We start from the raw sequence: 60,948 nt of genomic DNA, 5'->3' as shown, positions 1-60,948 counted from the left end.
TGGTATACTACTGTAAGGACAGGTTTTATACCTGCAACAAACACAAACTGAACAGACAGCATAACACAATGTAAAGCATATTCTGGATCTGGATTTTGCATCCCTTAATCTCCAGAGATTGCTGGGGAAATTGACAGACACTGTAACTCACAAATTATTGGAAGGAAAAACTGGCAACATTCTTAATTACTGGTGAAATATTCAGAATGTCAGTAATGTGAAAGCTTTACCTTTTATCTATCAAAGCAATCAAAACAAGGTGATGCTGGCAATTCTCCTTTGCTACTCATAAATTTAAATTCCATACAGGGAGGAAGCACAAGCTAACAAGAGAATGTGTTATATGGCAGTTCATCAAGAATACATGATGTGATCAGAACGAAAGCACTTCTGTTTTCCCTTTGTCATCTGCAATGCAGTGCACTGACCCAAGTTAGGGCACACTTGTTCTGGCTGAAGTGGGTACTGGTTCTGATTCTTAGTTCAAGAATTTCTGTTCATATGTAAAAAGGGCTGCCATGGGACTTAGTTCTTCTGAGCTTCAGAACACAGAGTTTCTGTAAGCTGGAGGAACTCTGGAGTGCATGCGTGACTCCATTTAGACACTTTAGCCAAAACTGCCACCAAAGGCAAAACTACAAATAGAATATATCTGGAACATTGGGTCACCCCACAGAGACAGTTGAACAAGTCCATTATCCTGTGGCAGCTATTACTTTACAAAGTAAAGCAAATCCTTTTTATTAAAAATGCTCTCATTTTCTGTAAGCCATTGCTATTTATTGAACAGCACTCTACATCTCTTAAATAAAACAAATAAGCCAATATTGCTTCTGCAACTACTTCAGATCTTAGTTTTATGGAACACTTGGGAAACTACATGAGCAGCTGTAATGCACAATTTCTTCTTACTGTCAAGAAAAGTCCAGATTAGTAGGTATTCTGTTGGCATATTCTGTACATTCAGACTGGCCAATATCCTTCAATAGTCACATGTGGATGCTAGCAGCTGTGAATTAGAATCAATTAAAAATACAAGGGAAAAGCAGCACCTACTGTCTACACTTAGATCTGTAAACTTGTGATAAATACTGACACAAATCTTAAGAAAATATGATGCTCTTTATTATTCTTTACAAGTCAATTGTTCCAAATATTGGAAGGTTTCACATTCAGAAGCTCAAATTTTCTAAGGTGAAGTTACTTAGATAAAAGAATTTTTTTTTCCATTCACAGAATTTACACTTCATAGTGCAGAAGGTCAGCCTGTGATCCAGTAGTATTCTCCAGTGTCAGTTGCTGAGTCCATATGTACAAGGAAAGATTTTTTTGTGTAGATAATCTGCCATTTTTCTGGTATTTTGTAGATTTTCTATCTCAAAAAATGGAATCTGGAAACAAAACAAAAATCATTTAATAAACAACTGATGTTCATTAAGCAAAATTACACATCAAATACTTATGTTTTAAAATTAAAGATTTAATCCTAAATGTATGACTGAGCTGTAAATGGCTTGAATAGAGATTACTGAAAAAAAAGGAATTATATCTATTGGAGGTTAAACTAAGATAAATACTATGGAGTTAAGCTTATGTCATAAGTGGTAAGTGGAAAATAAAATCTCAAGAAACTAAAAATAACAGTTTTCATTCAAAGTATGTTTAAAGAAAAGTATACCTCTATAAATTCAACAGGAAAAATAGAGGTTATACTCTGTTGAAAATATTTACAATACAGATCAGCTTCTTTTTTAAACTTTTCTTTTTAAACTCCAAACCTTTTAAAGAAAGTATTTAATTAAAAGTTCCAGTTCTAAAGAACTCATACATATCAATTTCCTTTAACTGAAGATTTGAATCTTTATCACTGAAGAGAAGTACTCTTCCAAACAGCAACTCTGGGGTGAAAACCACAGACAGAATACACTAATTGATCCAGTGAAGAAAAAGGTATTTCTGTACACCCTCATAAAGGCAAAATCTAGGCAGAGAGAACCTAATATAGAAAGAACAAGACTACATCTGCTTTAGGAATTAATTGAAATTACAGTTTTAAGTATTGTAAAATAATTTTTTGCTTGTTTTCTTAGCCAGAGCAAAAGTAAATCACTGTCTTTGGACTTTACCTGCACAACTTCATAACCAAGTAACCGAAGATGTCTCTGTTTAATAGCTTCTTCTCCCAACAGATTGTGGCTATGAGCACAAAATCTATTTTGACCATCAACACACAGGGCAATTCTAAAATTAAGCATTAAGTGTAATATCAAAAAAACCAACCAGAAACAAACAACAAACGCACCACAATTGGTTATTTTAATCACCACAACTATTGCAGTTCCTAGGAAATATGAGACAATACCTCCCTCTTGTGCTGAATCAGATGTAGTTAGGTAGATGGGAGTTACTAGTTCAGGATAATTTTAATCACTCAGTTTAGGGTATGAGGTAAAACTCTGAAACTTAGTGAAATTGATCTGAAAAGCTTTTTTATTAGCTCTGAGCAAAATTTTCCGTGCAAGTTAATGAGAGTTTGATAGTTTTAATGCTATGATTAGTAAGCTGTTTGTGTTCTTCTAGAAAGGAGAATGTGAAAAACTTTCCTCAGCTGGAAAACATTTCAGCAACTAAATTTATTTAACTTACTAATTTACCTGCTAAATCCATTAGAGTTCAAGCTATATCTGCTTTAAGTTAAACTTGTACATATGGTTGGCAGCATGGATTATAACTGTATTTTTTCTTCTGAGTGATAAAAATCCCATCAATTTAAACCAAGGTACTGTTAAAAAGTTGCTTACATTTTCAGTATGTTAAGTATATTGTGACTTGATTTACTTTATGAAAACTATTACTTAAAAACAACCATTAAAGCTCATTCTTAAGCATTTAAGCATGAGCCCTTGGAAAGAACTTTTATTAGTCTCTGAATCTTGTGAAGGTGTCCTGGTTTTAGCTTAAACCACAACTGAAGGTTAAGCTGGGGAAAGCCTAACCTTTTCAAAGGCTTTTGTTTTATTCACGGCAGTGCAGTTGCAAATATCACACAGACCGTTTGCTTAACTTTGTATCCGAGGCTTCCCAAAGTAACCCTTACGTAATATACATTTAAACACCTATGCATTTGTCAATGAAAGAAAACCAGCATCTGTAGCAAACATCCTTATTATGCAGGAGTCCTTGCAGAGGTAAATTTGTGAACTCAAACTGGCTTAAACTCTGTTAAATCTCTGCAAATACACTCAGTTAGAATTTAGTTTTAATTTGAAAATGAATTACAGAATGTCAAAGTAAGATTGCTATAATCCAGATAAAGATTACTTGGTTCTGACTGTCACTGGGTAAACAGTGTGACACTGCCTAGTCAGGTGGCAAAACAATGAGCAAAAAGCAGATCGGTAATTTTGTTCTTTTGCCAGTGGTTTCAGTGTGAGATTTGAACTCTGATGAAGTCAATAGCAAAACTACAAATGGCAATACTACTTAATTTTTGCCAGGTTTTCACCCTGCATGCTCTTTCTTAGTGTAAATCAACATTTTACCAGTGGTTTCTTTTATTGTCTTACCGTCTGTGTACCTCTTCAAGTTGGGCCGCAGGCAATACAAAACCTTCTTCATCTAATTTAATCTCAATATCTTGTGTAGATGAAAAAAGAAGTGACATTAAAAGTCATTTCTTATAACAAACTTTCTACTATAATTCTTATCCTCTTAGAGGATGAGAATACTATCACAATTTCTTTTTTTTTTTTTTTAATCCCAGAGGCTGGTAAAAGTTGTATAGAGTGATATAGAGAATATAGAGTGATAATTAGTAACAGTTCAGCCTTTAATGTTTACAAGCAAAGTAGTATTCCAAGTCCACTAAAAACTGTAATGCAGTTAAATGACACTTTACTGTTCTAGCTAGGTTCTCTGGAATTTTGAGGGCTTTGGGGACAGACACACTCTCTCCCTCTGCTAACTTCAACATTCTCATGAAAGCTGACATGCAGAATAACTCTGGAATCATCCCCCTTTTTAATGTCTTTTTTAAAATTCCTTTGACATCCATGGTGTCCAAGACTCCCTTTCCTCAACATCTTATTATCATCCACCCCTCCTGGGCACACGCCTTTCCTCATCATTGCCTTCTGTGTTTCCTGCTGCACACAACACTCACTCCTGTCTCACAGCCCACAAACCCCACTGACTGTTGTCAGCAGCTCTTGCTGAGAGGAGGAGCCCAGCTGAGCAGTGCACAAGGCTAACCACTTTCTCTACTCACCACCAAATCAGGGAGATCAGGCAAGTGGCATTGCCTCTTTTTGCTTCACGATACAAATTGTTCAACAGATAAGGAGCACAGAATAAAATAATAGAAACACAATACAAGAAGCTGTTAGCAGCTGTTTTCAATGCAGACTGGCTGCATAAATACCAATTAACACTGCAGTGCTTTTCTCTCCATTTTCCTTACTCTGACTCTGAAAATTATTTACTTAAAGTTCCCAAATTTCAGATTTAAATTTTTTCTGTATTTGCAGAATTTAGAATGAAAGCAAATGAATGCTTTGGCACCATACACACACATATTTAATAACTAACCTAAAAAAATGGAACTTACCAACTACATAGAAATACGGCGTTGATACCTCTGATGCAAAATATATTCTTTTTTTCAGTAAATAAAGTAATCCTGTCTTCACCCTTTTAAAGAGGTAAACATCAGGAGAATTGTGAGGTGTGGGACAGGCCTTTACCTGGTACTTTGAAAGGAGTTTTGGACCCTAGATAAGAACAGAAAACCAAATTGAAAAAGGGAGATAACATTTTTGCAATTACCTCATATTAACATAATTACATTAAAATGTATTAAAATATATTAAAATGTACTTTGTACATTAAAATGTACATTTTGTTCACACACATTAAAATACGTGAAGATATATTCTGTCCATTTCAAAGCCAAGTCTATTGAGAGACCTACAGTCTGAGGTATGATTGGCTGGAAACTTAAAATAACCCAAAGAACCACTAGAGCATCCTCAGGGAGCTTCAGTGTTATCATGTTCATGAGAAATGCACAGTTGCTTCCATTTATACAAATATATCAAGTAATTCAATCAGGTAGGAATGCTCCATATTTTCATCAAGCAAAGTTGGTTTGTCCAAGGCTTTTTATGGGAAATACACACAACTAAGTATAAACAGGGCCCTAAGGATCTTATCCCCTGTTGTTAACATCACTTCTGGTTTCAGGTGTACTGTACCTCATAAAACGGGCACTCCAGGGTGACAGTCAGAAAAAGCTGGGTGAGCTGGGACATAGCAACTCTGTTCAAACCAGGTGGCTGAGCTGAAACAATAACATTCAGGTTTTCAGGTGTACCTTCAACAAAGTATCTTTACACAAACCATATGCAGAAGTTAGGAAAAGCTATTCAGTAAAATGTGAAGAACATGAATCATACTTAATCATTAAAATTCTCAGTAATTATTTAAATTAACAGAAAGATCAGTATGAAATTACATAGGTAAAAAAAGAAAAATATGTACAGAAATATCAACACAAAAATACAAAACTAGCAAGATCTTCGTTAAAACTGTCATATTCTTTCACCAAAAAAAAGAACACACAAAAGATGCAGGACATTCTACATAGAATAATAAATTTGAGTTGGGGTCTTAAATAAATATCTCCTTCTTATAACCCCTTTTCCCCATGTTATAATACCAGGACCTCATTGTTTCACTTTTTTTGTTTGTTTTTTTTTTAAATCTGCAAGTTTTGGATCACACCAAATAATTTCTCGAGATTTGTCTGCTTCGTAACAGTCAACTCCTTCAGGTATTTCATGTTGCTGAAAACTTAAGTGACCAAAATTTCTAATCACAAACTTGGTTTTATTAGTAGAGCAATCTTAGCTGAAATCTTATAAAGTCAGTCATCTTTCTGGCATAGCTTACATCTCTCTACAATGACCATAAAAACACTTTAGTATCAAACAGAGAATAATTCTAAATGATGTGTTGTTCATTATAGATTTGTGTCCAAAAGCATTGAAATGGGCAATAATTAGAGCTAAGAACAGGCTATCACATGGGGGATGTTCTAACACCCTATATAAGAAAAAGGAGAAACACAACACCAGGTCACTGTTTTTTAGAAAACCAGAAGGACTAACTGAAATAATTCTTTTAGAGGAATTTAAGTCTGCATTTTAAAACTGTACAGTGCAATTTTCAAACTCAACTAAATGACATATCATGAAAGACAATGGTAACTGTGACAAGGAAGCAATGGCCTCCTGATCACTCTTTTCCAGTCACTTTGATCATGTCACTGTTTATTTGACAAATTAAATTGATAAAAAAATAGGTGCTTGACAAGAGACAAACTACATAATGGAAAGAAATGTGAAACATCCCAGAAGAAGTTCTGCTCCTTACCTTGAAGCTTTTGCAGAAAATAGGGACTAAATATTTTTGGCAGAAAATTTATTGGGTAACGTTGAATAAGGGCACATGAGTGTAACAAGTTCAGCAAGGTGTGAGGCTGAAAGTGCCTCAGGTGGGTATGCAGCACAGCTTCAAGCTTCCCAAACAAGGAAGCAGCACTTGGAGGCAGGTAGTTAAGAGTCCCAAATGGGATAATATATGCAGCAATCTGGTCAGTGGTAAGTCTGTCAGCACTGGAAATGAAACTTTCTGCAACCACATCAAAGATGGGCTTTGAAAGGATCATCTTTTTGCAGCAATACTGCATGACCTTGCTGACTGTTTGAGGGTGCATAGTGCAGATGGACTTTGGGACAAGTCCTTCCAGTGCCTTTGTAAAAATCTGCACGTTTTGCCCAAAGTATAGGAAAGCTTCCAGTACATTTACCAGTTCATGATCTGTGAAATAAGGAACATGCTTCACTGAATGTTTACACAGTGCAGTGACTAAGGGGATTGCCCGAGTCTGATGAAGAACCACCAGTGAATTCAGTATTGCACTTGCAAAGTTTGGGCTTAGCTGGGAAACTATGTGTAAAGTGACACTGTTCAGTCTGTTTAGCAAGTTTTGCCATTGTTTCCCTTCCCTCGCAGTCACTTGCAGTATCTTATAAACCATCACTATTTCCTTGGGACTCCACCTCTCAATGCCTCTTTCTTGCATGTGGCTCACAATTTGTTCCAGCGTCGCACAACTTGGGCTTTCCAACTCGAGCAAACTCTCTCCAAGAGCACACAGATTTTCAGCAGTCAGCTGTCCCCTGCCAAGCCGCTCCTGGCTCTCCGAAAGCAGGCTTGTCATCAGCGTGCTCTGTGGATCTACACGCAGCTTTATCAAAGCCTGCAATGCAGTCAGCAGCCCCGTGTTTGACAGGTTTGAGGATTCAAATTCAAACTGGAAGCACAATGCCCTGAAAACTTCATTCTCTAACAGTTCGGGGTTTTTAAGACCATTGTCATCCACCTCAACTTCAGAAATCTTCTGCAGGGCTCCTGAGGCCATAGTATCAGACATGACCTCTAGAGAGCTAAGAAAACAAAAAATCTCTTTTGATGTACAAAGGCTGTCCAACTTCTTATAAAATAATTGTTCATCCATCCACGCATTATTTGATTTAGTACAGTTCCTGATATCGCCATAAAGATGCACAGTTTCATTAACAGAAAGTGGCTGCATCTGCAGCTGTACATGTTTTCTCCTACAAAACGTATACTGAGGTTTCTCTTTGACACACAGCATCCTCATGGCCACGGAGCTACAGTCTGGGGGTTTTTGCTGCCCACTGATGAAGTTCAACCTTTTGCTTAGGGCCATCAAAGCAGATCTGCTTGCTTGTGTGCTGGACGAGTACAGCTGGAAACTTTTCCGACTAATCAAAGCCATATCGAATCAAGTCAGTTCTCAAATGATACCTAGGGGAAGAAAAATAGATATGTAGTCTCGAAAACAGCACCAGGATCGCAACAACGCAGAAAAAAATCAAAACAACCCAAATCCTTCAGGTGGCTGGAAAGATGGGCACGATCCCTCTCCCAGGAGCAGAAGGCAATGCAGAGAGCAGAAATGCCGGGAGCGGCGAGCCCCGTGTGGCAGACTGCCCCGTGTTCCCGCAAGGACACTGCCAGACGAACAGCAGAGGGACAGGAGCCGCGGGCTCCGCTCTGCCCACCACCCCCGCGCCCGGGACGGCACCGGCGGGGGCCCTCCATCCCCCTCCGCCCCGGCACCTACTGCTGCTGCTGCTGCTGCTGCCGCTGCCGCTGCCGCGGGCCGGGGCCGCGCTGCTCCGCGCCGGGGGCACCCGGCCGTGCCCGGGCAGCCGCGCCGGCCGCACCTCGGCAGCCATCACGGCAGCGCGGCGCCTGCCGGGACCTTCCGGCGCCTGGGCTGGCCCGCCCGGCTCCGCTCCGCCCCGGCCAGCCCAGCCCAGCCTCCTCCCCGCTCTGCCGCTGCCTCCGCCCGGCCCGGCCCGGGCAGTCGCGGAGCAGGGCTGGCGCTGCTGCTTTGCTTCGGAACTGGGATTCGTGCCCGTGTGCGCCGCGACCTCCCGCGCAAGTACTCCCGTTCCCTGCTCTGGGGGGACGCCGGGGCCGGGCGGAGCAGGTGCGCGGGGCGGTGGGTTTGTGTTCCGCTTTTATATTTGTCTTGGCGCTGGCATGCTTCTGAGCAAGCCGCAAGCTGTTGAAAAAGTGTCTTGGGAATGGCTTCCTGGCTCAAGGCACGGTCCCACAGCCTGGGTTAAAGCCACAGAGGAGCGTGTGGAGCTCTTCTGGTTGGTGGCAGAAAGAAGACGTTCGTCTAAGTCTCAGAAGGGTGAAACTCCTCTGTCTGTGCAGTTCAGGTTGAATGAGGATGACAGGAGTTTATCCATCCCTGGTGACACAGTTACCACTGAAGTTTCGTGGTTCTTTCACCGGCCCGTGGCCGCGCAGTTGATGTTTGCCAGGGCAGGGCCGTGGCGGGCGCGGTCCGGCCTTGCCTGCGGCTGCGGCGCTGCCGGGGCAGCGCGTGCGGATCAGCGGGTTCCTGCGCGGCTCCTACGCTGCTCCTTAGGGAGCCGCTGCGCTCCCTGCCCATCTTCTGTGGACTGTTCCACCTATTGGATCAGATCAGCTGGAATCGGGAATTTCGTCCTTAGTTTCATGTTTGCTCCAGCATATCGCAGATTGCTTTCCCAGTTTAAACATTGTTTTTTGATGAGTGTCTACCAGCACCACAACACGTTAAAGGCTGCTGGTGTGGTAGTACTATGAAAGTTACAGTAACTCTTCAGAAAGCTCAAGATACACTTAAAAGAATTACATTTTTCCCATTTCTGTTTATTCCAGTTGAACTTGTATCACATAAGTGGCAGCGGCGTAGCATCTTTGAAGAGCATATAGAGCAGCAAAGCAAGAGCAGTGTGGGCAGCATGCTCGTCTGAGAGCAAGTGTGTTCCTGGTTTATGGTTTCTCATCTGCAGGTAGGCATGGCTGATTTTTCCCTCTTTGAGCAGGCATCACTTAGCAGTCTGTGTACAAAAATCTTATGGCTGATGACAGAGAAGCTGTGGGAGTGCAAGGGTGAAACTCTTCAACTTGAGCAATTTAGATCAAATAATGATCTAAGGAATTTATTGGTCTATTATTGACATAATTAACTTTCAATTAAATCAACTAGTCGGTTTATTGAATGATATATTTAACATCAATAGCAACAGTGCAACAGATACAATACCAGGCACCTGGAAAATGTTAATAAATGCCACAAATATTTACACAGCTTTCTGTATCTAATTCCAAGAAATTGTCTAATTGTGTTCTGTCCCATTGCCACAAGGATTGATTCACACTGTTGCATACCCACGCAGTGCCCTGTCTCAGGAGAACTGCATGTGCATCTCCAGCATCATTGGTTCTTCTGTCTGTGTTTTCCACATGCTGTCTGTGGGAGGTGTGGTTGCTCCAGATGTTTGTGTCTCTATGCAATCTACTGGTCCATTCACCAGTGTAAAAAATCTCTCTCCAAGTTCACATGTATGTACCAAAAAAATGTGTGTGGCTGCTTTTTGCACCCTATATAGTTGCTATATTAGCTGGAATAGAAAGCTCACAATGTCCTACAGGAATCCTGGCTGCTCTGCCTGACCTATACAGATGTCATAACACTGTTAGGGCAACATCTGACCATGTCAGACCATGTCCTGTCTGCTGTTCCTTCTGTTGCCCTTTCAATTCCCCCTACTGTTGCAAACTTTTGTGCTTCTCAAACATTAACAGCTTCCCAAGCTGACTCTTGTTCTAACAGACTTTTATTGGTAATGCCTGGGCTGTAATATTGGCAGCTTACTCCTTAGCTTTTCTTGTATAGCTTTTCTGTGCTATGGTGTGATTTTAGTGGAAAACTGATTTTCTCCCTTTCTGAGGTATGAGAAACAGTGCAGTAATGAAGCACCACTGTGTGATTTTTGTTTTTATCCATTTGTGGTTGGGTGATGCCACCTGCTGACAAGAGAGTTAGATGAAAACACATCACATGACCAGGGTGAATTTGTATTACTACAGGGTTCTGAGGGTATTTAAACTGTATTTACATTATTTTATAGGAATCATCATAATTAGCTCATTTCTCTCTTTTAGAAAAGGAAGGTGAAAAATCATTTTGAGGATTGTTTTGTTGTTTGCACCTTCTGTACATACATGCACATGAAAACAGTTATGTAAATGAATTTATTTAAAGGTAATTGTCAAGGTAATTACTAGTAATTTTAGATAATACATGTAATTGATTTAAAATGAAAACTGAAATGGAAAACACAGTAGAAGGAAACACAATGAAAACCTCATGTTCTAGTAATTACATTTTTCATTTAATTCATGAATGATACAGGCATTCTTACGAACCGGTCTCTTAGTTCTGCTACTTTTCATTATGCTTTTAAAAAAATTTCTCTAGGAAAAGCCTTCTGCAGTATTATATCAATGGACTACAATATTCTTATACAATTGAACTATGTTTATTTTTCCTTGGGAGAAAATGAGACATCTCAGATTATGTAGCCACAGGTTTCCATAACTCGGTGTGTCTGGCTAGGACACTGAATGCTTTCTGTAGTTGAAACTTTGTGGAAGCAGTAAGTGAAGTACAGCAAACTGGGCCCAGGCATGGGAGAGGTACCTCAGATTGGGAAGTGAAAATTTCTCAGTACTAATTCTACGTATTTGAGTTCTACTGCACCTCCTTAGCAATGACAAAATATTGATAGAAAATTAATTTGCCCACTCTAAAGTCATTCTGGTTCTCTCTCTTATTTACTGCTGCCTGAAGTTGCATCTGTGGTGTTATCTTTGTCACAATAACAGAATTAAACTTCTTGCATTCAAATTTTCATAGGACAGGTGAATGGGTAAGAATATGCATCTCATTCATCCTGCTGCTTGCAGGGGACTTGGAGACACTACAGCAGATTTCTCTAAGATTATTTCTTACTTTTAGGAGAAAAAAGCCCCAAAGAGTCAATTCTTCAGTTCACAGAATCACAGAATAGTCTACATTGGAAGGGACCCAGAAGTACCATCAAGTCCAACTCCTCCAAAGTGAATGGCCAATATGGGAATCAAAACCAGCACCTTGTTCGGACAAACTGAGCTAACCTCAGGGTCAGGTTGCACTTGTGTAAGGAGCTCCTTTTTGAAATATGAAGTTAAAGTCAGTGTTTGTGCTCCAGAATACATAGTGGACAACAAAGTGTGAAGTCATTGCAGCAAAAAAATATAATTTCAAAAAAGAAGAAACTGAGTATGCAAACTTTTTTCCTCAGACATTGTGGTTTAACTTCACCAGTTTTCAAAGACATCTCAGAAAAGAGAGCAAAGCAGTCGCTAACTTGAAATGGAATATATAATAATAAAATAGTATATATTTTAATGTTAAAATGTTTCATGTTGCATTGTTTACAATCTAGATTCTTGATATCTGAGATACTGTAACATTACTGCAGCAAAAGGTCAGTACAGCAAATAGGACCAGCAACACACATCCTTTGCAACCTGGTTTACAAAGCTTGCTTTTGAGAAATGGCTTCACTTCAGAGTAGATGCCTCATTTCCAAGCTAAACACCAATGCTGCTATCTCTTTTTTATCTCATAAGCAAAGTAAAATCTTGCTGTTCTGCTTACAAGAAATTTACTTCTTTAATTCTTTTTTTCCTCTGCAGTGTCTCTAAAAAAATGTGCTGTGAGTCAAAAAGGAGGTTTTTGCTCCTCTATGCAACACAAAAGGGGCAGGCAAAAGCCATAGCTGAGGAAATATGTCAGCAAGCAGGTGCCCATGGATTTGAAGCTGATATACACTGTATAAGTGAAATGGATAAGGTGAGATACTCCATGCTATTTTGGAAAATGTGTATTGAAGAATTGAATTCTTCTTCACATCCTAGAGTGGTGGCTCTTGATAATCACGAGGACTAGCAGATACACCCACCTAAAGACCACCATGTAGTATCAAATTTCTGTTCTTTGTGAATCAGTGATTTCAACCAAGACTCACAGTTGCTTAAGAGCCTTCTGAAGATAAATCTTGTGATTTTACTTATTAGAGCTGTAAATTAATTCTCTCTTCTAACAATGATTCAGTGACTTTTTGAAAACTTTTTATGCATGCAGTAGTGAATAATTTTTTTATTTACAGGTCAGGTCTGCTGTTACTAGAAATGATGCTTTTTTCTTTATTTGTTTGTTTGGTTTTGGTTTGGTTGTTTTGTTTGTTCATTTATTCTTTGTTTGTTTGGTTTGGTTTTTTTTTTTTGTTCTAATTCTTTCGTTGCATTGGTGTTTTGTGTTCACCTGACTGTGGGCTCCAGCAAGACCTGGAGCTTTTGTGGGTCTTCTTGTGTTGCTTAGCATATGTGCTCATTTCAATTCCCACTGCAAGTTATGTTCTAGAACAAAATAAAAAGCTTAGCTGGAACAAGTAAGTGGCTTTTTATTACATGCTGTTAGCCAAGAGTAAGAATGTGAAAACTTATTTCTATAATTAAAAGCATCATGGACTGTAATTTCCTTCACAAAGTACTCTCAACTGTATGCCCTCAAACAGAAACATATAAAAAACAAACAACCAAAACTTGATAGCCTGGCATTTCATATGAGATGAGAAGAAAATAACATCTGAAAGTTCATTTTCATGCACTTGAAAATGTGAGACATTTTGAATAATGTGCAGTAAGTATGTAGCTGAGTGTTAGAAAGAGACTTTTGTACAGCCAGCAGAGAATGTGAAGATTCTTCTTTATATTCTTGCATTTAATTTCTTCTGCATTTGAGAGGTTTGGAGATTAGTTTCAGAAAGGTGATAGTCAGAACGTTTCTAGCCCTGTTATTGACCTGCCACTTAAATAAATGTATTTTGCCAAATGTGGCAAGACAATTCAGAGCTGCAAATTAATTATGAATTGAGAATCTAAGAATTGGTCATTGAGGAAAAAAGTAATTTCTGCAGCTTTGTAAATTTTATCACATGTATATAAGCTTCTGGTTTTTCCCTATTTGTCAGTTAGAAAGTCTGTCTTTATGTAGCTTTTGGGTATTTCCAGACCTTGTGAAAGTCTGTGGATGGAGTAGGTGGTTACAGGGCCAGTAATAGTAGTGTGATCTCCTTGCCATTCAAAACTGAATGGTCAAATACTGCTCAGGTCTCAGGAACACTGGCATTTCCAAGTAGTGTCTCTCACCTACAGCCTCAAGGGTGAGATAAGGTCATAAATTTTTGGTTGGTCACAGTGATTATGTTTTATGAAGACTGAAATGAAGTGGAAGTGAGGTAGGAGTGGTAAAAAATGGCAGGCTAAATAGAGATCATCTTGGGTCACTGTGTGTGTAGTCAGCCTTGGATAAGTTGTCTGAATAAGTACATTTGTTGTGATATGCATTATTCTGGATCCTCTTTGAGCAACCATGCACAGTTTGAGCAGGCTGCTCACTGCTCTTGTGTAGCATTGCTGTCCTCAGCTGAGGAGAACATTTGAGAAAGAATGAGACAAGCCTGAAACACAAAGGATATAGGAAGAAGTGGAAGGTAGAGTAAAAAACTGTGTAGTGTTAGGTTCTTGCTGGTCTGGTTATGTAGCAGACCTCACAGTAATTGATGCAAATTATTGCAGAACTTGTGTCATCAAATGTTTGGTTTTCAAAAGGTGTCTAAGTTTGCAGTAGAGTAAGCAAGAATTTAGTGCACTAATCATACCTCTGTTCTAAAACACCACTCATACTTCCTAAGCTTGTATCTTTCTTGTGTTTTTAATGGAGCTCATTTTAGTGTGTATTCTCATGTGATGCCAGTAGACCCTTACTTTCTTCACTTCAAGAATTTACTTTTCTTTGTAAATGCAGTAGTCACCTGTGGCAATGCACTGCAGAAGCTGTGGGTCTGAACTTATCAAGTCAGCTGTAGAAGTTTTGAAAATCTGAGTCCTTATTGCAACAGGACCCTTAAAGCCCTTTTTTTTTGGTACAACTTAGAGTTCAGTTTTGAAAGTCTCAGGATTTTTGTAAGTACTTGGAGTTTGCCTGAACTTGTAAAAGACAAAAACTATGTTTGGAAAGTTCTGGACCACAAGTCATTGCGGTCTGGAAAAGTGCCCAGGGAATATCGTTGCATATTTACTCTGTTCACTTGTGCTTCTCCAGGACTCTGCTGTAGGCTTCTCTTGCCAGTGTCAGAGGCAAGACATGTAGTAATTTAAGTGTACCAAGCAACTGCTTTTAGCTTCTTCAGGAAAGATTTGGAAACACTGCCAACAGCAAAGCCCCTTTAGTCTGTTTCTATGTATTCCCAGCCTTATTGGGTTGTAGGTGTCAGGTAATTTTTTACATGGCTTGACAAGGAGATAAAGTTTAAGTGATTTATTGAGGGAGGTGTTTAGAACATAGCTCCTCAAAATCTGGAGTTTTGAATTGCAGCCTTGAAACTGCTGTGAGTGAAATGCAGCACCTCTTGCAATCTTTCTTTTCATTTTCTCATAATCCTATTATTTTTATTAAATTTGCAATGCTGGGAGATGATTTAAATTGCAACCTACAGGAGAAGGAGTTTAGGTTGCATATTGTGGCAAAAAAGGAGGCTAAGGAGTGATCTAATAGCAGCCTGTGTGAGCCAAACTGGACAACGGGAGGCCAAATTCATTGGGCGCTGCCTGATAAACTCATATTTGACACTAGTGGACAAGTTCTGCATGGAAGAAGCTGCCCAGAAAAGGAAGATCTCTGCCCATAGAAGTTTTCAGAATTCAGCCAGTTGTAGCTGACTGAGTGCAGCGCTGCCTGTTAGTCGCACTTGGGGCATGGGGTGGGATTAGGTGGTCTCCAGGGGTCACTCCCAAACACTGCAGCTGTGTTTCACTGAGGTCACTACCCATAGGCCAGAGGGGTGCTGCAAGAGCGATTTGTGCAGGTGACCTGACTGACAGCACACTGGCACAGTGCTGCTGCCTGCCACAGATGGGGTAGTCAAAGATTCTGAGTGCTTTTTACTTGGTTGCATGAGATCTGAATTTATGGAACTGACACACAGTCCCTACTTCAGGCAGCTCTTGTCAACCTGTGTAATGGGAGTAGCCCCCATGAAACTCTGGGAAATGTGGGAGACCAGTATTAGCAAAGGAGAGACGAGTGAATTGGGGCAGGGTGAATGGGCCAAAATTAATCAGATTGTAGAGCACGGTGTCTGATTATCACTCTTTAGAGCTACTTCAGTTCCTCCAAAAGCACTGGGGTTTTTTTGGGTGTGATGATCTCAAGGTCTTTTCTAACCAAATTAATTCTGTGATACTGTGATTCTGTAACATAGAAGTCACCAGACAGGATCAAATGATACTTAATGGAACTTAGAAATGATCCCTACAGTTTTTATGGCCACATTCCACTTGCCTGTGTGAAATCACAAGGATTATGGTTGTGAGATTGTGATCATATATACAAAAATACTTTTTCACTTGACAAAATACTGTAAGAACTGTGTATTTAAGCTGAGTGCAGTTGTGAAATACTCTTAATGTATGTATTAGCCTGCTCAAAAGGCTGCCCTTGGACATCTGTATATGGGGTCATAGGATATTTCAGGTTGCAAGAGGCTTCGAGGCATCTTGCAGAAAAGGTCAGTTGAGGTCAGAACAGATTCTTCAGGGCTTTATCAAATCTAGTCTTGAAAACTCCCAACTATGATCATAAATTGAATCCCCAAAATCACTTGTAATTACTTGAAAGACCTTCTGTGGCTTAATATAGGAAAAATTGAGATTAAATGGTTTTCGGTATACCCTTGAGAAGAAGAAAGGTGGGAGATAGAGTATCTAAGGCCACAATTCTGTATCAAATTGCACCTTGTAACTTAACTTGTTCTATTGCTTGTAGTATAACCTGGAAACAGAAAAGGATCCTGTAGTTATTGTTATTTCCACCACTGGGACAGGAGACCCACCAGACACTGCCCGCAAGTTTGTAAAGAAAATTCAAGACAAGACCTTGCCTCCTGACCATTTTGCACATCTTCAGTATGGATTGCTAGGTAACTTAGTATTTTGATATTATTTCAGAACTTGTCTGTCAGTGAATAACTATTTTTTTTTGTAATTTCTGTATAGGTGGTCTGGGCTTTTTTAAGTGCTTATAAAACATTTGTTTTTATAAACAGCAGTTTTATATAATGTCCTCTATGAGCAATAAAGAAAAAATATCACAAAAATTATCTGAATGTAAGCTACCATGTAATTTTTATGGCTTAATTTTCTTTGCATAAAACCCCTATGATATAAGCTATCTATAACTGTTTGAAGTTTAAATTTTGTGTCAAGTCTCTACAGAGATTATAAACTAGATTAGTTTACTTGACTGTGTGAGTCATTGGTCATTTTCTCTACAGAGGGAAAGGTAGAAACCTTAAATCTTCCCATCCCTTTAAATTTGCAATAATACTTTAGTTTTGAATGTTGTACTAATCAAGAGAATGAATTTACCTTCAGCTTAAAGATGGATAAGCAAAATACAGATTTAACAAAAAGCATGATATGTCTTGAGCTGATAGTTAAGGTTAGTTTGTTCAGTTCTCAAATTTCATTTATAAACAAACTCCAGAAATGTCTATTTAAACCTAGGTTATTTTTACCTGACAAGTTTAAGTTGATAGATGTGGGTGAGGAAACTTCTAAGTTTCTAATAAGGAAGAGCCCCATTAGAAGGAAATTTCTACCTGATGTAATGTGGAAGTCTGAACTATATCCATCCTAATCATGTAGCTTTTTAAGAAGCTGTTAAGCTGTTATGCTATTGTCTAGTTACACATTACAGTTTGTGAAATGGTCAGGTTCTTCATAGCTGGCTGCATGCATATGTGTCTGTGCAAAGATAAGTAGTGTATTAACCCTGAATTTTATTATGGCAGAAATTATTATGGTGTCTAAATTACTGATTAAAGTTTATCAAGTTATCAGTCTTAAAATACATTTGTGGTATCCATCTAAACTGGTCCAATGAAATGTTTGCTCCAAGTATGGTACTTGAGAGAAAGCAGAAGTCCTCTTAAAAGGGAAAAACAAAAAACAAAAGAAGGTTTTATAAGGAGAGAGGAATGCTCCATTATTTGGTGGCATCATGGTTTAACAGAAACCAAGCCCCAGCTGGTTGCTCTCTCACTTCCCCAGCCTCTCCCTCAGGGGATGGAGGAGAGACTAGGAAGGGTAAAAATGATTACACTGATGGGTTGAGATAATGACAGTTTAATAGGGAGAGCAAAAGCCATGAACACAATTACAGCAAAGCAAGGAATTCATTCACCCTTCCTCATGGGCAGGCAGGTGTTTCAGCTATCTCCAGCAAAGCAGAGCTCCATCACACACAAGAGTGATTTGGGCAAATAAATGCCATCACTGCATATGTCCTCCCCTTCCCACTTCTTTGCCCAGTTTATGTGCTGAGCATGATGCCATGTGGCATGGGATGTTCCTTTGGTCATTCTGCTAGGGTCATCTGTCCCAGCTGTGTCCACTTGTGCACCCCCACCCTCCTCACTGGAGAGGAGACCAGGCGAGACCCTACCAGCACTGTTTCCAGCACAAATCCAAAATACAGGCCATACTAGCTGTGATCAGGAAAACTAACACTAGGCCAGACAAAAACAGCAGAAGTGGAAATATTGAAGGCCTAGTGGTTTGAAATTGCACACAAGAAAGGCTCAGGCTCTGGAAGATTCTGATAGTGATAGTGAACCAGTGGTGTAGATTACTTAGAGAATGTGTGAAGATGGACCTAAAACCAGTGGTCTTTAGGATTGTTGGGCAAGCACCTCTAAAGGATGATTGATCTTTTCTGTGGGGTGGGTCAGTGATTTGGTTGACCTCTTAAAATCTTGGATCTTACATGGACATACTTCCTGAGTGCACTGACTGTTCAGCTGCTAACAAAGAGATCTTATCTAAAACAGCTCCACAGCAATTAAGGAGCAGAAAACCCAGTGCAGGTAAGACAAAATCTACAAAGAAATCTTTGATTCCTGCAGAGGAAGTTGCTAGACTGTAAACCCTCATGCAGATTTTTCAGCTTTCTTCTTGTTTAAAATCACTGCTGTTTTTGATCCTCCCCCCCTCCCCGCCCACCAAGCTTTTAATATTTTTTAATTTCTTTTAATACTCTCTCATGTTGCTGGCATTATTAACAACTTAATCCTGAAAGATAATTTCTTTTGGTAATTCACACATGGTTTGTCAGTTTTACTCTTTTTAATTATTTCAGTTCCTTACATTTTTCCTGTTGAAGGAATTTTGTATTTTTTAAAAGCCTCAAAGTAAAGCAGTATTCTTCTGAAATGTGAAATATTGAAAGCAATGTGTTTTCAGAGTATTTTTTCTATCTTGCATTTGGGAATGAGGAACTGCTTTGGGACAAGCACAGTTTTGTTTGAAACTCATATACACTTATGTATATTTCAATGTAGTATCTGAATAATACACTGACATATGCAAGTGTTTAAGTATATATAGATATATAATTATATTTATCATAGAACCATAGAAGGCCTTTGTTGGATGGGGCCTTTAAGATTATCCAGTTCTAGCCCCTTGCCATGGGCAGGGACACCTTCCATTAGAGCAGGTTGCTCAAAGTCCCACCCAATGTGACCTTGAGCACTGCCAGGGTTGGACCATCAGCAACATCTTTGGGCAACCTGTACCAGTGCCTCACCACATCACAGTAAAAATTTTTTTTCTAACATGAAATCTAAACCTACTCTCAGTTTGAAGACATTCTTCTGTGCCCTGTCACCACATGTCCTTGTAAAGATGCTCTGTGTCTTTCTTGTAGGCTCCCTTCAGAAACTGGGCCACAATTAGGTCACTCCAAAGCCTTTTCTTTTCAAGGTGGAACAAATCTAATTATCTCAGCCTTTACTTCTAGGAGAGATGCTCCATCCCTCTAATCACCCTGGTGCTCCCTTTCAGACCTGCTCCAACATATATGATTCTTCTGTTTGCCTGCAAGGAAAGTCTGTCCTGGCTTTGTGTAGCCCCATAGGCTGCCTGATTGACACAATTCCTCTTCCCTTGAATTTGCTAGGCCTGGGAGATTCAGAGTACATGTTCTTTTGTAATGGTGGACGGACAGTAGACCGACGACTTCAAGAACTTGGTGCCCAGCACTTCTATGACACAGGATTAGCAGATGACTGTGTAGGGTAAGAGCTGAATGGCTTTGGATTTTATTTCTTCATGATGCAATATTTGCATAGGCATTTGGCTAAATTTTCTGAACTTTTTGAAGTCCATTGAAGCTGGATGCTTTGCACTCATAGAAACAAGTTCTGCCTGAGCACAGTATGCCTTTTCAGTCTCAATTGCCATTAAGTAAAAGTCAGTTTTTAAAGTGTGAGGAAACATTTGTAATGCCTGGAAAAATAGTATTTAGCAGTTTGAAAAATGAAGTCAGAGTAAGTAGAGGGGTTTGAAAAAGTAGGGTTTTTTTTTCTTGTTTTTTTTTTCTTTTTTCTCTCTTGGGAATGGGCAGGGGATCACTTTAGAGTAATTAGGTAAGAAGATTTCTCTCTTTGCTGTAGAGGAATTGTGTAAGAAAACAGCTTCCTGTTCTGCTGTTCTTTCTGGCCAGTAGGCTGCAGTCTTGGCTTAGTTATTTTGAACTGCTGCTTGCATGATCATGCAAGGCAGTTGAACACAAACATTGTCATAACCATAAAACTTATCTCTTGTCTTCTGAAATAATAAAAATGGGCCATTAGTGTAAGCTATTGATGTTGCTGTTGCACAATGAAAAGTTGCATATTCTGCTGCCATTCCTTCAACTTTCTGTCATAAAGTTCAACAAATGAAAATAAAAATGAGAAACTGAAAGAAGAGCAAGGCTGTTATACATTTTAGACTCTGTAAATTTACATAGTGATAACAACTAAATTTTTTTTTTTTTTTTTTTACAAAGAAGTAATCTTGGTAACAGCTGCAGATATTTATTATAAATGGAAAGTGAACAGTGTTTTTGCTCTTGTGGTCTTTCATTATTTGTAAGTTAACAGTCCAGAAAGTCCCCATAATTTATTCATACATTTCTTTTTTTTTTTTTTCCCCTCCATTACCAGTTTGGAATTAGTGGTTGATCCTTGGATTGATGGACTTTGGCTTGCCCTCAAGGAAGCACTACAACTGCAGGAAGAGAAAGAAGGCATGAACAATACTGTCGATCCTGTTTCCAGCTCTCTCTCTACAGCTCCACATGCTGTGCATGAACTCAAGTTAAGCTCTGAAGTACAGAACTTGAAGCTGGAAGATGAGGGAGCAAGGAATTCTGATATTCTGTCACAGAAACTGGATGACATCGATCTTGTGGCTCCAGCTAAAGACACCAAACCTTCACTCGTTCATTCTGTCCCTCCTGTCTCTGAGTCTGCTCTTAATATTCCTTCTCTGCCACCAGAGTATATAGAGGTGGAGTTTCAGGGCAGCCAGGGTGAGGTAAGGACTTTCCTTTGAGTGATGGAAGCCTCTAGGTGTTGTAGGAGTATGAGTGTATACTCCTACAAAGGCTCAAAAGAGCAAGTGAATGCTTACATAAAAGAGAGATGTCCCCAAATGCAGGAGGCTTTTGAATTTTAAGTAAAAAAATCCATTTATATTGAATGTAGGTGCCACCACTTATGTCAAGATATAATTCAGCTAAATAAGTTGATATTGTACTGTCAGGAAGGCAAGAATTCAAATCCTCCTGGGCTTACAACAGTGAAAATGTCTTGCTGTAGTGAGGAGTACAATAAAGTTTCTGTTCAAATTTTTAGTACTTTCAGAATGTGTAAGAGGCTATAAAATTGCTCAAAATCTTGCTGCACACTTAGTAACGGAGAAACTTGTCATTGTGAAAAAATGGTCATTATTTTACTGTGGGAAATGGAAGATGAACTGTAGATCAAAAGCCACGTGTGTGTGCTTTTCATGTTGAAGCCACATTGAACAAAGACATGCTGGGCTAAGAGAAGAACTGGCATGAGCTGGAAATCATCTCCAGTTGGCAAGAGTAACACAAACTTTTCTGGTTGCCTGCAGAGGGCAGATTTTCAGTTATCCATACACGAAATAGTGAGGTCTGGCTGCTCTTTAAATGACAGCCAGGAGCTGAGTGTGGTAGCACAGCCAGCATTACTACCCACTACCCAAGCAATGCAAACCAGGAGGTGGCAACCAGGATCAGCCAGAAGTGCAGATCATCAGGCAGGTTTGTGGGAATCTTGGCCCAAGCCAAGAAGCTGGTCTCAAGATCCAGGCCTGGATCAACAAGATCTGTGTCAAGTCTTGGGCGTGGTTATGGTTGAGCTGCTGACCAGTACTGCTGCACTGTAGCTGAGGCCAGGGCTAAAGAACCAGTACTGAGCTGAGGTGGGGTTTCTGGGCTCAGTCTTCTGGTGTGGCTCATGATCATGAAAGCCCTTTAGTATCCTCTGGACTCTGACACTCTTTCTGTTGAGACTATTAATGGAAATGCTGAGAGAATCACTTAGTCTAGCTGATATAGTTAGGGAAGTGTGTATGGATTTAAACACTGGATAATTTTGCTTTTCTTTTAAACCTTGTATTGTTGGTTTTTCTCAGGTTGTTGAATTTAATAATCCAAATTAAATTCTTGAAGGTTTATGACTTAGAGGTACTCTTCTATTAAAGAGTAATTGTTGGGTTGAATATGCTTCTACAGCCCTTAAAAGAGCCCATTTTCTTAAATTCAGCATATATTCAGACTGATCCCTGAAGTAATTCATCAGGTTCTAATACTGATGCCTTAACTTTTCTGTATGTAGAAAAACAAAGTTAATTTTGCTTTTGAACAGCAAATGGAGAAAGCTGAATTTGCTGATCCGGACCTCAGTGACAGATGAAAGATTATACTCCAGATTTCAGGTGTAAAACAGGGAGGTTGCCTTGAACCCTGGAAAATATGAAATGCATGTTTGTGGGTTTTTCCTTTGGAACTATTATTGACATAGTTGGCTAGATCTTGTCAACAAGTAGATTCTATGTAGGGTCATGTTTGGTTTTGCAGGTATCACACAATTCATGTCCTTTTTTGGCATCTCACATTGCAGCAGCATCTGTGGATATTTTTTGCCAAGCACAGCTGAAGTTGGTGTGTTTTGAAATGCATCAAGTTGGGGTTTGGATATTTCCAGAGACTCCCTGCCATTTAAAGAAGGCCTGGTACATGATCTCTCCAGTCACTTAAATGATCTTGTCTTGGGCTGTTGAGTCTCAGAGTTGAATTAACAAGCTACTGCATACTAATAGCAGAGCAGCAAAGGTCTAATGCATTTGTGGGAAGTGTAAGATAATACAATTTAGCTTAAATCTTGATTTCATTATACCTTGAATTTGACTTGGAGGGAATAGAAATGTAGACAATTACAACAGTCCAGCTGATGCACGATGAATTGACATGGCCCAAGCCATTAATCACCATGTCAAAATCTTAAGAGAACAAAGAAACTTTCAGCTGTTGGTTTCAAGTAACTCTCTTGTCTCCTTTTTTTAAGTAGAAAATCTTCAGATGAATGGTCTCCTATTGGTAGGATGATTCCTTTACATTTGACCAGAGTAATGTTATATGCATTTGATATCCCTCTTGCCTCTTTTTATTTTTGTCTGCATGGATCTCAAATAAAACTTGCTGGCTATAGTGAAGGAGAAGTGAGGGGCGTAGTCTGTAGTCTGATCTTCAAGTGACAGCCTTTGACATATGTGATCTGGAATTAGTCTTGGTGCCCATTTGTCATATTTGGGACACATTTTTGCCTGTGTAGAAATGTTGTCTTAGAACATGTTTCCGTCTTTTAGAGTGGATTTTGCTCATTATTCTAATTTAAAACTCCTTTTATAAATTGCCTGTAATAGTAGACCCCAAATGGACCTCAAAACCTTAAGCTGTAAACCTGCAGTGATGTAACTTCTTTTCTTACTTCTTATGTCCTTTCTATACACCAAATAATCCTTTAATTAGGCAGGAGTTTTCTGGGGTTTAACATAAATGCCATTCTCTAATTGGCTATTTTCAAGGCAGTTCTTGAAAAATGAAACAGCTCGCTGCATTTGATAATAACATAGGCCCATTAGACTGTTCAAGCCTACTGACTTTTTGTAATTGAATATATGCCAGTTATTGCTTAGATGTGATTTGTTAAAAAGAGCAAAACGCTCTATGTGTATTGAAGATTCATGTTTTTCCTTCTTTTTTTTGAGTTGTTTTCTGAGCTTGTTTCAAAAACAACCTGTACCAATACCAATTTCTGTATGTCATAGTAAGATGTCATAAAGCTGATTTGCATTTTTAGTGTAAGTTTCTGTGCTGTCTTTTTCAGAATCCGCATCTGTCTTCACTTATCTCAGAGGGAACAACCTTTGAAGTGCCAGTTACAAAAGCCGTTCAGCTCACTAGGGGAGATGCTGTAAAGACTGCATTGCTCTTAGAGCTTGATATTGCAGTAAGTTGGTGATGGCTTTTTCTTTAGTGTGTTGAAATAAAAGGTGAAAAACACGTGTGTTATGTATTATAACTGAGGGGGAAAATTATTTATTTGGCCGTTTAAAAAGAAGAATAATTGTCTGTTCAATAGGATGTCGGCTTACGCTGATCCATTTCGTAAATGTAAAGTTTGATTTATTTGCTGAAAAATAGGACTCTGTGGAAGTCAAAATGAACAAAGTGTCAAGTTAATTTCTTTGTTTTTCCATGGCTATTGATTGAAATTTTGATATTGATTGAAATACTGATTGATTGAAATACCTTTATGAAGGGAATTTGCAGTGGAGAAAGGCAGTCCAGAAATATTGAAAATTAATAATCTTTCATTTATAAGTGTACAACCTGAAGTATATTCAGAAACTGTATAGTGAATTGTGACTGTTCATTATGGTGAGTAATCTACACATGCAGTAATTTCATTAATAGTATCAAGTGGTAGGAATTGTTAGCTCTTGAGCCCTGTTTCTGCCTTTGACATTCATTTGCTGTGCCTAGTTTACATGCTACTCAAATTGTCAACCTCGGTTACCCTCAGTTAAAAAACTGGTTTAGTTTATTCAGTGAAGATTATATTTTGTATACTGATTTAAAGATGAAAGGCAGGCAGAGAGTGCTCAATATTACTTTATAAGAAATCTTGAAAAGGAAAGGATATTGCGTTTGAGTATTTTCTCAAATGGATAGAATATTACTTTTGGGATATTGTGATTTTTGGCAGTGCCTTCTGTTGGACTCTCTTAGCCTACCTATTCTGTCTCAATATACATGAGACATATTTAAATCTCAGTTATAAATAGATTCAATAAAGTTTTGAGCAACTGATTCTTTGAGAGACATGATTTTTTGGTATGTACTTGTATGTATATATGCATTCTGTCATCAGCACCCACTGAAAATGTAAACATTTTCTTGCCTTTTTCACCTAACATTCTTGTCAGTCTGTGTATGCAGGTCACATCTGATGCATAAGGGAAATGATGCAAGTATAAATCTGCATGTTCCTTTAACAGGCAGAAGCTTGAGTTGCACACAACAGTTTCAGCAGTTTCACACAAAAATCTCAGGCAGCTAAGTAGGATCTAGGTCTTAAGATTTGAATTTTCACTGTGCTCTTGTCTGGTTGTTTTTCTTTTTTTCCTCCAAAAAATGAAAGCGATTCTGGTAATTTGTGTCACAATTAATCAAATAGTTTAACCAGCATATTTTATTTTAGTGATGATGTATCTCTGTAAAAAGTTGCATTAATTATGAGGACTTAATTTCTCTGCTCTTCTCAAACCAGAAAATGTAGAACATCAGTAATTAATGATCTGGGCTGATTATATAACACAACCTCTTAATACATATTTATTTTCCTTCTGTTTGGGCTGCTCAGCAGTTCTCATAGAAGAATGTCCAAATATTTAAACTAGATAAGGAAGGACTTTTTCTAATTAGTAAGGTTAAGCCTGTAAGGAAAACATGACTACTTTGTTTCTGATGTGCTCAAAACAGCAAAGTGTTAGTTCAGAGTAAAAGAATATTTGACTTAATGTGAGCGCAGTAGTAGGAAGGTTGTTGTCAGGAATGGGAATGCCTTGGTTTGTAGTAAGATTTAATAGAAATGTTTCATGTTTTAAAACAGGATACAGCCTTTGAGTACCAACCTGGAGATGCCTTCTGTGTAATATGTCCCAACAACATCAGTGAAGTGGAAGAGCTTCTTCACCTTTTGGGACTTTCTGAAAAAGGAGATGACTTCATTTGTGTAAAAATTAAGCAGGGCACTAAAAAGAAAGGTATGACTTGATGCACTGGTCATGGACCAATGCTCCTTTCTGTGCTGGTGTAGGAGTTGGTGTGCATAGTTTTGAATATTTGTACCTTCAGTATGGGAACACATATTATTATGTTTCCATGCAGGCATGTTGGAAGTCACAGTGATATGTTAAAAAAGAGGATGCAGAAGAATGGTGGTGCTGCTTTTACTGTAGATGAGCTCTTGACTGGGAACTGCAACCTGTCATTGGCATACATTCATCTCATTCTTACTCTGTGTTCCTTCATGTTTATGGAGATAAGGCTTTAATCACATAACCTTACAATACCCCACTTGAAAGTAAAATCTCTTTGCACAGCACTGCATGCCAATCTGTTTTACAGGCTAAGAGGGCTGCTCTCCTCAAGAACAAACCTTCATGCAGTTGCAAGGTGCCTTTTAATGGACCTGTAGGTCTATGGATGTGTTCTGCTGAGTCTTCTGATGCCATCCTTCAGAAGGAGTAGCTGCAGGTTCAGAGTGTGCCTGTGTACTGCCAGCCGGACCTGTGTGAATTACTCCATTCTTACATTGCAGTTCATGTCTTAATGGTGCTGCTGAATTGTGCCTTTATTTCCACAGGATGGTGTAGAGCTCTTTGTTGTTCTGGTTTAGAGCTAAATCAGTTCTCACTGTGAGATTCCCTGTATTAAGGGCTGCACAATTTGTCCATTAAGTGTGAGATGTGTGACGCCACTTCCATATCTTAAGAGATACACATTTTACTCTGTTTTTGTTTCCCCTTACTGAACTAGGAGCATCTCGTCCACAGCACATCCCTGAAAGAAGCACTCTCAAATTCATTTTAACCTGGTGTCTGGAAATAAGAGCAATACCCAAAAAGGTATTTTATGTGTTTTTTCTTCTAAAGAGAAATTAGTCATTTTATATTATGTAGTCTCTTAGAGATCTGTCCTTGTTTTGTGTGTAGTTCTGGTATCTCTTGGTGAATAAGGATTGTCAGTTGTTATGCTTCTGTTTGTACTTTACTCTGAGAAATGTCACTTCTGGTAGTTTATCTGGCAGACATTCCTGCTCTCGGTATCTTGATTCATGAGTAGCGAAGTAAGTAGAAAAGTGTTAGATAACTTGGTGCCAGATAACTGGGAAGGCTGACTGAACCTAGCCCCATAGTCATTTTAAAGTAAACAGTCTTTTAATCAGAGGGAGCCACATCTGTCAAGTTCTGTTGCTAAAAAGATGCTTATTGCTGTATGCAAATATACCACAGTATCCTTTGCATCAGCTTGGTTGGTCAGAGCATGGTGCTAGTAACCCTCTGTGGGCTATTCACTTAAGAGCTGGAGTTGATGGTCCTTGTGGGCCCGTTCCAACTCACAATATTGTGTGAAAACTGTGACATTTTAAAGCTTTTCTTTAACATTTCAGTAATCTAGCAGAATTCAAAGAAAGACTTTTATAGTATTTGTTCTCACAACATGTATACATTATTTTCCTTTCATTTTGTGGATGTAAAAAATTCAAAGCTTCTAACTGAAAATACATCTGTATTTCTGGTATTGTCAAAACATATTTTAAAGATAGCTTGATATGAAATATGAAGTTAGATGATTGTGTGATCAGGTCTCCGAGGGAGATCAGTTTTTGGGAGGACATTTTTACTCCATTTAGTGGATTTTTCAGCAGAAGAGAATTCTCCTGTTATTTCAATGTTTTCAAAACTGCATTTAATGATTTTGAAAATTTGTCTCAGCAATAAGAGTAGGCAGAGAGTACTGGCTGGGGAGTATCACTGAAGCCAGTTTTTATAACCTGCCTGCTGTATTAAGTCTTCAACCTAAAATGTGCTTTATATAACTCCACACTCAAAACTATTGTCTGGAATCTCTATGGTTGAGCACACATTATTTTCCAAGTATTCCTTTGTGTAGAATGTGTCATCTGATTGCATTTGGTGTTCTATCTTTTTACTTTTATGCGCTGTGTCTATTTCCATCTTCCCTTATTGAAAAAAAACTTGTACGTATTTACATCCAATCTTCACTTTATCTTACAGTGCTCAATTTAACTTTCCTTTAAGAAAAGTTTACACTACCAGTATGTAGGCATAAAGTATAGAATAAAACAGCACAACAACATTAACATGACTCATTTAATACCATACTGTATTTATAGTCATACCTCTTCTAAGATTTTTGTGATTAGTTTCCTGGCTTCTGTAACTTAGCAAATGGTGTTTTGTCTTGAATTGTGTTATGGAGCTGCCTAACTAAAGTGTAAATAGGGGTAATAAGAACACCTTTCAAAAATCTGGAATTTTGGGGGGATTAGCTTGTGCCTTTTTTTGTCTCTTCCTTACTCAGGCTTAGTAGGATTTTATGACATGCTAGCTTGTTGCAGACATTAGAAGAGCAATAAAAAAAAAAAAAAAAGAGAAATAAAGTATATTGTCCATTAACCTAATTCCTGTCCCCAGGCAACCCAAGTTTTTCCCACTTTTGTGACCATTTTCCCAAATGGACAAGTTTTTTTTACCCTTCGCTCTTTCCTTTCTTCCCTACAGGCATTTTTGCGAGCTCTTGTAGAATGTACCAGTGATGTGGGAGAAAAACGGAGGCTTCAAGAGCTTTGCAGCAGACAAGGAGCCTCTGATTACTCTCAATTTATTAGAGATTCTAATGTTTGCCTCCTGGATTTACTTCATGCTTTTCCAAGCTGCAAGCCTTCACTTAGCCTGTTAATTGGTAAAAGACTGATTTAAATTTAATTAGATTTGGTTTCTGAAAATGCATCAGGCTAAATTTCAATTTCCCAAGAAAGGGGTGTAACTGTTCAGTTAACTGCTTTAGGAATGTTATCATTTCTATAGTAATCAAGATGAAATTCTTGTTGGGGAGCAAAGCTCTGTTCTACAGTTTGTAGTCTTTGACTTTCTTTCTGTAAACACTTAGGTTCGTACCAGTGCTTTGACTCTGGATTATTCCTGTACATAGAAAGTAAGCATGAGGTACTGGCAGGATTAGGGTCTTTATGAATCAGTTCATCAATTGCTTACAATTAAAAATTATATATTTTTACAACTTCTAATTTCTCTGACTATATGGTCTTTTACCTGTTAAAACAGAATAGTTTTCCCAGTATATTTGTATTTGTTATATCTAACACACTGGGTTCCTGATATAAAATACTGAAAGATGAGACTACAACTCTAACCATGTCTAATACTGAAATTGCTAGCAGTTATTTTTCAAATTGAAATCCAAATTATATGACTCATAATATGCGTCAAAGAAATTTTTTCCTCTGTTCTTGCAGTCGCCTTGTCTACCCTTACCCAAAATTGCTGAGTGGGTTTAGTGTCTTGTTTAGGCGATTTCACTGCTCTTCTTTTTCTTAACTCTGCCAAGGAACTCATATATAGCAGAGCACCTTTAAATATGTCAGGGTGGGCATGTACTGGCAAAAAAGGGTAGTTCTGCTTATGTACATACATCTGGAGATATAAATGTGTGTGTGTGATATATGTAGAGGGTTGGTTGTTCAAATAATGCCCCATGAACTCCTGTGTTTTGTTTTTTCAGCTGAAATTTCAAAACTTTGCATAGGTAATCAGTGGTTTGAAACTGAGCTGTCACATCTGCTTCTAGGACATTATATTTAGAAAACTTTCAATCAAGCAATCTCTATTGTGAGACCTTTTGAGCTCATAAAGGAAAGGTGGGGAAAATTAAATTCCGAGCTTCACCTCATCTGCTGCCTACTGGCACTTCTTCTGTACAGCTTATAGTCAATTCTGCTTGACCAAGAACCCCATAAATTAACTGTTATGGTCTCATTCTATAGGTTCTCTAATTGGTGTTTCACAAATTTTAAAACCCATTCCAAACAGAGTGCAGGTCTTAATTGCTTGTTTCTGAACCACAAACATTGAAGTTACTAGAATAAAAATACAGTTAAATTAAAATACCTTGTAATCTGTTGTAGTGTAAACACTCATTATACGGTATCTTCATTGGGGTGAATCAAATTAATGATACCTTTTTTTGTCTGTTCTTCAGAACATCTTCCTAAATTACAAGCCAGATTCTACTCAGTGTCAAGGTAATGAAATATTCAAATTGTATCTTCTTATTTTTTTATGTATGAGGTTTTTCTTATATGTGTTTGTGTATGTTGTAATCTGAGGAAGAAAGAGGAGTAAAAGGGAAAATGTTGTTGGGACTCTATTGCAAAAAACATTTTTTTACTATTTCAAAGAATATAGTTTTGAGTGTGTGACAAGGCTTTGGTAAAGCTCTCAAGAACAAGTTCACATACACAGGAATTTGATAGGAATTTGGATTCCCTTCTGTAGACACTGGCCTCTGAGTCCAGCCTTAAGACAATTTCTAACTAAATATAAATACTATGCAGTTAGCTGAACATTTTGAATCTTGATTCAGTTGAAGTGGTTTGGGCTGCAAGCAGACCTGCTGCAAGATTGTACAGCTGTCTCTCAGGTTTTGGGTTGTTTTTTTAATTTTTTTGTCTTTGCAGTTCAAACTTATACCAGCTAGGAAGGCTGTGCTTCGTATTTAATGTTGTGGAGTTCCCTGCCAGTCCCTCTAGACCTGTCCCACGGAGAGGAGTATGTACAGGGTGGCTTGCTGAGCTAGTTGCACCTCTACTACACCCCAGTGAAAACTCTCTGGATACAAAAGGAGAAAGGCCTTTAATTGAAAAGGTATGAATATTAGATCTAAAGTCATTAACTGTTAAATTTATGCATGTTTAAAACAACTGCTCATTTCTTCATTCACTGCTGTGATATAGTGCAGGTTTTTTGGCAGCATACACCTTAATTTTGCAGTTCTACTCTACTTCTGTATAACATGCCCAGAACTTCATTCCTAAACACTGAAGTTAAATTTTACTTACCTGTGCATACCTAAGTTTTGAAAGTTTCCATTGCTGAAAAGCCAGAGTTGTTTTCCACGCCTCTGTAGTCCTAAGTGTATCTAGGAGGATGCTTTTGTGGACTAAACTACCACTGTGTAATTTAATGGCTACGACTGTTTGCATCACAAGAGAGAGGCACTTGGTCATTTTTAGAAAACAGTGGCAGGTAATAGGGGAGAAACTGTAAACCTCACACTTCTTGTCAGGTCTTCCAGAGTCTGCAAAGGCCAAGTTATTGAATATGACACAGAGGACAGTTATCTGTGCTTTTTTCTGATGTGTATCAGTGATTGTTTGGCACAGTTGATATTACTGCGAGAAGGTACTTTCTGGGTTTTTTTTCCCCCTAATTTCATTTTGTGGTAGAGATTCTTCATAATTAATCAATCTCAAAGTCACTAGGTCTAAACTAATTATTTCAAAATTGGAATTCTACTATGTAATTGATATGTGTGATATACATATCTTTTCTCAAAAAAACTGCTGGCAGCCTAATCTATATTTGATTATGAATAATGGAAACAAGAATAGAATTAGGTTGAAAGAAAACTGTGCCAGTAATTCAAGGTGTCAGTCAGACAAAATGGGAAAAAATACCAAGTTACCTTCATTTTTAAAAACTAATGCAAAGATTAATGTGTGCATCATATATCTTATTCCAGTGTTCACATCTGCTCTTTATTTAAAATATAATTGATTTGAAATTAATGAAAGATCAAACAAAACAAAGAGGTGGCTAAAAAGAAAAAATAAATATTATTACAAAATGAGACTGGATACAGTTTAGAATTATTTCCATCTACTGCACAAGCTAGAATTCAGCATAGATAAACGTGCAGCAATGCACATAGATTGCAGAAATACATGGAACAACAATGCAAAATAGATGAGTGTGATCTTATGCAAAAATGTATTAGATTAATTTAATACACTTTACAGTATAAATGTGTTTACCATTTTCAGTCTGTTTTGAAAGAATGACCAGTTTGGAGTCATTAATAGGGTAAATAGCCTCCTAACTCAAGGGTAGTGTGAAGTGTAGATATATATAAGTATTGTTCCCCATCAGCAAGAATTATTCTATTTTTTAACAACATGAAACTAAGAAAATAATGTTCTTTAACATTACAACATATATATATAACATTGTTATGTCTGTAATGAATTAAAGTATAAAAAGATTGGTAGTGCTAAACCATTCAGATTTACACAACAAAATTTAAATAACTTGGTCTAGTGCCTTTCTCCTTCATTAAACTTGGAAGTAAAATCAAAACCTTTCATAATTAATGTGCAAAATAAATTGAATATTTGCTTATGACTTTAATGGATGAAGCTCTGCTATGACTGATGTTGAGTCTTGAATAATCTTTTAGAATTAAAAATAGTAATCCCTTGTTTTCTATAGATTGTTGGCCATGTCCCAGAGATAGGTATGAAAATATAACTTCCTTTCTGACACAGATATGAAAATTAGAGTTACTGTTTATCACTGTGATTATATAAAACATTTTCCAAGATCTTTGAGCTGTTACCTGCCTCCCCTCACCCATATGCACTTCTGGAAATCATATCAAACTTTTATGAAAATGAAGAAAGCAGTCTCCTTACCAGTAGGAGTAAACAAATCCTGACCTCCCACAGTGTAAAAAAGGGTTGAGTTGCCTTTAATAGCCATAAACTAGCTTTACTTCCCCTCAAATGCCAGCAACAAACTTTCTGTGCATTCTGTAATAGTATTCCCCAAATTTGTGATGCAATCAATTTTCATGTTTAGAAACTCATGTCTGTGTGGTTTATCCCAGATTTCCTCCAGATGGATTAGCAGGTTTGTAAATATGGTGTGATTTTGTAGTTTTTTGTTTTTGTTTTTTTTTTTCCTCCAGAGACTTCTGTGAGATTTTTATTCTAAATGTCTGTGTGGCATTAAAAATGAACTCTGAAGCTCAGGATTTGGAAGGGTGTGTGAGCATATATGCTGTGTAAATATCCTGAAGGTTCTAAAAATGTCATGGTGCTTAAGAATACCCTTCAATTATATTTTATCTAATTTAATTTTAGATCTCTATTTTTCCTCGTCCAAACAACGCTTTCCACTTACCTGTGGACCCATCTGTGCCATTCATTATGGTTGGTCCAGGAACAGGAATTGCACCATTCATTGGTTTCCTACAACATAGGTATGTACCAAGTTGTTGCCTGGAGAGCAGCCTTTTTATGTTGAGGAGAAATACACGCTGAGGATTTGAGTATAAATACAGTTAATTTTTTTTCCTTATAAGCAGTCTTAATAATTTTTAACAAACTTTGCTTGTGTATTTATGTCTTTTTCGAAGTAGTGAAACTGACATTTTTATCTGACTGTATTTACTATTCATAGTAGATACATGAGAAATTGGGTGAATTGCAGAAAGAGTAATAAAAAATTAAATCCTTATCTGTTTATATTTCTGGTAGAAGTCCTGTAAGAGGATGATAGTTTTTATAAAGTGTTGATTGGCTTAAGTTTGTTATTCAAAATCCACTCCTTGAGAAGGGGCATATATATGAAAAGGCATGCTGAATGTCAAGTTTTCTCTCATATTCTCTTATTTCTGTGTGGTTTAATTTTGATGTTTTAAGATAAGGAGCTTGGCACCTGAACCTTCAACTCAGCAGTAGTCTTGGTGTTTGGGAGTTTGTGTGTGGGGGAAGGTGGATCTCTTATTTTCCCTCTCCAAATCCAGCAGCTAAATAATATCTAGCAGGTATTTACAGATCAATGGAAAGCCTTCTAAAACTGCTGAGTTTTCTCAGGTGGTTTTACTTAGCTTCCAATGAAGAATAAAAGGTAGTGATGTCCTTATTCAGCAGTCAGGATTATTTTTTGAGATGTTTGGATGTGTCAGTCTTGAGTATTCCAATATGAAACTGTGGCCAAGAAAAAAAAATAAATTGAAGTTGATTGAACTTGAGCTGGTCTGAAAGTGAGTAGTCAAGAAAATCAAATGAGAGTTTGACTTTGATTTACCTATATCGTTTCACATTTCTGCCAATCCAGAAGTTTTTTTAAAATGATACTTTAAATTAAATTAGGTTACAGATGTTTCAGATTCTGCGCTGGATAAAACAGGATTGGATTTTTTTTGTCTCTTTAGGCAAAAGCTCAGAGAGAAACATACAGACTGGGAATTTGGAGAAACGTGGCTGTTTTTTGGTTGTCGGCATCAGGATCGAGACTATTTGTTCAAGCAAGTTCACAGTTTAACATCTACTTTGTATTCATGAGGGAATGCTCATCTCTGAGCCCTTGCTAACAGGTTTTTACTGCATTTCAGAGATGAGCTCCAATGTTTTCTTGAAAATGGAACCTTAACTCATCTTAAGGTTTGTTTCTCAAGAGACTCTTCAACTGCAGAAGTGGCCCCACCTAAATATGTGCAGGATGTCCTTAGGCTTTGTGCTAAGGAAGTTGCCAGAGTCCTGCTGAAAGAGAGAGGTTGCTTCTATGTATGTGGGTGAGTACAGTGGAAATGGGCTGTTCAGAAAGAGAGTAGCAAAAGTTTGAGTCTTTCTAAAGATTTACTGCTGTCTGAAAGAAAGGACCAATACAGTGCTGAAAGAACCTTCCTGGATGGCTAGACTGTCATCCCTGTGCCCACTTATTTCCATTATAATATTGAAATACTGCTTGTAATCACACAGTTCCACTGATTGTTTTAGTCACTTATTATTTCTTTTCCTTTTTTTTTTTTTTTGTTTTTTTTTCAGTATTCAAGTAAATTATAGGAGATTTCAAGCCAATAGATTTTTCTTTAGAAAATGAGATATATGAATAGATATGATGAGAAACTTCTCATCTGTGAGACAGTAGCAGTCTTCTACTGTGTTCCAGGTCTGGGTGCTCCAGAATGCTAAAGCTTTATCATAGTAATAAATTTTACAGTGAGAGGTTTTGTTTGTGGATGCTAATGTACCTGGGGGTTCAAGATTTTTAGAAAGTTGGTTGATAAATGGAACTGTTTGAATACATAATAATGTTAATGTGTTCTCCTGCAGGTGTAAGATATTTGTATTAAAAATAGCATTATTAAATAAGTGAGTGGTTCAGTAGAAATTTTTGGGTTTTTTTATTTAATATTGGAACCATGTAGTGATATAAGAATCACAACTCATTCAGCAAGTCCAATTCTTTCTTGAAGAAACCAGTTATTCTCTGATAGCTCAACTAGGGCTGCAAGGTTTTTTTACTTATGAATACTGCATGCTGAAAACTATGTAGTGTTTGATTGAGAGAAGTCCTAGTTAATGTCAGTGCTCAGCTGCAGGAAAACTGAGGATCATGCTGTACAATATAAAAGTTATATTGCTGTTTGGGATTTTTTTAATGCATCCTTCCTATATTGTCCTGCTTCTGAGGCTATTATGCTTTTCCTCCTCTATTTTTTATTTTTCAGAGATAAGAAGCACATGGCTGATGATGTAAGTGACGCTGTAGTAGACATTTTAAGCATGGAAATGGAAGCTGACAAATTGGAAGCAATGAAAGTCCTGGCCATGCTTCGAGAAACAAAACGATATTTGCAGGATGTTTGGAGCTAAATGTTTAACTTTTCTTATATCCTTGTAGTACAAAATACTTCCTTTTACAAATATGTTATTGACTAAAAGTTGCTGCCAAAAGTTCTGTCAGTAATCACACAAAGGTTAACTTTCTCTATTGACCTTTCCAACAGGAATATGAACCTTTTAAATTACAACAAACCAGGCTGGTCTTTGAAGTGTATTTTTTACAGATGATTCATAATGGCCTTGATTTTCTCGTCTTAAGATTGAGTTGCTGTATAAACTAAAAACTTCTGCACTTGTACAAGCATAATTGTATGTTGACATTACATCATGTATATTTTTCTATAATATATATAAAGAAGCTACAGAGTAAAGAAGTTACACTGATCTGTGTATCATGAAATACATTACTGACTTGCCAAGATTTGCTTGAACACTTCCTAGATACTTCCTGAGACTACTTATATTTTTCCTTCTTGCACAATGACAGTAACTGCCAAAAGGAATGAATGTCCAGGATGTTGCACAGAAAGGTATCTGTAAATTTCAACTCCAAAGTTTTCTTTAAATTCATCACATCATTACATCATGTCTCAAAACTTTCAGTACACTATTCTAATGCTTTTTAGATCTTCCTGTGTAATTCTTCTGAAATTGTTTTCATTCTTGTCTCTGAAATGTTTGTGATTTAATTTATGAATGCACACATCAGTTGTGTTGAATTTCGCTGATGGAGCAATATTGCTTGGTAAATATTTTCTCAGATTGCTAAATTAGTCTTCTTAAGTTGAAGACATAGAAAATATGGTGTTTTGAAATATTTGCCCTTATGTATGGCCACCCACTGCAAAATAAAGTTAGCAAATTATTGAAGTGTCTGGTTGTTTTTCTAACAAGGGACGTTTGGAGTACAAATAGGTGAAAAAGTAGATTAAGTCATTCATGCTTCTCTTCAGAGTCCTGCTCTCTTCCCTCTGCTTTTTCTAACTTCTAAACATCCATGTTGTCTCCTCGATTCCAAGTCATGCTTAGACCTTTAAAGATAAACAAAATGTGCAAGTGAATATTTTAGATAAATCATTATTTATTTCCTGGGAAGAGTTGTTTTGACTTACACATAATCAGAACCACATTATTTACTTCAACTTTGGTTGTTTTCTAGTGATTATTAGTTAACTGGTAGGTATTTTTTTTTAAAAATGGAAAAATTAGGATAATTATAGTTGTATTAAAATAATGTGTTTAAAGGAGAAACATTCCAGTGAAGTGCCTGGAAATAAGGTTATGATATAACCTCTGCAATGATTATTTAAGTGACCTTGGAAGAGATCAACTAAAATTTTGTGCAGTTCTTCAGTAGAGTGGTTATATCAATCTGTGTCAAGTAATCTCTACAGAAAAAACTCCGTAGAGAGAGGTGGCTTACAGTAATTGCAAACTGCATTTTTTAGTCTTTAGCACATAAAGGAGAACAGAAGTGCTTATTTTCCAAAAGCACTCAATTTTTTAAACTTATGAAAATGATAAACACAATGCAAATGTCAACATTTTGAATCAGTGAATCAGTTTACATATTTTTGAAAACTACTAATGAAAGAAAAATCTACTAGTATTGGAATGGTAAAGATAAATCTTTAGCTACCTTGGCTGGGGTTACTTTGGAAAAAGCACTTACATCATGCACATTCTCAGCTAGGACTTCGGATTTTTGCTTCCACTCAAAAGTGCTTGGAGATTACAGGAAAAGCAATGATTTTTCTGACTGCTAGCTTGTTTTCCCAGTATCTCTTGCACGTACTCATTTTCATGACTCTTACATCTCCCAGTCCAGGAGTCACAGTGACCATTTTGGTAATAGTACAGGTCACTGCATGACATCCTTTGGGATACTGACAGCTGAGAGTCCTTTTTTGATTGTGTATGTTGCATTTGATAGCTTTGATATACAGCTGGTATCCATGCATTTCTCCTTTATCAATCCTCTACAAAATCAAAACATTTGGATGATTTAGTGGTAAATCCTTACTTAAGCATGTGAGCTTTACTGTTGATCTCTTGGAACCACAAAAAAATGGTTGCAGGTTATTATTAAATAACTGCATGGTGCAATGTCCAAAACTCAACCCCAGCAAACATTGCTCTGTGTTATCTGAGGAGGATAACAGTGACATTGAACGAGGAGGGCTTCTGAGATACAGGAATCATGGAGATGGAAAAGGCTCACAGTAAAAACTGTGTTTTCCTTAATTGAATTGTGCTTCTCTGTAATTAAATAATGCTGATTTGTTACTCATTGTTTCTTTTAGAAAAGCGTACAGGGTGGGTTTTACTAAATTTGCTAAATTTAAGCACGGTGGGGTTTTTTTTTAACACATTTTCATTTTCTTCTATTAGAGGAATACCATGTATCAGCTTTTCCTCAAAATTACATAATTTGTTTAAGTATACCTTTGTTACTTAAACAGTGAAGATTGTGTGCTGTTATATTTAGGAGGTTTTCAGTTTTTATGGTTCTAAGAAAAACTGGTGGTTGTGCTAAAGCTGCTGTCCCAGAGCATTCCTTATGGCCTGTTTTCTCAGTAGGTTTTTTAATGCTATTGTGAATTTGTGAAACAGGGTAGATGTTGAAATTTGTCTTTTAAACTACAGTTTGAAAAAGAGAGTTAACATATCAAATTATTAAAGTCATGTCAAATTTTTCCAAAGTTTGCTGCTTCTAAATTAAAGCTGACTTTCCTGCACCTGGAGGCAGAAGTAGTATTGGCTTGTTTCTTGCACCTCTTTTTCCTTTCATTTTCCTTCCCCCTTCTCTCTCAACTTTTCAGGAAATCTAGAATGTTAGCAGAAATAGAATGAATAGGGTTTTTTAGCAGTTTCTGAAGAGATTAAGCATCTTGGGAAGTTATAGCAGAATCACAGAACATTGCTTGTGTGTCCATTTTAAAGGTTGAACTTACTGAATGGCACATTAGGTATTGAATGAAATGGGGTTTGGGGGTTGGAGAGAGGTTAGGAGTAAAAGTGTAAGTTGATTAGGTCTCAAAGCAAAATAAGCTCATGGAGTAAGGTGGGGGCTGTTGCAGGGAATAGTTTATAGGCAATTTTGAAATAGGGAAATGTTCTTTCACCATTTCCAGTTATCAGCAACCACGGTTTGTGATGAATCACACAGTGTTTTACACAAAATGAAATGTTTTGTTCTAAGGAGATTTAGATCACTGAGATGAGTCTTTTTGAGTAGTTTTGCAAACACTGATTTAGTGAAATTGGCTTGTCTTCTGTCAGTACTTGTTCTGCCCAACTTTGTGGAGAGATGCATCAACTGCTGTGCTATGCTTGTTGAGTCTCACACAGAAGCCTTGTCCTATTTTTCATCAGTCCTGGTGAATATGTAGTATACTGCTGTCTGCTTGTTTCCTTTGAAAATTAAGCTCCAAAGCCACAGCTTTTGGCTAACTGTGTTCCAATTTTACTTTCGGAACTTGAAAGAGGGAATAAGACTGTACTGTAATTAGGAATTATGCTCATAAGTTTCTTCCTTTCTGTCTTTAGTACTTAGTTTGTCTGAGAGCCTAAAGTAAAGTAGGAAATGAACAAAGCCTCCCAGCTCAGATCACTGCCTGATACAGATTGGCATATGTGTATATACCAGAGAATGTTTTTGTCCCCAGTTTTATCCCTGAAATAATGGACTTTTAAATGTATTTTTAAATAACCCCCCAAGCCTGTATTTGCCAAAATTTAATATTTTGTTTGCATCTAGTTTATCTGAAGATGGGGCCACATATGGGAGCATGTACATTTTAATATGTGTGAACCCACAGCACAGATTTTGTGGCAGAGGCCTTGTATCTGCTCCCTCCAACTCTGATTTTACAAATGACTGCTCATGTGTATATATATATATAAAATTTCTGCAAAGTCAACAGCTATTCTTTACTCCTGTGACATCATTTTTACTCTCCAGTTAATCTCAGTGTAGCTATACAGCTGATAATAAACATATCAGCTTCTGCTTATACTCAGGAACGTGGTTAAGTTATCTCATGGCATTTTATTTCCTTGTTTTCTTGTTTTTTTAACAAGGTGTGTTTTTCATTGTTTCCATTAACCACATCCATTGTCTTCCTCGCCCTTTCATCCTTCTGTAATTATTTTAATGTATTTATCTTGTGCTTTCGGATTGTTGGGGGTTTTTTAATAGTGCCCTGTAATCATAATTAGTTTTCATAAAAACTTATAGGAGCATTTACTAGGCAGATTGTGTTCACTTTTTATTCAACTGGTTAGATCATGACAATGAAGGTGTTACTCTTCCAATGTATTCAATTAAAAAAACCAAACCACTTTATTTCAGCTTATTAGATGTTCTTAATTTTCTGCTTGTTCTTTGCCCTCATTCATATCACTGCACAGGGCAGGAGATGGATGGAATGCTGCAGCTACTGGCACTGGTGCAGGTGTGATGTACACTCTCCCATTAACCAGTATCTCACTGCTCTTTGTTACTGTGCTGCATTTCATACTCTGAAAATTCCATCTTTTTTGAAACCTGCCCTGAATGTAATGCAAATTCTTTTCCAGCTCTAATATCTTATGCAGCCTAATAGCAATTAGTTACTATACAAAGATGTGTTGTCACATAAACCATATGGAAAATACACACTGCATGTTTTATCTGAATGTTGTGCTGTACTCTTGCTAATGCTGCTTCCCAGATGATAATATTTCTGTGCTGTTGAGGATAGAAATATTTTGTCAGGCTCCATGCTTGGCTAAAGTAGTGTCCATAGCAGATAGCATATCAGATGCCTATATCTGAAGACTTTGTCAGTTTTAAAACCTTGGTCAACACCATGCTGGAGATAATTTTAAATTTATCTGACTCACAAATACCCTGTTTGAATGAACAAATTCAGCTGCAGGTCTGTGATGAATTGTACTAACTAGACCTATTCTGTCCATTATTCTGTAGCTGAGTATTTTAAAAGAAGAATAAAAGAACACAGCAGCAGGTATGAAATTACCTGCTTGTAACTCAACTTTGAGTTACAAAGTCATATGCATGCAACTTTTATTTTCTATAATGTAAAAATTGATGTTCTCATTGCATATTTATGCATTTAGCAGTTTGGTATGTTGATGGCTTTGCGCAAACAATTTATTAGTGTCTCAGTTTCATTTAATGTCCTTTATATAAAAGGGACTTCTTTCTTTTCTGAGTAGATCTGTCATTCTGCATCTTAACTTGACAGTTTTGGATTTATCTCTTCTTCTCTAATGGAAAAAATGTATGCTCCCAACTCTGGATCCATTTCATTCACTGTTGTTATGTATCATATGAGTTGGGAAGACCAGCACTGAATCCAGTACTCCAGTTTCAGACCTGGCAGTGATTACATAATAAACAGCAGCAATATTTTCAATATAATTTTATGTTTTTGTATAGGTTTTGGAGTGCCATGGAGGAATGAAAATAAGAGAATCACTGCCTGCTAGGGATTATAGGAAGAATATTACATCACTGAAAGTTATGATCCAGAAGCCCTGGTAAGTTATGGTAAATAAGAAATGAATCTACATTAGCAGATTAATATGAGCAATTAATTTGTATATTAAAATTATGCTATTTGATAACAATGGCTTAATATGAGAGCTATAGATAATTTTAATTAATACTGAAAGTCTGTTCTCCATTTGAAGAAAGTATGTAAATATAAAAAGCTGCTCAGTATTATTAGAGTTGCCTTGCATAAAGAAATCAAAATGCTTTTGAATTGATGGAAAAAACAGTGTATCAATTTGTTTAGTCTCAAAACCTATTCAAATATATTTCATTATGAAAGAATCAGAGTTTTATAGAAACACAAATTACAGTCTTGAAAAGTTGATTCAGCACTACTACAAATTACATTCACTTTCATTAGCATTTGAATAAATGCTTCACTTGTGGTGGAAAAGGTTTGTCACATTGACAAAGCACTCCAAGCCAATTGTGCTTATTAAAAAGAAGAGTTTCTACTGTTGGTTTGAAAACAGCAGTTTTGCAGAACTCCATCAATCAGGAATATTCATTTCTAATCTGCTTTTAACTCAATTGCATGGATGATTGATTTGAGGTTTTTTTGGTTTTTTGTAATGAATTTTATGGTAACTTGCTGGAAGATCAGCAGGGCTGCTTCCAGTACTTTCTCCTCAATGTTTTCAGTTTTTTGCATGTTGTGAGAAAATGTTGTCACTTGGCCTTGATTTATGAGCATCACACCAAACTGAGGCAGAATTATGGGGCTGTGACTACTCAGAGTTTTTGGGTGGGCATCTGTACATCCTGTGTGTCTGTAAAAATTCCTCTGTTTTCCAGATAAATGCTCCCTGCTTGTGATTCTTACAGATCACCACTTTGAGACTAAGATAATACTGAACTTTCTTTCTTGTGGTGGGAATAGGTTCCTGTAGACAAACTACTCCTTATGTCACCTTTTTGTGTTCTGCAAGGATGAGAAAGGAGCAGTATAGGAGCTACCAAAACTGCAGTCAAATATCAGCTTGTGGCATTTGCAAGACACTGTTTTAAAGGCAGAATCTTTTTCTCTTTTTTCATGTTACAGTTTCTAAATATGTTGAGAAGGGGTGACATTGCTGCCAATGGACACCCCAGAAGCACAGCTTAATGGTAGTATATTTTTTTTATGTTTTCCTTGCCTAAAACAGCTAGAGTAAACAGAAATAGGAGGGGGAAGAAATGAGCACTGTAATGTTTTTAAAATAAATTATTGGATGCCCAAGAATTTCATGCACATTAGTTTCTAAAAGATCTGTTCCTATGAGAAGCAGAGCACACTGATATTTATTTAAGCTATTTTTGAAAAATTCACAAACAGAAAGGTAATACCTAAGTAGAAATGGCTATATTTATCTGCCCATGGGTAAGCTTTTTAAAGCTCTTACTACTTTGCACACAGAGAATATTGCATTTTAAGGTAAATGCAAACATTTTTCATGCTTGTAAAACTTCTACCAAAGTCCATTCAGAACTTTCATTGCCCATAGGCAATGGGAATAATTATCTTAGCAGTTTGTAGTAATTTTTCTTTTTTAATGGGGTGTGTAAAACCTCTTTTTTTCTCTTATCAGACATGCATGTATATATCCAAGTATAAAAATAAATAAAATATATATTTATATCTTCAAATATAAATATATATATTTAATATGCATTGCCAATATCTGCTTACAGTATTTTGTCTTTGCTTTACAGGTAAGATGTATTTTGAAATGCCTGTCTGGATAACTGTGTCCCTAGGTTTACACAGCTATATATATATAAATAAAATAAATGCTTACGTTAATTCAGAAAAAGTCAAATGAATGCTTCCAAGAAAAAATAGCTTCCAGGTAGTTTCCTCCATTTATTAGAATCAAAACAATATAGGATTTTTGTTTTTCAGAGAAAAAGAAGCTTATGAATGTTAAAAAGAGAAGGACATGAATCTGTAAACTGCTCTACAGATGTGGTGGAAATATTTATTCCTCTCATTCGTCATTTCTTACAGTGCCTGTAGCATGCTAGGGGTTTTGAAACATGAAGAAACACAACTGATCTTGTTCCTATTAATCTCACTAATGATAAAAGGGTTTGTAGAGTTTCATTTAATCAACTGACATTGCTGTCAAAATTTAGGGGAATGAGAGAATCTGTATTCTGTGAGTTTGTTATTTTCCAGTGTTTCTATTTGTGTATTCAACATGTAGATTTTGAGTTCACTCTAGATTATCTCTGAAAGGTCATGACAACCAGGAGAGATTCCTGAGGGCTGGAGGAAAGAAAATATCACTTCAAGATGAACCACAAGGAAGATCTGAATAAAGTCAGCTTTGCCCTGGTCCCTGGGAAGGTGATAGAGAAAATCCTTCTGGAAACCACTTCTAAGGGGAAATTGGTGATCTGTGTTAGTCACCATGGATGGTGAGAAAATAGCAATTGACTGATGTAATAGCCTTCCAAAAAGGGAAGACTGGAAGAATCAGGGGAAATCAATGGAAATCATTTGAGCTCAGCTGTTATGTGGATTTTACCACTGTCCTACTGAAGAAGTCAGTTCTAAAGAAATAATAGTGATGTGGTTTGAAAACTGGTTGAACTGCTGGTCTCCAGAGATTAGCTCAGCTGGATGCCTGTCACTGAAGTGCCCCAGGGCCCAATTTTGGGTCTGGTCCTGTTTAGCACCTCCTTCAATGCCCTGGACAATGGGGCAAGTGCAGATTCAGCAAGTTGACAGATGATGGAGAACTGGGAGTGCAGTGGTGCTTGACAGATGAGTGTGCTGCCTTTTAGTGTGAGGCTCTGACAGTCTGGAGCCCAGAGCCAACAGGATTCTCTCTTAAAAGTGACCTCTGCATGTGGTTATCCCCAGTTTGCATCTGCTAGCACCTCTCTTACCTGGGGAGTATTCACCCAGATAGCTTCGGACATGGGCTCCAGACTCTGAAAAGATATTCCCCCAGAAAAACCTGCAAATGAGGGGGGAGTCCTGTAGAGGTTACCCGAAGCTTGCACTCTGGGGAGTCTGAGCTGTTCATTCACATCTCTGCTACCTACAGCATTATGTCATGTCTGTGGTCTTTTACTTTCCTGACACTTTGTGCTTTCTCAAATGTTCAATATTACACATACTTGGAAGGGATGGGTTGAGGGAGGGGATTTAATGGACCACTGCTGCATCTATCCAGTAGAACCTTTTCCTTGATGTTTGCTTTAAAAATAACCACATTTGTTTCCTAATAAAACTTTCACGTTGAAGTTCAACAATATTTTTCCTTTATAAGATTTTCAGCATAGCATCTTGAGCACTGGTATATGACTACATGTGATTTGTGCTCCTGCTTTGTTTTGGTCCAAAGCCAGATTAATCTCCTAAAAGAAAATATTCAAGGCATGGTGTGAACTTCTGCAGTTCAGTACATCTGGGGAAGTTCATCCCCAGCAGAGCTAAATTAAAAATAAACTGGTTGACTGTGAATCAGTCTGCAAAAAAAAAGGGTTCACGCAGGCTTCAGAAAGACAAAGTATACATGCCAGCTGGTCTAATAAACCACAATTTGTTTTATATTTTTACTGCTGGGCTGTGCAAGGAATGATTACATTGCTTTTTTTTGAGTCATTTATTGAGGCTTTGCAGCATTGGAGAATAGTCAGCTTTGATCTGGAAAGAGATCTAGGTAATTGTGAGTTTCAGATGACCACTTATATTTCTAAGGCATCTGAAGAGAATGGTTGATACTTGCTTATAACATTGATGTGCAGGGCAGATAATATGTTTTTCTGTTTTATGAAAATAATTCCATATGGCAGCATCAAGGTTAGAATTCTGTCTTTCTCTTTTGGCACTTCCATTGCAATAAAGTATAAAGACCCCTGGAGTCAGCAATGGAAAACCTTTTCCTGTGTATTTCAGAAATAGTTGCTATAAAATCCCCATTTTTAATAGAATATCCTATTTGTCCCTTAATTAGTTGGTTTTTTTTTGGTTTGTTTTTTTTGTCTCTGAACTCATATTGGGCAATTTCTGCAGACTCTGGGCTATCCTCTGCAGAGGATTTGCCTTTCTTTTCCAATGACAGCATTTAGAATTAAGAGATGGAATATTATTGTTTCCTTTAGCACTGATACTGATAAACTCCAAGTGAATGTGATGGAGATAGCCATGTCATCCTTTGGCTTTAATTCCAGGTTCAAATAATACCCTGTCAAGGGAAACAACAAACACGCACGCATGATATATGTACCTCCAGCACTGGTCGTGAGGAAGATGACAGGAGAACCTGTGTGCATCCTCTTTCTTATCACCACCCATGCAGGGGGCTGTGTGTGTAAATCATTCCCCAGGCAAGCCAGCAAATATGCATTCAGTGATAAATGTAGCATACACAGATTTTTCTTGCTTTGAATCTGCCCTTGGCATACTCATCAGCCATTTTTTAAGAAAGGAGGAGAAGGATCATTAAAGCAGGTATAATGAGTATTGGTTTTTAGTATACATGGTTTTTATTATCAGATTTTTGTCTCCTTGCTGCATGCTAGAGTTGAGAAGATTCCTTGACAGGGTGCCTGTGATTCATTGCCTGGACTGTTCCGGGTAAACACAATGGCTTTCCTGAGACAGACAGCCCAGTTTATTTCTGCTGGCAAACTAGCACAGGAATACAATGAAGGCAGTTCTGCCACAGGTGGACTTACTCTCTGAGGATGCAGAGGATGCTTTCACTGCTGTCAGGTGCTGCAGACTCTGCTGTCTCGCAGTCAGCTTTAATTTGTGGCTGAAGTTAGATAAAAATTTCACCAAAGTCAGCAATATGGGAAATGTGCTGAACCAACACGGTCAGTCACCTGCTTTGAAGGATGCGTGCTTTCTGGCCAGCTTAGGTTCCTGGTGACCTGCTGTTTTGGAGAGTGCTGCACATCTGCCTTCAGTGATTCCTGTGATCTTTTGAGAGAGTGTTGTTTTACCCTACTGAGGACAGCAGCAGCTTCCTGCACTCCTCAAACACTCTGAACATGTCACACAAATACAGCATCATTGGTCACTCATTGTCCGGACCACGGGCAGTTGCAGCACCAGAGAAAACATTTTGATGTTGTTTATAATGTCTGCTGCCTTTAAGGTGGGGAATGATGAAAAAGGGCAAAATGCTTCTGGAAACAGCAGCCTGTGTGATGTTAAAAGAAGTTGTCTGACGCTATCTTGTAGAAGGAAAAAAACTAAGGATAGCACAGATTTGCTAGGGGGAAAAGTTCTAATTGCTTTAGAGGAAATTGTTACTCTGATGAAAAGAAGGCAAAATATGAATATCAGAAGTGAACAGGGATGGAACTTCTGAAAAAATAATATTGTCCATGCACAGAAATTTGTATTTGGACATCAGTATGCAGCTCCTATATCCTAAATTAGATCATGAATGGGGGGCACATCCTCTCTGTAACTTGAGTCTTTTTGTGAAATCACTGGTGAAAAATTTATAATATTAAGTGTGAAGCATAAAATAAACCCATTGTTTCTTTCTTACAAATGACTAAATACATTATTTGCAGTGTGCCATCCTCATTGTGTCATGATGAATAATTAATGCTGTGATCCATTGTTGTCTGTGTTCTAGTCTTGCTGATGCCTGACATCTCATTTCTGCAAATTTTTACATTCAATCTATTCTACTTACCTGTTATTCACTTTACAGTCTTCTACTCTGTTCTGAGTTGGTTTTTTTTCCTTCCCCTGAGTGGGTCAGAGAAAGAACACAGGGGCCTTAGTTAGTTTTCCTCTTTTTTTTTTTTGTGGTTGTATTCTTCTGCTCCTGTGGACCTGCCTCAATAACATCTATATCATACAGAGAGAGAGCAAATAAAGAGATACCCATTGGGATGACCTTTGTGAGGAGAGTTGAAAGTATTATGACAATGTTCAAAAGTAAGTAAAAGATCTCTTTAAAATAAAACACTAGGAGCAAAAGCAAAACGAGGCTATCCATTGATTTAAGTTCAGAACCATTTTAGAAGAGCTGAAAATGATTGCAAGTCTAGAGACTGTTTAACAAATTTAACCTCAAGCACTTCTATTTATCATTTTTGGCTGGTAGAATTAGCTTCATTTCAGAAGCAATGACAGATGGACTTCTTGATTTATGATATATTTCAGCTGAGGCCTGAAATGGCTTCTCAAAACCCTTGTAGCAGAAATCTTATGTATTGATCTATGGGAGGTTTGATCTCCAACAGAAGGTAAGAAAAATTCCTCATGTAGTCACTAAGTCACATTTTATAAAGAAGATTCATTAATCTTGATGCAATGTTTATTGGGTTTTTTTAAGAGATATAATATTTTGTAGTGATACTGCTGTTAATAAAATGGAAAAAACCAACCCCCCCCCCCCCAACAAAAAAAAACCCCAACCAAATCATCAATTTTTTTGAAAATGTTTTAGAGCAGCAACTTATTTTCCAAGACTGGTCATTTTGGTCCAGATTTGGATTTATGCTTCTTCAGATGGCTCAATTGTAGTCTTTAGCAATGACTCAGAAGCTAGGCAGTGAAAGAATTTGGGAGCTGGAACTCTGGGCCTATCTGGGAAACTGTTATAAACATTGAATCTTCTGCTTTCCCAAAAATAAATACATATCAGAAGTTCAAAAGATTTCTCAAGTGGACTTAATTATTTACACTTTTAATTTCCTTGGAAATTAGAAGTGCAAATAATGCATGTAGAAGATTGACTCTGTCCTTAACATTTTAGCATTTGAGTTTATTTGGTTATCTTCCACTCTCCTTCCCCACCTGCTCTTTCTCATTGCTTTTATCTATTAAAATATGTGCTAGATTTGTTTTTTGGCAAAAACAAACAACAAAGGAGGATTTTTTTCCTCACTCATGTAAGAAAGCTATGCTGGACATCAAAGAGCATCAGGAATTAATACTTGCAAGTGATGGTGAGGAAATCAAGAAAGCTCTAAATCAGTAGCGAAAGGTTGATCAAAGAAAACACTGCCCATTGCTGAGCAGGGCAGGTGCTCTAGTGCCCTTTGAAATCTCCATGCTGGGTGGAGATTCTCAGTTGCTGTTTTGCCTCATTCTTCAGCTGCAGTGTCTGTCCTTAGAGAGAAGGACCTGCCAACAATGGGTGTAGATCAGATAAGGTCAGGCATTGCCTGAGACCAATTCATTCAGACTCAGAAGCCTGGACAGGCTGCATGCCAAAGATCTGAGAGAACTGGCTGGTGTGCATCCTACTGTGGATACTCTCTCTTGTCTTTGACATACTGAATAGAGAGGGGAAGAAATGGCTGAAGGAAAGCAAATGTTCACCAGCTCCATTTCAGGCTAAAAGAACAACTGGGGAAGTGACAGATTGATCAGCCTCTCTTTTTTTGTGCAAAAGTCATGGAGCATGTCTCCTTGAAATGCATTTTGGGGCATAAGATTGAGAAAATCAGCATGGATTTAACAAAGGTATAGCGTGTGAGTTCCTTTTAGAACAACATAACTGAATTTGTAGAAAAGGAGACAGCAGTAGATGTTGTTACTTTAACTTCAGGAAGGCTTTTGGCATTGCCATCCACAATATTTCTGCACGTAATAGTTGTGAGTTGACCCTGGTCAGCTGCTAAGCACCACACAATCCTTCTTCCCCAGCAGGACTGGAGAGAGAACAGCAAGAGCAAAAGTGAAGAAATTCATCAGTCAACACCAACAATTTAAGGAGTGAAGAAAAGCAGTGGCTAAACCACCAAAGTTGCAAAAACAATCACCCTCCACCTTTCCCCAGCTCAGCAGTGTCTCACAGGGCCTGTGCAGCAGCAGTCTCAGGAAACTGAGGGTGTGGAGAACAGCTCTGCAGAGGAAAGCATAGAGGTCTTAGTAGAAAGACCTCAAGGTCTTTAGGTCCCAGCTAAATATATCAGTGTGTCCTGGAAGCAAAGAAGGTCCTGCAGTTTCTGGATTGTATTATCAGCCAGTAGCTTGAGGGAAGCAACCCCCCACTCAGTACTTTTCAGACTGCATCTAGAATGTTGTATCCAGTTTTGGCCTCTTATTTCAGAAAAGACTGTGTTAGAGGGACCTAATGGGAATGGCCTCATTCTTAAGATTCAGCAAAAAAACCCCCAATCAAACAAAACATCCCAGCAAGATGTAGATGACTTTAGATCCCTATCAGGATAATAATACATGGAATTAGCCATGATTTTTCTTTCATTATGTGGAAAATGGTTTGCTGAGGAGTGTGGATATGCTACTGCCTAAGCCAAGCTTTGTTTCTTCACATGAGATGACCTGTAGGGAATTCCAAACTACCAAGGCAAATCAACTTTGATACACTTTAGGATGCCTCCTGAGTGCTGTTAGATATTACAGACTGTGTCTTGTTTGATATGCTTGCAGGATTGCACTGAGCCAGGCATGAGACCAGCTGTGAGTACAAAAAACATGTACCCGCTGCACAACAGCATATGAATGTTCAAACTTAAGTCTATTTGTCTACACCTATTGCTTCTTTTGTGAGAGACAATAAAAAGTGTTGCTTTGGTTTTCTGAATCCTGTCAGTTATAATGCACAGCAGGGTGGAAAAATCCCATCTCACAAGCCGGTAATGTAATTTTCTTTAAATGGGGAAGCCAACTTGCCTGTTTCTTCAGTGTTTTTGTTTTAATGTTTGGGAAACAAAAATATGAGGAGAAAATGTAAGGTATTAAATTGAATAAACAACTAATTTCTTGTGTTTCTCTTCTGAGCTTCTGTTTATTTTTACATGAAGACAAGCATCTCTGGGGTGCTGCCCTGGCAGTGGGCCCTGCTTGAGGCAAGGATGGTCAGCACCCAGGTTCAACTCTCCAGATCACAGGTAACAATAGGAAGACTGAATATTCATTTTGTTACTGAAGTAAAATGTCCTCAGATTCTATCCCGGGGAGGTTTCTCCTTTGCCTCCAACAGTCTAAAAGCTGTTAATTTTGTTATTGCCCCTGAGGGCTGGAATTTGAGCCATTCCACTACATAAACCGGAAAATACCAGCAGGGAAACACCAGATATTCTGTATTTTGATTGAGCCATTTATTTTTCTTATTTCAAGAGAAAAAAGTAATGAACTGAACAGGTTTTCTGACAATCATAATTCTTTGTTTGGTTGGGGTTTAAGGATAGTATAAATCTGACTAGCATGAGAACTTGCCTGTTAACATTATTACTCCACAAAGCGCTTGCTCAGGGTCCTGGGTAGTAGGAGCCATGCTACTGCATGAAGCTCTGCAGAAAGCTGCCTGGAGTCCCCTCAGTGCTAAACTTGTCTGCCCTGACTTATCCAAAGTGCAGCTTTTTCACCTTCACAAGATTGTCATTTTCAGTGAGATTACTTCAGAAACAAAAGGGGAATAACCCAGCCATCAGTCATTGACCTTCATTTAGTAAAAATAAACCATGGCCACCTCTCCTATTCCCACACAGGGGAGAACATATTTACCCACAATGTCTATTTCCACATTTTGAGTAATGAAGAAGTGTGGTCTGCATGAGATTTTAGTCTGGATCTTTCCCCCTTGTTATCTGTCCACAGTAACATTTTTAGCTCTTAGCAGGACTGCAAGCAAAGATGTTAAAATCAACCACTAACTTGTGGAAGATGTTTCTGCAGAAGAGCATCAGAGGAAGTTTTTGGTCCTATTTCTTTGCATGGGAAAACCATATGCTTTCTACCTGTGAATAAAATTTAAAAAACCCAACAAAACAACCTCAAAAAAAACCCCCAACACAAATTAAAATACTCAGTTACAATGGATCCCCCCTACCTTATCAAATATGGTTTTGAATAATACAAGAAGAAACAGGTGGTGCAAGAATATCTATGATAGTTTAGAGAGAACAGTACTTCTTAAGGTGTACATACAGTTTGAGTACTGGAAAAGATAATGCTAGATTTAAAATGTGTTCCAGTTTTATTACCTTTAAATAAATAATCTATTTTATTGCCAACTATAATTGTTAAGGCTCATTTCCCTTTGGATACTTATACAGCATTGTACAATTTTGTAGGTGTCAATATTGAGTGGTAAGGTTTTACCTGCATGTATCCTTCTTTCTGCTTCCTGGAAATGGAAGAGGTTGGGCTGAGAGCCTGAAGGAAAATGATCCTTAAAACTCAGAAGCATTTATGTGACCCAGATTGATTTAAATATGGCTTAGGAAGTTAGGTGCTCTCTATTTACAAAAATAAGGTTTGGAGGTGATAAGCATAGTTCTTGTGGTAAAGCTTCTAAAGCTGTTTTCATTCACACTTAGGATAGGAAACAAACATTTAATATTTTGAAAAAATAATTTTGAGTTCTGTGAGGGTAGAAAGGGCTAAATATTTGTGTGTGTATTGCAGTGAAATAATTGCACTGCTTTAAAATGTAGCAAAACTCAGCTAAAATTCAAATTTGAATTTTGGCACATAATTAACCGGAATATATACATCAGCTTTGTATTTATCTATTTGGCATTTCTTTATTGTTTTCTTTATTTTTTTACAGCAATTGTTATAGTGGATGACATTTCCCCCTTTCTTATTTTCTTGCTGTGCTTTTCAGACTTTGAGTCAGCACTGTTTAAATAAGCATTTTGATCTATCAATGAAATAATGAAAAGTACTTTGCACACTGTAGTAGTATTAACAACATAAAACTCAAGTCTGTGTAAAATCTTCTGTGCAAAACCTGATAAATTAAGTAATAACATTTCCTATACATTAAAACATAAAAGCTGCAACTGAACGGCAGATGAACCCATGCACCTATTGTGCTGCAGTGATGCTGAAAGCAGTCAGATTTTGCTAAGACAAAGATAAAAGGCTGAGACAAAACTTCAGTTTAGTACTCCTCTGTTCTCCTCAAATATTCCTCAAGTATTCCACAAAAAGCTGAGAATCCTCAGACAGTGTTGAAATGTGTCTGTCTTCACTTTAGCAGTTCTAGTGTGGAAAAGAGCCTCTTGGACATTCAGTCATACTATTCTTGTGAAAAAAAAAAAGTTGAGTATGTAATGAAAAGTGAATTTTCTGCAGTTTTTCTTTCACTCAGAAGAGCACTGAACAAATGCAACTATTAAAGTTACAAGGCTTCAACTTGTAAATCCTAAACTTGTAATTTCTTCTAGGAGCTTTCTGCTCTCAGAATTACTGTTTGAAGGCTGCCATAATCACTTTACAATGACTTTACTTGGGTTCTGGAGGCTGGTAAGAGCTATTGGTGAGCGAGTGCAACCTGAGTCAGGCACATTTCACAAAACAACTCTGCAAGAAATCTTTGGACACAAACAGCTGTAATAAATCTGGTTGCTTGAGTGCTGGCAGCCTGCTGCTTCTTTCATTTCCATGCTAACCATGCATATGATAGCTCATCCAAAAAAACATACCTCACAATTTTGCATTGTCAGACTCATAACAATGAATTCATGGGGACCGTGTGCTTTCAACTTGTGATATATCTTTTTGGTTTCTACATACAGCAGAGAAACACCAACACTGAATAAAATTAAGAATTAAAGCTTTTACAGCTGTGGCTTGTGGTGGTCTTATCTTAAGACATCTTCAAAGACAGTTTTTAGATGATTACTGCGCTGAAAATATTATGTCAATATTTATGATATTGATAGCAGACACTAATGCACAGGAACAGATTCTGAAAATTCCCTCTCATCTGCTTACAGAGAATTTACAAGTAATTTTTCTGGTTTAGAATTCTACAATAAGCCTCCTCTTCTGTACTGATCTCAAGTGTCAACTTGCTGCTGCCAGTGATTATCAGCTGCCTTTTTGCTGTTTAGTTTTTTTAGGTTTAGCCTTTGGTGTTATCAGCCTACTGAATCGACAAGCCTGACAGATGTTGTGTCTGTGCTTGCTGCAGCCACAGATAACCACCTCATCTCTGTAACTCAAGGGGAGATTGCTCCATCACAACAGTTCACTCTGCTCAACCAGTTTGCTCTGGAAAGGGAGAATTTGCCAATATTTACATCAGCATAACATATTCCTTGCTGATAAAGGGACCAATTCAATGCCATGCTGCAAACTTACTGCAGCATAATCTCTGTTTATTGCTTTCAGTCATTTTGCAAAGTCTGCCTTTTCACTTGCAAAGTGACTGAAAAATCTTTACTAGATAATAAAGGGAAATTTAAGTTGAATGCTGTAGTTAAGTGGAGGTTATTGACCGCTTCCTTCAGGCCTGGGATAGCAACTGACACAGGATTCTTACTTCATCTTCTGGGTGCTCCTTTTCCATCCTGAGAAAGTATCTTAATCCATCTCTGCACTGATCCTCCTGACCACAAAAGCTTCTCTGATGGCAAAACAATCGCTCATTAAATGGAAGTGTTCATTAGAAAATTCTGGAATAACCACTGAAGTTCACACATACAGACTGGTGTGCTCACTTTGCTCTGGAAGGAAGATGCCTCTCTGCAGGTCTCAGGCTGCAGGGCATGCCTGGAGCCCCTCACTGGCCCAGAGAAGTGGGAGACAGTCTCAAAGCAGGCAGGACATGACTACTCATTGAGGATCTGTGCTGCCAAGGAAGGGAGCTGTGGGAGGCAGTCATAAGGCAGCCAGTGGTCTACATGCAAAGCAGTGTGGCCAGCAGGGTCTGCAGTGGGGTCTCACCAGAGGGAGCAGATTCCCAGCACAGGAAGGACTGAGTCCAGAGGAGGATTGAGTCCAGAGAAGAGTGTCAAAGATGATAAGAGTGCTGGAGCACCTGCTCTGTGAAGACAGGCTGAGAGTTGGGGTTGTCCGCCATGAACAATGGAGACCTTATTACAGCCTTCCAGTACCTACAGGGGGTCTACAAGAATGCTGGAGAGGGATTTTTTTACAGGAGAATGTAGTAATAGGACAAGATGGAATAGTTTTAAACTGGAAAAGTGCAGATTTAGATTAGACACTAGGAAGAAACACCCTTCTCTCTGGGTGGTGAGGCACTAGAGTAGGTCACCCAGAGATGTTTCAGCCCTGGAAATGTCAAATGCCAAGTTGGATGGAGCTTTGAGCAACCAGGTCTAGTGGAAGGTCTCCTTGCCTGTGGCAGGCAGGCAGGAATTAGATGATCTTTGAGATCCCTTCAAACCCAAACCATTCTAAGATGTGAATTCTTGATAATTTCCAGTTGGACATAATCCTTGAGTACAGGCTATCACCTGCATCTTATCTCTCTGAGAGAGGTCATGGCTCCTGCCATAATCTCCCAAATTTTCATTTCCCTGTCTCAGGTGCTGCTGTTCCTTCTGTCTTTATTATACTTGGCCAGAGCTATGAAATGGTGTGAGACAAGTTTGCAATCAAGGGGACAGAGATTGGTTACAGCCCATTTCTGTAAATCTGTGTGGGCAAGGAAAATACCACTGCAAGAGGAGCATCTTAAGTGCTGCAGAGCAGTGGTGGAATCTGTGCTTTTGGAGATTTTTGAAACATGCCTGAACTAGATCTTAAACAACCCCATCAAGAGGCTAAGAGATAAAGTAGATGTAGAGAGAATATGTATGATTGAGCATACAACTGAGCATGTTTCTTATCAGCTGTCATCACTGCTGCAGGGAAAGTGGTTGAGGCTGACTAAGACAACTCTGTGAGAGTTTCAACAGAGTCTATCTGTCTGTGAGTCTGTCTCCTAAAGTGAGGAGGTAGAAAACACTGCTACTTCCAACAAATAAAGGGCCCACTTTTCTTATTGAGTGTTTTTTATTCTTTTGCAGTTAGAGTCCATTTCCACCATGAGTTACATAGCAATACACAGTCTGTAGTCTTTTTCTGCAATGTGGTGCACACTAGGATGTTTTTGAAGCCCACCCTTTGGTCTTGAAAATTCAGTATATTTAAATGTGTGCTTTAATTTTACTCTGCATTTCTCTCAAAGCATAAGGGATTTAGTGTATTCAAGTGATTAACAAATATTGGCAGTCAGGTCTTTGTTTTTTCAGCTTGCATGGTAAGTCTTAGCTTTATTCAATTTAAAATGATTGAGATAATGATCTCTCTTCTTGTAGCAAGTTACTTTATCTAGCCTGTACAGCCCATTTTTCTCTCAGCCAAGTTACATGCCATGGGAGTTTTTGATGCTGATAAATAATAAAATTGAAACACTGGCTGATTTCTTTGTAACTGTGGAAAATTCAGCTTTGAAAAAAAATATTACTGGATTTAAATTTGTAAGCACAGATTTTTCATGACATTTTTATAAGAATTATTAACCAGAAAAAGATAACTTCCATGGGCTTTAAAATGAAATACATGTAATCATTTTTAATTGCACTCAAGTGGAACTGTGAAATCAGTTTGATTTAATATTATAAAGAAAGTAATGAGTTTAATTTTATACTATATTTAAATGCAATTATTTTATAGTAATATCTAAAGTTCAGTAAAATATTTGATTGAAATGAGGCTTTTGCTTTACTGTTCATAAGATATTATTTCATAATATGTTCTTCTAGAAGGACTCAAAGGTTTTTAAACTAGTGATTCCCTTTCCAATATTACTTCTCCCCCACTGTGAAAATAAGGTAGCATTGGGAATTCCTAGTTGAAAAACCTCCTTTTCTGGAATTCTCTAGTCCAACCTTCTGCTTGAAACATTCCTACTACAGTCAGCACTTGGGCTAACTGTGACACTGTCCTGCTGATTTTAAAACTCCTAAGGGTAGGGAAGGACATGTTTCTATACATACATTGGTATAATTTTTCAAAGTTTAGATTTCCATTTACGTTTAGATTTTATATTTCCACTTCAAATTCTAACAATATTGCAGTTATACAGAGACAATTAATATACCAGAGTGAAGATGGTATCTAACACATTCTGTTTTAATTTTAGAAAGTTTCACAGTTTTGATGATGGTCTTCTAACAAATTGCTCAGGATCTGTTCTAAATCCTTTTGAAAGCAGGGGGGAAGGGCAGCTTTAGATGCAGTCAGAGCCTCCTGCTTTAACATCTGCAGAAATTTTCCCTGCAAATACATTTCTACCACAGAGTGCTGATGCACTGAAGGTGAAACACCCTGTGGAAATGTGTCAACACTAATAAAGCTTTTGAAGAATATTCAATATCTTTCTTCCTTCTTTTGGTTCATTTTGGCTGCCAGCCTCTTTACTCCTCAGCAGATCACTCACAGGCTGCTGTAATGAAAGGCTTCCAGGTTCCTTTGGAACCAAACCAACATGTGCAAGTGTTTCACTCCCATTAGATTTTTTCTTGACGTTCCCTCCTCTCTGCTGCACAGATTTGTCTCAGGGTTTGCAGGCAAGCAGCAATTGGTTTCCAGACCAGGCTTTGATCAGAACTTCTGTGGGCAACTCTACTCTACAACATCTGTGAAATCAACAGAAAGGGGGAGAGGAGCTGCCTTCCTACAGTTTGTGGTGTTCTGCCTCTTAGGTATGGAATAAGCATTGTAAAGATTGTGCAAGATGGCATGTGGGAAACTTGAATATAGTAAACCAGTCAGGATATAAGTACTTTTTAGAGCATAATTCTAAGCCTCTGAAACAGGAGACATTTTTGAACATAGAGAAAAATTGTGCTTTTAGGCATGATATTTCGTTGGCAAACAAGAAATAAACTAATTTATGGGAGTCTATAATATTTCAGTGTGTCTACACTATGTATTATTGTGTGATTTCTTGCCTGTCTTAAAAATGAGAAGAAAGTTTCATGACTGAAGATCTCATTATATGTTATTGTACCTCTATAGTTTTAATATTTAAACATCTCTGGAATATTTTGATTTATGTGAAGAACTGGTCTTAAAAGTATTGCTTATTCTCAGGAAGCAGTTTTGCTTAGCATCCATTGTTTATCCTGATTTCTATTGCTTTCTGCAAATATTATTTTACATTTTGTGGTATACCATTCTTAATATGTACAGGTGTTTTTACTGCATAATTGTACATTTTCTCTTAAAGAATCATAGTTGGAGAATAATCAACTGTTATTACCTCTTGCTGAGCTAGAAGAGATTAACAGTGAATGATGGATCAGAAATTGTCGCTTTTACTCCACTGAAAATGGGGAAATACTAAGTGCATTAGACTGATGTAAGTAAAGTTTTTGAAATGGATGGGATAATTTTTTTTTTTTGGTAGTAAGATGAGAAAGGTTTATGACCACAAATTGTGTGACAGCCTGTTATTAGAATTTTAAAACTTGCAGAGTTGTTTCTGGTATTAAGACAATGTGATTTTCTAAGAGGAACTCACTCTTGGTACTGTATGTAGAAGCAACTTTTCTGCTTCAACTAAAAGCGGTTTCTTTTAAGTCATTGGACACCTTCCTGACAAATTCCAGCTTATCCCTGGATCTCCCTTTCACAACAGATTTCTTTGCAAGTTTTCCTGTCTTATTATCTGAAAAAGCTAACAGGGAAACATCACATGGGAAAGAAGCAGAGATTTTGTGGCTGTAGTTACAGTCAGAGATACGGGTTCTTACCAACATCAAAAGGGATATGATGGCACTCTGAAGGTGTTTGGGAGTAGTCAGCATAGATTTATGAAGAAGAAATGGGGTCTGACAGTCTGACACAATTTGATGGCTTGCTTGGCAGGTGAGGACAGAGCACTGCATGTTGTATATCTTGAATTTAGAAAGGCTTTCACATTGCCTTCTATAAGCTCACTCTTGGACAAGTGATGAAGTATAGGGTAGATACAGGGTAGACAGTGATTGAAAAGTAGCTGGATGCTGGGCTCAGACTGTTGCCACAAGCAGCACAAAGCCCAGCTGGGGGTCAGGCACTGGGGGTGTGCCAGGGGCCAGTGCTGGGTCTGGTCATGCTCGACATAATGGGTGACCTGAACAACAGGGCAGAGCAATCTCACCACACTGATTGATCATGCAGAGCCAGGGCAGGGAGGTTAGTGATTACATAACAAACTGAATGTCCTGTCCTTCACAGGGAGCTGGACAAGCTGGAGCATGAAGGCAGAAGGAGTCTCATGGAGTTCAGCAATAGAATGCTGAGTCCTGCAACTGGGAGGAATAGCCCCACAAGCTTTAACAACAGGAAATATGAAGTCATGAGTACCAGGAGGAACAACTCCATGCAGCAGCATAACCTCAGGGCTGAGTGGCTGGTGACCAGCTCTGCAGACAAGGACCTGGGAGTCCTGATGGGGAACAAGTTGAACATGAGACAGCAGAGGACCCATGCTGCACAGCCTGCATTAGGAAATGTGTAACTGAGAATCACAGACTATTGGGCTGGAGGATCATCCAGCCCAGCTCCAGGCCCTGCACAGGACTATCCCCAAGAGTCACACCATGTCCCTGAGAGCATTGTCCAGAAGCTTCTTGAAGTCTGTCAGGGTCAGTGCTGTGACCACTTCCCTGGGGACCCTGTGCCAGTGCCTAAACACCACTGGGTGAAGAATCTTTGCCTGATATCCAGCCTAAAACATCTCTGACACAACTTCAGGCCATTCCCTTGGGTCCTGTCACTGGTCACCAGAGACAAGAGATCAGTGCCTGCCTGGCCCCCACATGAGAAAGTTGTAACTGCAGTGAAGTTTCCCTCATTCTCTTCTTTTGCAGGCTGAATGGACCAAGTGACCTCAGCTGCTCCTCACACAGCTTCCTCTCCAGGCCCTTCATCATCTTTGTTGCCCTCCTTTGGATGCTCTCTAATAGTTTAATGTCTTTTTTATGTTGTAGCACCCAAAGATGCCCCAGCACTGGAGGTGAGGCTGCCCCAGCTCAGAGCAGAGCAGGACAATCCCCTCTCTTGCCTGGCTGTGATGCTGTGCCTGATGCCCCCAGGACAGGGTTGGCCCTCCTGGCTGCCAGGACACTGCTGGCTCATGGTCAACTTGCCATGGACCAGCACCCCCAGGTCCCTTTCCATGGCACTGCTTCCCAGCATCTCATTCCCCAGGTTGTACATACATCTAGGGTTGTCCTGGGGTTTTCCTTTGTTCTACTTCATGTGATTGCCCAGCTCTCTAATTTGTTGAGGTCTCTCTGCAGGGCTTTCCTGCCTTTGAGAGAATGACAGCTCCTCCCAGTTTTATATCATCTATCCCTCCCACTCCTGCATCCATGTTGTTAATGAAGATGCTGAGGAATACAGGGCAGAGGATGGAGCCCTGTGGAACCCCACTAGTGACACCAATCCAATGTCACCCAGTTCACTATAACCCTTCGTGCCTGACCCATTTCCAGCAGGGTCAGGAAGGTGATCAGCACAGGTGAGACTGATCAGGTCTGCTGTGATTGATCTTGGTTCTTTGGTGCAGGAAGGGCATGGAAAAACTGTAGCATGCCCAGCAAATGGTCATGGAGCATGTGTTGTAACAACAAAAAATAACTTGAATTATGTATTTTTTTTGTTTATTCTTTTTGTTTTTATGAACTAGTTTTTGCTTATTACTTGTTTTGATTTATTTATTCACTTTCTAATTTAATTTGCAAAATAAATTTTATTATGTCAAACATTAACATCTCAAGCCAAAGCAAGATTTATAACTGATTTTGGTTTTAACCTCTGGTCTTTTTAGAGCCATTTTGGCTGAGATACACAATATGCCCTTTTTTTTTTTTTTTTTTTTTTTTTTTAATTCAAAAAATGATGAAAGGGTTCAGTGTTTTGAAAAGTGAAGGGAGTTGGCATGCCTTGAGAACTACTGCCACATAATCTGTAAAATCCAAAAATCCAAAGCATATGACACTGAATTTGATTTTAGAATAAGCTGTTATTACACCAAGATTGAGCTCATAATTAAATAATAATGAAAGTAGATATTTTGATATATAATCTAAGAATAATTTAAAATCATACAAAAATGCTGGTTTCCTAGGGTGAAATGCAGCAAAGCATTTTAGGGAAAGACAGGGTAGAGTTAGGAAAATGAGAACTGTAGCAGAGTCCTAAATGTACTTTCCACACTAAGCAAATAAATCCCAGGTTTGTTGTGCCCTAAAGCCAAGTGTTAAGCTTCAAGTTTTCCCTCAGGTGGCAGCTAAAAAGGAGCAGCACAGTTTTAAGACAGGATCCTACAGGCACAGCTCAAGCTTATCAAAAGTGATTCCTTGTCCTTCCCTCTCTCACCCCAGGTCAACAAATAAATCAACTGAATTCTAAGTTAAATGACCTGCTTCTGGCAATATTCACTGTCTTAGGGTCACACTTTACTGAAAATGTTTGAATTAAAAGGTCCAAACATAAATGTTTTATAAACCTTGTCTTAAAGAAAGAACCTCTTTTGTTCATTTGTGATAAATTGCTGCAGACTGTCCCATTTACAGCTCTATGTTTACACAAAGAATGAAGTAAAATTAAAGTGCCATCAAGGTTCTCTTCATTATGTGCTAGAAAACCTGACCTGGTGTGTGTTTGAGTACCCTGCTGTGGTACTCAGATTTACAGTCTGCCTCTTCTTCATGATAAGCAGACAAAAATAGATTAGACCTTTATTTTTCTGCAAATAGACAGCCTTATGATCTCTGAGACTTGTTTTCTCTCCCTGTCTGGGTGAGTGTGGACTTGGCTGACTGATCACTCCAAAGCAAAACTGGAAATTGTTCTGTGGGGTTAGTGGAGAGCAGTTGGTGGGAGCAGCTGTGCTTCCACCTTCATTTAGGGAAGTTCCACTCCTGGATACAGGGTACAAAGGGAGCTAGAAGGAAAGAAGGGATCCTCTCTGAGAGCTCCCATCAAGTCACCAGTATTTGGAAGCTGCAGCTGAGCTGTGACATGCCAGCAGTTTGAATTCAATTCCTCTCACAGTACACTATTTTTGCCTTCTCAGCTTTCTACTTTCAGGCAAATCAGTATAAATTTGGTCTTGAGGTAATTGATAGCACATAATCAGGCCTCAGGACAGTGAGGAAGACCATGTAGGTCTCTGATTATCCCTCATCTAAGTGCTAGAATGTTAGCTGAATTCCTTCAGAGGTGTTAGAAGGGCACAACTGGAGCACAAGGAGAAAAGTATACACAGCAAAACCATAGATGTATGACAGCAAAGGCTCAGAAACACCTCAGGAGGCTGAGTGTGGGTAAAAGAGACAGCAGAGCTTTCTGTCTCAGGCTGTGACTGATGTATTTGGGCAAAACAATGCCTTACATGCTCTTGCATTTCTGGAAAGGTGCTTTTTATCCAGCAATATCTCCCAAAATCAACT

The 60,948-nt window shown here is 38.1% G+C and overlaps 2 protein-coding genes across 5 annotated transcripts; one reads left to right on the top strand and one right to left on the bottom strand.

The window, feature by feature from the left end:
* Positions 1-1,103: 1,103 nt before the first annotated feature.
* FASTKD3 (FAST kinase domains 3) lies at positions 1,104-8,366 on the bottom strand. 3 transcript variants are annotated; one of them, XM_079301168.1, is made up of 7 exons: positions 8,209-8,366; positions 6,433-7,893; positions 5,253-5,338; positions 4,607-4,769; positions 3,567-3,636; positions 2,127-2,241; positions 1,104-1,391 (listed from the first exon to the last, which is right to left on the bottom strand). In XM_079301168.1, the coding sequence occupies exons 2-7, from the start codon at positions 7,862-7,864 to the stop codon at positions 1,293-1,295; spliced, it is 1,965 nt and encodes a 654-aa protein (XP_079157294.1). In that variant the 5' UTR covers positions 7,865-7,893; positions 8,209-8,366; the 3' UTR covers positions 1,104-1,292. The 3 variants fall into 3 exon arrangements, with proteins under 3 accessions (XP_079157294.1, XP_079157293.1, XP_079157295.1); XM_079301167.1 differs by having other exon boundaries at positions 8,213-8,366; XM_079301169.1 differs by having other exon boundaries at positions 8,219-8,366.
* Positions 8,367-8,446: 80 nt separating this feature from the next.
* Positions 8,447-36,111, top strand: MTRR (5-methyltetrahydrofolate-homocysteine methyltransferase reductase). 2 transcript variants are annotated; one of them, XM_079301166.1, is made up of 15 exons: positions 8,447-8,584; positions 9,310-9,443; positions 16,370-16,523; positions 19,565-19,682; positions 20,595-20,967; positions 23,850-23,972; positions 25,638-25,791; positions 26,567-26,655; positions 28,336-28,516; positions 29,831-29,873; positions 30,309-30,495; positions 32,772-32,890; positions 33,848-33,940; positions 34,028-34,207; positions 35,147-36,111. In XM_079301166.1, the coding sequence occupies exons 2-15, from the start codon at positions 9,426-9,428 to the stop codon at positions 35,289-35,291; spliced, it is 1,977 nt and encodes a 658-aa protein (XP_079157292.1). In that variant the 5' UTR covers positions 8,447-8,584; positions 9,310-9,425; the 3' UTR covers positions 35,292-36,111. The 2 variants fall into 2 exon arrangements, with proteins under 2 accessions (XP_079157292.1, XP_079157291.1); XM_079301165.1 differs by lacking the exon at positions 8,447-8,584 and adding an exon at positions 12,178-12,334 and having other exon boundaries at positions 9,315-9,443.
* The last annotated feature ends 24,837 nt before the right edge of the window (positions 36,112-60,948 follow it).

The sequence above is a fragment of the Erithacus rubecula genome (genome assembly GCF_903797595.1).
Source record: "Erithacus rubecula genome assembly, chromosome: 3".
Classification (NCBI taxonomy): Eukaryota; Metazoa; Chordata; class Aves; order Passeriformes; family Muscicapidae; genus Erithacus; species Erithacus rubecula.
Note: the sequence above shows the minus strand (reverse complement) of the source record. Positions and strands in the feature narration are given on the sequence as shown.

Coding starts and splice junctions, on each gene's coding strand:
- FASTKD3 (XM_079301168.1), bottom strand. CDS start 7,864: ATGGCTTTGATTAGTCGGAAAAGTTTCCAGCTGTACTCGTCCAGCACA. Junction 2,242..3,566: donor CTTGAAGAGGTACACAGACG/GTAAGACAATAA, acceptor GCTTAATTTTAG/AATTGCCCTGTGTGTTGATG. Junction 1,392..2,126: donor TTGGTTATGAAGTTGTGCAG/GTAAAGTCCAAA, acceptor TTTTGTTTCCAG/ATTCCATTTTTTGAGATAGA.
- MTRR (XM_079301165.1), top strand. CDS start 12,191: ATGTGCTGTGAGTCAAAAAGGAGGTTTTTGCTCCTCTATGCAACACAA. Junction 29,874..30,308: donor AGATTCTACTCAGTGTCAAG/GTAATGAAATAT, acceptor TTGTCTTTGCAG/TTCAAACTTATACCAGCTAG. Junction 30,496..32,771: donor AAAGGCCTTTAATTGAAAAG/GTATGAATATTA, acceptor ATTTAATTTTAG/ATCTCTATTTTTCCTCGTCC.